Source organism: Benincasa hispida, chromosome 9 (genome assembly GCF_027475165.1).
Source record: "Benincasa hispida cultivar pf3 chromosome 9, pf3_genome.v1.1, whole genome shotgun sequence".
Lineage (NCBI taxonomy): Eukaryota > Viridiplantae > Streptophyta > Magnoliopsida > Cucurbitales > Cucurbitaceae > Benincasa > Benincasa hispida.
The window spans coordinates 10,530,766-10,602,854 of record NC_143486.1 but is presented as its reverse complement, the minus strand read 5'-3'; the positions used below and the strand labels follow the sequence as shown (position 1 = coordinate 10,602,854).

At 36.1% G+C, this 72,089-nt stretch overlaps 1 non-coding gene across 1 annotated transcript; it reads right to left on the bottom strand.

Moving 5' to 3' along the window:
• Positions 1–40,998: 40,998 nt before the first annotated feature.
• LOC120087412 (small nucleolar RNA R71) lies at positions 40,999–41,105 on the bottom strand. The gene has a single exon (XR_005484551.1). It is a non-coding gene; the product is annotated as a small nucleolar RNA R71 (small nucleolar RNA).
• Between the last annotated feature and the right edge of the window lie 30,984 nt (positions 41,106–72,089).

Genomic DNA, 72,089 nt, shown 5'->3' with positions numbered 1-72,089 from the left:
GAAAAATTTACAATAATTAGTTGAATTTATAAATGAAATGGTACGTCAAGACAGTAGTCTGAAACGCGATGATGTTGGGGCCGGTGACGGTGAGGAACAAACAACAAATTATAAATTTATAATTAATTTGTTCTATAGGCAAAAGTTTAAAATTTTGTTTGAAATTAGGTTTTTTTAAAAGAAAATAATCAATCTGAAATTAAAAATTACCTACTTTGAAGTAAATGTTATATGATACGTTAAGCAATTAAATGACATTTTTTAAAAAAATAATATTTTAGTTTCTATAGTTTGAAATAGTTTGAAATTTGTTTACCATATATTTCTTATTCATAGTGTATTTTCAAATATTTAATTTTAATTTTTATATTTTCAATAAATATTAAAGTTAATTTCTCAATATTTATTTTACGTTTGGTCCTTGAGTTCTCAGAATATATTTTTTGTCTCTGACTTTTTAAAATATGTGCATTTAGTCATGTTTTCAAAATTTACTTTTTTAGTCCCGAAGTTTTTGAAAATATGTTTAAAAGGTCCATGAACTATTTTCTATTTTCACTTCATATAATTATGTAAAATTTTGAATTACAAAAATATGTTTAAAAAATAATTTTAGAGTGAAGAGGTAATCTTAAAAATATCAATTTGTAATTTAAAATAATAATAAAAAATTAATGTGAGACTTTTTAAATCTATTTTTAAAGACTTAGGGACTAGAAAGGTATGCTTTGAAAACTTAGCAACCAATTGAAACTATTCTAAAAAATTTAGGGATTGAAAAGGTAATTTTTCCTATTTTTGTTGATATTAGTTAAATAATAATATCAAATTTCATGCTAGGATATACAGTAAGTGAATATGTATTCAAAATTTATAGTAAAATTGCAAATAGATAACAAAAAATTCTTAAAAAATTAACAATAAACTATAAATAGGAACTTAATTTAAGTTTCATTGAAAATACATGAACTGGAATTAGACATTTCAAAGTACGTGGGCTAACATAGATTCAGATAAATTACATTTTTTTTAGATTATTATTATTATTTCGAGGAAAAGGAAAACCAAAACAAACTACAAAATAACATCCCAAGACATTAACAACGTAAACCGCTCAGGATAAAGAGATTGAAAAAAGCAAGATTCACTCTTCCACGGCCTTTTGTGCCACTAGCTATACTTATTCATTAGAAACATCATCTTCACATGTGTACTCTTTTTCAAATATCGGATTTAACGAAGGGGGCATTTTTTTAATCTTCTTTTTTCCCTAATTAAACAAGTAGAGAAAAATTGAGGAATAAATCTACCCACATCTGATGATTGATATATTATAGTTTTCAAAGGAAATTCTAATGGAAGGTCTAAATTAATTTACTTACAAAAGTTTAGGAGTTTCGATACAATGATGAATTTTCAAATGAGTAAAAATGATGGCAATCATGTTTTTCAAATGAATTCTAATGAAGAAAGTAAGTTGATACACATGTGAAAATTAAGAGTTATAATTAATACAATTATATAATTTTAATTCACACACCCTATAAAATTGTTTAAATAAAATTTTTGCACTAAAATGATGCAACTCAATAACAATTGACGTTTATTATAGTTTAAAGGTTTAAATCTCTATGCTTCTATTTATGGTACTAAAAAAATCGATTTTTTTTTCTCTCTTTTTAAAAAATATATATTTTTAATGAATTTGGTTTCAAGTAGACTAATTATTAATTTAGTTTTCACTGAATAACATTTATTTGATCATTAATGCTAATAATTAATAAATCAAGTTTTATTAGTTATTTTATTTTTTCTCACAACATTAACATAAAACATATTATCAAATTATTGCTAATCTACCATTATTGCTAATCTACCATGAGAGGCAATAAAATATTTTACACCTATAGAATTGAATATCAAAGCTAAATTCAATACACCGACCTAACTAATATCAAATAAGGTAGAGAAGAAAAATAAAATTATAGATTTCATTTAGGCCAATATAACATATATAACTTAGTAGTATGGCATATTTCCCTAAATAGTTGTAGGTTAAAACTCCAACTCTCATATATGATGTAATATTCTAATTAAACAAAAGTTATATAGGCACTATATAAAACTATGAAGCATAGACACAAATACGGCTACAAGATATGGATACGATCGGATACGACGATTCGTCAATTTCTAAAAAACTAAGATACGGATATGTCTAAGAATGCATCATTTTTTTATATATTTTTTTAATATATATATATTTTTAAAAAACAAGGACTTGATACGTTGAAAATATATTTTTCTTTTTCTTTAAAAAAATTTAGGATATAGATAAATTTAGCATACAAGTTAATAACAATAGCATATATAAAATACAAATACTGTAATACAAAAAAAAAAAAAAAAAAAAAACAACATCTAAGATGTTGAAGTATAATAGTTAATAAAATGCAATAGAAAAGTGACCTATATTGTAAAGAAGAAGAAGAAGAAGAAGATTAGATGGAGAAATATGAAGATAAACGAAGAACTTCTTCATTGAATTGTTGAAGATAGCCAAATGGTTTATATTTTGGTGGACTTTGTGGGGACTCAAATGTGAAGATGAAGATTAGATAATTCTATTCTAGAGTTTGGTACGTTATTTTTTTTTCTTTTAATTTTGGACTCGAGTAGTGAGCTTTTTAAATAAATTGCCTAGTTTTAGATTGAGAAAGATTAGATGAGTTACTTGTCTTTTTTCTTTAAAAGAAAGTATGCATAAAAATAGATACGTCAAATCGTGTGTCAGATACATATCTGGGAAGTATCTGGAAGTATTGATATTCGATACATGTCTAATACGGATTCTTTGCCTCACATGAAGTATTTACGCTTCATAGATATAAAAGTTAGCCATAAGATGGAAGAGGGTATCTATAAGAGTTTGGATAATGAGTCTTAGAGATTTGGGCCAATAGGCCTCTCTCACACATATAAGTATACAAATATATATATATATATATATACACGTATGTATATATTAGTTTTTGAGAATAGGACACGTATAATATATGTAGTTAAAAATCTTTAGAACATAAATTTCCAAATGTATTTAATTTTAACTATATTTAAATAGTAAGTATTTGAAATGAATTTAAAAGTAACAAGAAAGATAATAGATAAAATTAATTTATAATAAACATGAAATATATTGGATGTAGTTAAAAATACTTGAATTATAATTTTCTAGAGCTAGAGTGAAGTATGAATGATTGTACTAATATGATTTTTATTGATTTTAAATTTTTAAAAGTTATAAAAGAGATAAAATGAAGTTAGATATTTTCATTTATAATTTTAAATGTTATTAGTAAAATGAAACAATGGAATAAACACATTTTTAAAGAGACAATTACAAATATAGACAATAGACCCAAAATATTAGCAGATATAACATAATGTAAAAAGAATTAAAAATATGATTAAATTTGAATGTCTATCAGTGATAGACCATATTATTGGTAAGAGTCTATCAATGATAGACCATATCACTGGTAAGAGTCAATCAACGATAGAATTCTATCATTAATAGACCTGATAGACTTGACTATATTTGCAATTTTTTTAAAAATGATGTTATACATTTGGTTATTATTCCTAAAAATGCTATCAATTGCAATTATCTTTTTTAAAAGATAAAACATGAACAAATGCAATAAACAAACAAGAAAGAGTAAGAAATATAGTTATTCCGTGAAGAAATTTGTATATTTTTATGAAGTACGTATGTGATTTTAAATTCTTCACTAATCCAAGGATTAATGGAAAAAAAAAAGAAAAAAAAAAAGAGGCTCTACCAAAAGTAGCACAGGTACACAAAAATATGATATGATGACAAAAGAAAGATTGATGAAAAATCTAATGACAGAAAATGAATGTAAATTAAATAGAGAGAAAGAAATTCAAAAGACATCAACCGATGCGATTTTGAGGGCAAAATGGACATTATAAAAAGATAGACAATAAGAGAAGTTAGAAATGATCTCATATAGCCCTCTTAGTATATATATTTTAGTTTGATCAAAACTTTTTTTACTTCTTTAAAGCATTTTTTTTAGAACATTAAAGCATCCTAATTTGGTATAATCACAATCATTTCTTTGGATATTTTGCATCTAAACATACGGTCCCTACCTCTACAACCCATGTTAGAATGGAGAGTAATTAAGTATTTTTTTTAATAGAGAGTATTTAAGTATTTAACTACCTATAATAATGAATATAATTAATTTGACATTAAAAATATGCTGATATATTTATTGCAATTAAAAAACTTTCACCTATGCTACATGTGATGCATTTTGCACACACACTATAGCAGTGGATCCAAAATTTCAAGTGAGGGCACAAATGTACATATAAAGTTAAAAGTTTAGCCTATAAAGTTATAGACTTTTGTTTATATATGTTGGATACATATAATGAAAGAAAGTGAAAGTATGGTGAACATTTGAAACATAAAAAATGGATTTAATTTTGTAGATTAAATTTACCATTTAGAAACTTTCAAATTGAATTGAAACTTCAAGTTAAATGATGTCACGTACAAATTTAATATGTATGAAAGTTAAATTTATAGTTTTTTCAATTTGAATGAGTTATGTTTGTTTTTTGTCAAGTAACAACTCAATTGAGTTAAATTTTATAAATGTTTCAATTTTTAGAGTTACCAAGTTGCTAGTCTATAAATAGCAACTTGAATCTTCATTTATAGCATTTCATTCCAAAGCGAAGAGTTCTCTCCTTTCTTTCTTTCTTTGTTTCCTTTGTTCTTGAGTTGAGTTTGTTGGAGTTGATACCCTAAATCTCGTGGGTCTTGTAGTTTGTAATTGTACTACAAACAATTTATTTATCTAATAAAGTTTGAGACATTTTATTTGATCATTAACCCACAAAACCAATAAGCTAAGATTCAAGGTTATCTTCTGTAACTTAAACATGTATGTGGAGACATACAAGTGGATCATGTTTAAGTGATAACCTAAACTGTTTGTAGTAGATGGATAAAGCTAGGTACCTTATCTTGGTGACACTTCGAACGTCCCACTTTATAGTTGTTACAATTGTTGTAAAGCTCTACAAATAATATGATCCTGATCATTCATGTAGAGACATGTGAGCAAGGGTGTTATGTATAAAGAGTTTGTATAAGGCCGGACCACGAAATCAATAGTCTCTCTATATAACATCATTGATAGAAGAGACTTACATTTCACCAGGATGACCATAGGTGACTTGATCTGAATCCTAAGTGAGTTGTGAATTCCTGTCTATGAAGGCGGTCCTTTGATTTGCATAGGTGAGAGTGGCCTATATCGCCAACTCAATATGCCTTCCATTTTGAGGATTCGTTTGATTGGGGAGCTGGGAACATACTTCGTAAGAAGGAATTCACTCATTCCTTATTGTTAAGGAAAGTAGATAAATTTCTCCCTTAGGGCTGATTCCGAGGCTTGAACAATGTGGCATCACACCCTCTCCTGGCTCGAGAGGGGTTTAGTCATAGTTGGACTATGACATATTGTTCATTAGAGAGATCAGTTATACTTAAAGAGTTAGATGTAACTACAGGGAAAAATGGTAATTTTGACCTAACTGTACTTATGAATAATTTGTGAAGGGTCAACGCACCGTTGATTGGTTATATCATGCACCGTCGATTACTTATACCCAATGGACACATAAATATATCTATGGTACAAAGAGTGCAACTGTCAATCTTTAGTGGAGTGACGGACAGTTAATGAAAATTGATTAATTTAATTAAAGATTTTAATTAATTAATCAAGTATCATTGGAGTTTCAATCTATATGTCCATAAGGTCTCCTCAGTAACTCAACTGAGATTAATGAGAATCAAATTACTTTTAAATTAATTTGAATTGTTGAAATTAATAAAATGAATTAATTATATAAGATATAATTAATACAATGTATTTGATACATTATAATATAAAATTTTATTTGAGAGGAAATAAATATTTGAAAATGATTTGAATATTAATTATATAAATATGATTTATATAAATACTATAGATTAAATTTAATATGAATTTAATTCATATTAAATATTATAAGTTAAATGAGAGAATATCAAACTATAAGTTATATTATATAAGATATAATATAAACTAACCTATATTATATTAGATATACCCTATAGTATAATATATGTTATATATAATAAGTTAGTTATTATATATATATTATTTAAATTAAAATTTTGGTTTTCAATTTTATTTTAATAATTAAAGGGAGGGAGTTATATAAATAACTTCTCCCTTATTCTCTCTTTCAAGTGGGGTTGATTTTGAACGGAGTTTAAGTTTATTATTATTTTTTTTTTGCCCTTCCCCAGCTAACGCATGCAAAAACACAGAAGGATTCCATGTTAGAATTCTCTGCAATGCCTCCTCTCAAAATCTCTCCCTTAGCCAAAATTTCACGTTGCCCACAAACTCACCTAGATTCTCACCCTATAGAGAATATCAAGGTAATTCGGTGTTGGTATCCTTTTCATTGGCTACTATCTCTTGGGAGTTCGTGATCCAAGAAAAATTCGAAGAGTTCAAGATCAGAGAGAAATTATACGAAGAAACTAGTCTTCAAGGGTAAGTATTCCAAAACTTCTCCTATTATGATTTTTTTGTAAAGCATGTTGTAATTTAAATGCATATCATTAATTTTGCCCTCTGAATTTTACGTTTCCATATAAAAATAAAATTGGACCACGATTCGTTTATGCTGTGGATATTTGCGCATCCTTCAATAGGTATCAGAGTGCGCGATTTTGAGTCTTAATTTTATTTTTCTAGAATTAAATCTAGAATAATTGGTGGACTTTTACTATTTCTGCATTTATGATTGATGAATGTGGGGAATTGCAATTTTTGGATGTTTTAGGATTGGTTTGTGTAGTTTTTTGCTGCTTAATTTACAATTCGGTATGTAAGGGCCCGTTGTTTTTGGGCATAATTTGCTATTGAGTTTGTAGTTCTTAAAGTTTGGGTCGTTCGTGGAAGTTTTTGGCGAAGACTCGAAGTTTGTGGGGCAAAAATGGAGGAAAACGGAGCATAAACGAGTTGTATAGAAGCATTCTATACAATAGCATCGCGGCGCTTCGAAACGATGTGACAAAAATTGTTTTCTTGCGCTACGGTACTGTTGACGCGAAACAGACTAATTTTTTCGCTAGCGGTTTGTAGTCTAGGCGATTTGAACCAGCCGTTCGACTTCTCCAATGGTTCAACAACAATTTTTCTCCTATTTTTTAAATTATTATTTGTAATAATTAGTTTTTTGATTAATTTGATTAATATAATAGTTATATTAATTTAATTAATTATTTAGAAGGTCAATCTTGGTCCAAAATATTGTTGGTTTAATTATGCATTGGATGTATGGTTATTTTATTTTATTTATATGTCATATAGAGAGAAACCCACCATAGGATATACATTAATTCATGCATCATTTTAATATAAATGTTGTATTATAAGCTTGTATGTTTTTTATTAAGCATGCTCATGCATCATATAATATAATAGTTATAATATATGTTTGCATGCACAAATAACATATTCATGCATCATGTATATTATAAATGTTATAATATATAGTTTATTATGTATGGATGTATGTTATTATTGTTCATTACTTTAGTATATAATTGTTATGTATGGTTAGTAACGAAAAATAGATTTCATGTGCATGACACCTTTTTAAGTTAATTATAAATGTTATAATTTTTTAAAGTATGTTATTAGATACAATCTTAAGTTTTAATTTGTTCATTTTACTTTATAAAAGTTATAAGTTAAATGAAATTAGAAATTATTAAAATAAAGAGTTGCATGCTCACATAGATTTTAAATCATTTTTTAATAGTTTAAAATTTGATTCACTTTAGACCTATGATCACAATACATCTAATAAGATTGGAAATATGTTTAATCTTATAATCAGTTTAATTGGATTAAATTATTTTGTCATAAAATATTAAATTTTTAATAAATGTATCTTTAAGAGACCTTTATCTAAAGACCGTTCTATCTAGGCTAAGGTATTTAAGCTAGCAGAAACGAAAAACCACTATCTGTAAATGTTATATTGGGCAAAGTTAACAAATACTCAGTAAAAATAATTAACCATTTTTTCTAAGTTAATTAACTCTAGGTAAAACACTCAGTGGGAGGAAAACGGGGTATATGATACTTCATTTTGTCCTATCACGTTTCTCCCTAAAAGTTCATACTGTGAGACCTATACTCGGCCTCGAGGCACCTTTGCTTGTGTCTCCCTACGGGTGGTGTTTGTGTAGGTCAATAACAAGGTGAATAGAGAGAGTGTTTATAGTAAGTGAGAGCGTGTATCAACACATCCCTTGATCTCTCTCATTAGTTTGTAGTAAATTTTCATGCTCGGCCTCGAGACACCTTGCTTGTGTCCCCCCTATGGATGGAATTTGCATGACTTTTTACTCAAACTCTAGAAATGGATAAGATCGCTTCTATTTTTACCCCAAACGGTTTTTTCCCTACAGTTGGCTCAGGGGCGGAACTCTAGAATCTAAAATGAGGGGTTACACTTACAAGAATATATTAAGTAAGGTAAGAATTTATGGACCAAACAATGATGACTAATAATTATAGGAACAAGAATCATTCTGGTGTAATTATTGGTTGAGATAGTCTTAGTTTAGTAAAGTGGTAAATGATCACCCTATAGTGGCTTTTACCCTACCTCACTGAAACATCATTGCAAAATAGATGTCACATGGGGTGCGTTAGTTTATTTTGCTAATTGATTGGTTGGTTAAATTGGGTAATGCTTGGATTATTGATATAAATAAATTGTATGATTTCTGCATATTCAAACATGACAACTGCTACTTTAAATTTGCTTGTTGTCTACAAACTTAACAGCAATAACTACACTACATGGAAAAATACTATCAATACAGTGCTGATCATCGATGATCCTCAATTCGTTCTTTTAAGGAGTATCCTTAAGTCCCACCTGCTAATGCCACCTGAAATTTTTGGGAGGCATATGAGCGATAGGCCAAAGTGAATGAAAAGGCCCGAGCGTATAACTTGGCAAACTTATTTAAAATCTTGGCCAAGAAGCATGAGCCCATGCTCATTACCTGTGAGATTATGGAGTCCCTGAGGGGAATGTTTAGATAGCCGTCCATTCAGCTCAAACATGATGTTTTTAAATTCATCTTTAATGCCTGTTGCAAGAGAGGGCCTCTATTCGAGAACATGTTCTGAACATGATGGTCCACTTTAATGTGGCAGAAATGAATGAGTCTGTCATTGATGAAGCCACCCAGGTTAGTTTTATCTTGGAAATTTTACCTGAAAGTTTCCTACAGTTCTGTAGCAATGTTATTATGAACAAAATTGACTACAACTAGACCACCTTGCTCAATGAGCTACAGACTCATCAATCCTTGATGAAAATCAAAGAATAGAAGGGTGAGACAAATGTTGCCTTGTCCTCCAAGAAGTTCTAAAGAGGTTCAATATCTGGAAGTAAGCATGTTCCTTCTTCTTCTGGCACCAAAAATTAGAAGAAGAGTAAGGGAGACCAGGGGTGTTGAGTTATATGTCCTAAAACTCATAGTTTGTAAACCTTAAATATATTCCATTTGCAACAAAATTATTATTGAGGTTTATCCATAAAGTTGTTATTGGATGTACAAATTGCATTTATAAATTACTAAATCCAATAAACTAAATGAATCCACACGAATACTTAAACTTTATTTAGAGACATAAAAGAGGATCAAGTTTTAGTATATAGCCAAAACGGTCTATAAATATATGCATAGGGTTGGGTACTAATAACTGGTAAAAATACAAGTTATTATAGCTCAAATAAGTAAAACAATGAGAGAATGTGATGGCAAAATAAGCAATATCATGTCCAAAAGCGTTAAACTGATAGGAATTGTGATCGCAAGCGCTCATCACATAAAAGTAGTTAATGTACTTATTTTGTGCAGGAAAAATGCGATGGCGCAAGGGAAATTGCGATCCAAAGGAACAAGATGTCAGCGCGCTTGAAAATTGCGATCGCAAGTCATGTGATCGTATGCGATCGTGAGAAGCTTCTTAAAAAGGTGGCCGCATAAAGATTGCGCATCAAGGTGACAACATAATAAATCACGATGGGACAGAAAGCTGATGACGGTCGAATCCGAATTTAGTTGACAAGCCGTTAAAGATACACTGAAGGCCATCAGAGCAGGGGAATTAATGACGCCCATCATTGCAATCATTAGCAAGAAAGGCTGCTTCACCTTGAGCTCTATAAATACCGAAGGCCATCAGTGAAAAAGAAGTTAACAAGTAACAAGTTAGAGAGTTAGTAGTCCGTTCACGTACATACTCGTAGATATACTTAGAAGATGAAGACGAACAAGGAGACGAGGAAGCCTAGAGATCATTCCCGGACAGATCGAGAGACTCCCGGAAAGCGTTACAAAGGAGAGAGTGCCAACACTTGCGAGAGCAAGAATACACATCTAGAACAGAGTTTGAGTGAAAAAGAGCAATGTAAAAGGCCACGGGAAGCAAGACATTGCTTACCGGGCTTCTTATCTCTCAATTCCATTTGTTATTTTGTATTCAGTACTTTATTTATAGGAAATAGAAATCTCATTTCAATCTAAGTTCAATCTCTCCATACTTCGCATGAGTAACTAAATTTCTGAATGAGTTGAGAAGTACTTAACTAGCATGACTTAAGATTTACATTTTATGCGATCATCTTGTCTTATGTATGCATCATTCACCCTTTAGAGATACTTGAGAGAGTAGTCTAAAGATAGAATCTAGACTTGAGAGAGTTAGATTAGAATCTAGGCTTGAGAGAGTCAGATTAGAATTGCATAAGCAAGAAATAGAAACTTAGACATAAGTTCTATTGCTATTAACACATCGCATGCACCCTAGAAATAGGAATGATTGTATGTGGTCACCTTGTTTTATGTGTGCATTATTCATCATCGCATAGACAAAAATAGAGGCTTAGACATAAGTCCTATCGACTTTTTCATATACACATCGCATGTGTCCTAGAAATAGGAGTTAAGGCATTCTGCATTGAGAGATGACGTGCTGTTATTTGTGTGTAGCATGATCAATAACTTGTGCATAATCTTAGGAAATACTAGCTAAACCCCTTCTCAACCCCTTCATCGCATACTCATTGTAACTCTTCGCATTTATCAACTCTGCGTTCAAACTCCGTCGTATAGAAAAAAACGTTAATCAAAGCATCATCCACTTCATTTGTTTTTACTACCGCAAGAGAATCAAAGTGACTGTCGCATATTTACTTAGTAGTCCCTATGTTCGACCTTGGACTTACCAGGAAACCTAATAAGGCTTATACTTGGGTCTTGTTAGAAAAACTTGCATGATCACCGCATAATACACATCACCGCAAACTCACATCATAACGCATCACACAATTACATGCATCAGGTACCTTATCCTGGGGAAATTATGGATGCGACCCACTTTGTATATTAATACAAACGATGTGATCCCAAAGTCATTCATGTGGAGACATGTGAGTGGAGGCATCCTATGCAAAAGATGTTTGCATAAGACCAAACCACAAAATAATCAATTTTCTTTATAATGTTATTTATTGTTAAAACTAACTATTTCAATTTGATGACCTAAGGTAACTTGATCTCAATCCTGAGCTAACTATGAACTCCTGTTATTCGAGATTATCTTTTAATCTACCTAGGTGAGAGTGACTCATCATTGTCGCTCAATAAGCCTCCAATTTTAGGAGTAAAACCGGATAGATAGTTGGGGATATAGTCTTACATGATGGAATACACCCTTACCCGTTTCAGGATTAGTAGATAGTGTTTCCTTAAGTACTGATTCATAGTCTTGAACAAGGGACCCCACCCTCTCAATGGCTAAGAGGGACTCAGTTTATTGGTAGGACCATAAACCAATTGTTCATTAGTGGATTAGTGGAGACTTAAGAAACAAGATGTATTATAGTGGTAGAATGGTAATTTTGACCCAGCTATAAATACGAACGACCTGTGAAGGATCGACTTACTAATTATGGTTAAATCAAGTAGACATAAATATATATAAAGTGAGGAGAATGAAACTACTAAGCTATAGTGAAGTGTCTCTGTAGTTAATGAATAGGGATAAATTCAATTAAAGTAGTTTAGCCAATTAATCTCAAATAGTTGGAGTTTATGATCTGTAGGTCCATTAGGTTTCTCTATTAGCTCGTAAATAGATTAAACCTTAGAATAGAGTGTTGAGAGAACTTGAAATGTTCAAATTCAATTTAGGGCTTGGATTATTATATTCGATATAATTAATATTTAATTATCGTATTAAACGATTTTGGAGAGTTGAAAATATTTAAATTTGATCTAAACATTAAATTACATGGATAAAGATTCATGTTTGAATTAGGTATTTTATTAATTTAATATTTGATATTAGATTAATTATTAAATTAACTAATTAATTATTTAAACCTCACATTCATTTCATTAATAATTAATTTTCTTTTTAATTCAATTTAATTTTCTTTTACTAATTTAATTTAATAATTTAATTATCTTTTAATAATTTAATTTAATGTTTGAATGTGAGGTTTGAATGTGATGTGTCCTATTAATTATTAAATTTGGTTGTATGATCAATTTCAATACATACTGGTTTTTAATTTCAATGAAAAAATGTCATGCAATTCCAATTTTGAGAAGAAAAAATTGCATCAAAATTTTCTCTCCAACTCTCAAAATCATCCCAAATTCCTCTCCGTTTGGATCTCACAATCTAGTCTAAGGTCTGAGATTAGTAGAGAAGATCCTTGTGGTAGTCTACAACAAGTTCTTGAAGAGAATTCACGAGTTGATTGGAACAATTTGGTGTGATCTACAATGGTCTTGAAACCGTAATATTTTAGAAAACCATGAATATGCATGTTAATCCACTAAAATTGATATAGTTAGAGTGCTTAAGATCCTAATTGCTTACTTTTGTTGGATGTCAACTCCATCAAGGGGAAGATTAACCCACCAGCTACTGCCTAAAAGGGCAAGAAGGCCAAGGCTGCAAAGGAAGTATGTTTCCATTCCAACAAAGAGGGACGTTAGAAGAGGGACATTAGAAGAGGGATTGTCTTAAATACTTGGCAAAAAATAAGAAGGCTAAACAAGTTAAATATGATTTACTCTTGTCGGAAACATGTTTAGTGGAGAATAATGATTCAATCTAGATAATTGATTCAGGCGCTGCTAACCACGTATGTTCTTCATTTCAGGGAATTGATTACTGGTGGAAGCTAGAGACTGGTGAAATGACGATGCGTGTTGGAATTGGACACGTTGTTTCAATGAAGGCAGTGGGAGGACTTAGTTTATGTTTATAGAAATCGTTTCTTTTATTGAACAATATTTATGTTGTTTATAGTTTGGAAATGAACTTAATTTCTATACAGTGCTTGCTTGAATAAAATTATTCATTAACTTTTAATGTAAATAAATTGTTTATTTACAAGAATGGTGTACATATTTGTTCAGCATATCTCGAAGATAACCTTTATGTGTTAATGTCGTTAGCAACAAAAACCCTCTTAAATACTTAATTGTTTAAAACTACAGTAACTCAGAATAAAAGACAGAAAATTCCTCTTAAAGAAAATGCCCAACTTTGGCACCTAAGGTTAGGTCAAATAAATCTTAGGATTGAGAGATTGGTTAAGAACGAACTTCTAAGCGAGTTAGAAGAAAATTTTCTATCTGTATATGAGTCATGCCTTGAAGGCAAAATGACCAAGAGACCTTTTACTAGAAAAGGTCATAGAGCCAAAGAGCCCTTAAAACTTGTACATTCAAATCTCTGTGGTACTATGTGAAGAGATTAGAATTCCCGGCAGTAGAAGCATGACACATCACATTCAAACCTCTGTGATATTATATGAATGGATTGGAATTCCCGGTAGTAGAAGCAGGACACATCGGTCTTTAGATTTCGTTTTACAGAATGTACAGAATTTAGAGTGATGGAAAACGATAGAAAATTTTCACTTAAGCATATTATGTACTATGTAATTAGAGAGGAAGAGATTAAGAAATCTCATAATCATTGAAGATCAATTCTTCACGTTCCTCTCCAATTCAAGTCATCTTCTCCCGATCTCACAAACTTGGCATCCACGAACTCAACAAACAGGAACAGACACCACCAAGGGGTCTTCCCCGTTATTCTTAGGGACGAGAACCGTGTAGTGGTGTGGGTTTGCATTCAATCTTGGCGTAGGTAGAGTATGAGAGATTGATTAGAGATATGAGAGAGTTCCCCATCTTCTAGAGAGAATCAAGAGGAAAGAAATGAAAAAGAGAGAACTTTTTTTTTTTTCTCTCTCCCTCCTTTCTTTTTGTGAGATTAGGAGTTGAAGGGCTGAGAGAGTTATAACTCCCTCTCATTTAATTTCAAAAATCAAATTTAAATAAAAATTTTGAATAATAATATTAATATATATATAATAAATATATATAAACTAACTTTATATATAAATTTTAAATTATATGGTATATCACATATAACATATAACATATAGTTTACATTATATCACATGTAATATAATCTAAAGTTTTTATTTAAGTTACATTCATATAATTTAATATTGGAATCACATTCAAATAACAACCCCTCTCAACAAACTATATAAATTTAATATTAATCATATTCATATTAATTATAACATATACTTTCTATGTGAATCATATTCACATAATTAATATATGATGAATCATATTCAAATATTTATTTCTCTCATAAAACTATATAAATTTAATATTAATCATATTCACATTAAATTTTAATATATATATTTTATATGAACCATATTCATATAATTAATATTTGAACCATATTCAAATATTTATTTATCTCATAAAATTATATAATGTATCAATATACATTATTTAATTGTATATTATACAATTAATTCCGTTTAGTTAATTTGAACAATTCAAATTAAACCAAAGTTAATTTGATTCTCATCAGTTCTCATTGAGCTAACAGGGGATCTTATTGTTGGATCGATATGGCAACCCTAGAGGGGGTGAATAGGGTTTAATTAATTTTTTTTTTCTAAATTAACCCAATTAAACTAATTAATACACTTTTTTTTTTTTATAAATAATAAGAAAAATTCAATTTATGTAACAAATAAGATGACAAATAGTGTGATAATTTAATTTTTATCAAATTTTAGCAAATAAATAAGAACAAACTAAAACATACAATAAATTGCTTAAATTAATTACAAAAATAAAAAGGAAAGAGTTAGAGAATAAGACACCGTAATTTTTATAGTGGTTCGGTCAAACTCGACCTACTCCACTCTCCAAGCGCCTCTTGGGAATTTGAATAAAATCTTTTCGACTCTTTCCACGAATTAGAGCCCAACTGTTACACCACCGCCCCTTTTACGGGTTCAAGATCAAACCCGATCCTTTCCACAGTTTAGGATCAAACCGTTACAAATGTTGGAATTTTTGAAGAACATAATACAACTCTCACTAGAGTGGATTTACAAGTTTAAGTGCTCAACAAATTTATCCTCACAATACAATAACACTCTCTCAAGAATAAGATGAAAAGAGAAAAAAAAATTGGGAGCTTAGAGAGAGCAACAATGGAAACTTTTGAGTTTTGGAGGATTATTAAATGTAAAGTTTGTTCGTACAAAATTTGGAGAGGAAGATGGTTTATATAGAGATGGAAAAATTTTTAGAAACCACAATTAATTTGGACCATTGGATTTTGGAAAAGAAAAATCAATGGTGGAGATTTTAAATTAAACTAGTCGTTAGATACAAACAAAATATAATATTAAATTCCTTTTCTTTTGAAATTCATTTTCTTTTTAAAATTAATCCAAAAAATAAAAAAACATACCATGTGTCAAAAACTAGCCGTTAGACACAAACATAAAATAATATTAAATTCATTTTTCTTTTAATTCATTTTCTTTTTAAATTCATTCTTTTTAAAAGTCAATAAAAAAAACATACCATGTGTAAAAAAACTAGCCGTTAGACACAAACATAAAATAATATTAAATTTATTTTCCTTTTAAATTCCTTTTAAATTTCATTTTTTTAAATCAATCCAAAAACCAAAAGTCCATCATACGTTGATCCACCATTCAACCAATATGCTGCCACATATCTACATGCAAATGGTCTGGTTATGCCACGTCATCCGCCATGGTATTTTCTCTATAGACTTGTTTCGGTCATATCGTCTTCGTTTTAGCTCCGATTTGAGTGATTCAAGAGGTATTGGAATCGTTGTTCCGAGCTCTACGCTATGGAAATATTAAAATACTAAAATATTCATTAATTAAAAATTGAGTTTGTTATCAACAAAACATTGATTTATTAATTTATTAAAATTAAATAATTTGAGATTAAGGGCCAAAATGCTAACACTTATGAACCTATAGATTGAAGCTCCGATGATACGAGATTAATTGATTAAACTCTTTTAATCAAATTAATCAATATTCATTAATTGTTGGTCATTCCAAACTAAAAACTGGTAGAAAAACTATTTGCACTATAGATATATACTTGTGTTCATTAGATATAACCAATCAATAGTGCGTTGACCCTTCACAAATTGCTTGTTAGTATAGTTGGGTCAAAATTCTATTTTACCCCTATAGTTACATCTAACTTCTTAAGTACCATAGATTCCTTTAATAAACAATTACCGTTGGATCAAATTACCGTTGGTCACATGCTTCTTGGTAAGAACAACAAACAGACTTGTCAAGATGTAGACTCGGGCCTTATCATTTTCCTTTGTCCAATGGTCATAAACATCCTTCAACTCTTGGGATGCATTTTGGGCAGGGACTGGAGGACATTCCTCCGTCAAGACAAACTATAGATCATCAATAACCAGAATTGTATTTAGGTTGGATTTTCACGTTGCATAATTTTCGTTGGTTAACTTTTCATGTTCAAGTAAAGATATGATTGTGGAAGACATGTTGAAACATACAACAATCAATTGACCGTATTAGTTCTATTCATCATAACCTATTACTTAATTATCCAATCAATTTAGCAAAAAAACCATATGAAATTGTAGAACCCTAATTAAACTATTGATTTTCATTTTTGCAATGATACTTCAGAGGTTTAGAGCAACAACCATCGAAGAGTGATCAACCATTCCTTCCTTGAATTGTGATAATCTCAGCCAATCACTAGCACCGAAATAACTGTTATTCCTATAGTTTTTAGCTACTGTTGTGTCGGTCAAGAATTCATTAAATAACTTAATTTATCCCGTAAATGTGACCCTCCAATTTTCGAATCTCAGAGGTATGCTTCAACAAGCTATCGAAGGGAAAGACAACTGTTGAAGATTAACATAGGAAACTTTATCCATTGCTGGAGTTTGCGTTATTCTGACCCCTATGATTAGGCCCTCCGAAGGGATGGTCACTCCAAGACGATACGTAGACGGACTATAAGACTCTCACGGTGCAACCTAATGTAGGAGACCATAGGATATGTTGACACGCGCCCCTCTCCCACTTACTATGAACACTTTCTCCATTCATCTTGTTATTGACCTATGCAAATACTTTTCGAAGGGAGGCCGTGCCCATAGCGACACGAAGCCGAGCATGGATCTCACGGTGCAAACTCGTAGGGACGTGAGAGCTGAAATTTTATATATCACATATACCAATATCCTCCCACTAAAGTATTATAATATCTTTAGGATTTTATTATACTTAGTTAAAACCCAACTAGTGAATTTATCTAAGTCCTTTTAATTTGCTCAATATAGCAATTATATTGAATAACTTAACAATACTTGATTTCATTTATTAAACTCTTTTAATAAAATAAGTCATTTATTGCATGCTCAGAAAATATTTTCCAAATTCACATTCTAGGTCGGTTCCCAAGTGGAGGTGTTCCGTTTTCGTCAGCTTAAATACCTCATTCTAGATAGAACATTCCTTAGACAATTCCCTTATGGACAATTATTTTATAAATTCAATATTTTAATTAAATTAATTTTAATCCTATTAAAACAAATTAAAAAAGATTAACTTGTTCCTAATCACATTAGAAATAACATAAGTCTAGGTTAATCAATTTTGAACTATTTAAAATTAATTTGGACCTATGTTTGCATGCAACTCTTGATTATAGATTTTAATCTATCTCATTAAAACTATAACTCTTATATATTAACGCTTTCCCAGAGGCCAGAGGCGAATCCGTTCACGGTCCGTAGGACCTATAAATTTACATCCAATGATATCGATTAAATACAACATTTATATTTATCTAAGTAATGTCATGCTCAATGCAAATTCTATTTTCATTTGATGAATATAACAATTATATAAATCATACATGAAAACAAGCATTCACATACATCATTCCATTATTTATTATAACAAGTTTAATATATAGTATGATGTATGGACATGCTTAGTTTAATCATACACCAATAACATAACACTTATATTATGATGCATGAGCATGCTAATTTAATCATGCATCTATAAATATAACTCTTATATTTAATTATGATGCATGTACATATTTATTCTAAAAGGGGTATTTTTAATCTATATGACATACAATATGTAATATGAATTCAAATATTAATTTAAACATCCATCCAATGCATAATTAAATTAATTTAAATAGCAAAAATTGGACCAATTTTGGCACCCTAATGCAAAATTAATTGATTAAATTATTATAACATCATATTAATTTAATTAATTAATATTAATTAAATATTACAAAGGAAATTAGGTCAAAGTTGTAGCTGAAACATCATGCACACGCCACCAGCATTCCATCATCGTTTTGGGCTCCGAACTTGCCCCAAACACTTCTGTTTCTTCTTGATCTCTTTAGCAACCATTGCTCTTTCGATTGACTCAGACTTACAAACTCAAAGCAAGAGTTAAAATTCCCAAAACATACAACAGGCCCTTACAATTTTATCAAATTTAAAGTATTCTATGTGCCAAAATAAAAAACATCCAATTTTACAAACCGACATTCAAACACAAAATATTAACCCACCTTTAAACTGATTTTGTTTAAAAAAAAAAATATGAAGAACAAAGATCCAAGAAATTGGCTTTGAGATACTAATTGAAAGGATGACGGATCCTGCAGCGAAAACGTCCTCCATTGAGGACGTTTGTTGAGCTACGCTCTTGTTGGCAATGTATATATATGTTTAATTATCATAAACATCACATGTATATTGACAGGCCTGAAACTTACTTCATTAATAAACTTCAAACTTGATCAAAATAAAATTTGTATATATCGAACTACTCCTATTACTACTGAAACATAGCAACAGTGGTAAGTCACAATTGATCCACAGGGAAGCGTGATTTTTTTTGTTAAGTTAATGCTTTAACTAGAGCGGTAAATAGGGGGTTTTGTGTGGAAGAGATATATGTGTGAAATTAAAATAAAAAGGTAAATGTAATCTAGAATAGGAATCTATCTAATTTCTAGAGCAAGAGAGAGATTCCTATGCAATTTCTTTCATTAGGCATAAATTAATTACACTAAATCTGTCAACCCCTCGACCTATTAGAAAATCTAATAGCCCAGATAGCTAAATTCTATATTAAACCAAATTAGCCCTAATTCAATTTACAACTCTTCCTTGTTAGCGATATACAAGTTAAAATTGAATTGCATTACAAAAGGGTTCAATTGTTGAGACACACTACATGTCGAAAAAGCCATATCTTATAGCAAGATTTATTTGGAAAAGATTATATTAGGGCATACATGCATTTGGTCAGAAAAAGTCTAGACTTTATACATGCTATCCTAATATGCGTAACTAAATCAATCAATATCTGCATAGGCTATGATGATTCTGAAATAAGAATTTCAATAAACTAATTTTTCATATCAATTTATAAAAATTCCATTAAGATTCAACCAAATCATCCCAAAGAGTTTACAAAAATTTAGTTAAATTAATTAGAAAATCTTCAAGAAATTAAACATAGGGTTCTTGCTCAAAGAAATTAGGTAGGAGTTACCTCTTAATTCATAGACAAATCTGAGATACACATCCAATCCGTCGATTAGAATCCAAAATAAAAAGAAAAACTAACCTAAGGATACTAAAATTTGAAGGGAAAGGAAGAACATTGAAGTATGACTTCGGCCTCCATCAGTTCAACCCCCAAAATTCAGCATATTTGGACCTAAAGACGAAGAGAAGTATTTATAGAAATCATCGTAGTGTCGCAACGCTGCAGGTAGCGTTACAATGCTGCACATTCTGCCTTATAGCGTTAGGCGAGTGTCAGGCTAGCGTTGCAATGGTGAAGAGTGTCAGGCAATCGCCACGCTAGCATTGCAACCCTGTGACAGTGGCATTTTCATAATTTTTGCTCTTTTGAAGTTCGGATGCTCAAATCACCTCACAATTGCTTCAAATTAATCCTGTTCTTCACCAAATGATTAATTCTACCTTTTGATTGTTCGATACCTACAAAATAATACAATAAACACATAAAATTCAACAATGAGCTCAAATTAAGTAAGGAAATATAGTTTTTTTTTGGATGTTAGTTTATTGGATTTAGGGTTATTAAGACAAAATAGACAAATAACACAAACAATAGTATTTAGTGAATTAACATATGAGTTTTAGGGCATAAAACTCAACAGTAAGAACCATTTGTTCACCAACGAGATGTACCCACATTCCATGTTATTCCTTCTACTAGATGCTTACATACGGTCTCCAAACTAATCCTTGAATCACGTTATCGTATAAAGTGAATAGATTAAGTTATATTTGAAAAAGTTTTCAAATATTTCAAGACACCTTAAACATAGGAAATACTGCCTCTCAGCCCAATAGATACCATCTAGATGGATTTCTCTAAATCCAATATGAAATAGTGTAACTCGTAAAAAAAAAAAAAAAAAAAAAAAAAAAAAATCTTAAACTATATACATTGAAGTTTCATTATTCTTAAGTTTAATTTTCAACACTCAATGGTCATACCATTGATTTCACTGATTAAACCAACCAATTGTGTATTTAATTTTAATGAAGTCTCATGTAACTATTAATATCCCCCCCAACATTTGAGATGTCTTAAGAAATATTTTCCTTAGACATATCAACATCATTGTAGATTGGTACATAACCATTCCATCCTTAGCAATCGCATCGAACATTAAACAACTACTTTGTAAACGTAAGATGCATGAGACAAATTAAAGAACATGTCCTAAACATCTGTATGTGGACTTTTAATATAAAAAATCATTTCATATCAGCTATTTTGAAATTGGTCGAACAGTCAAAACTTGTAAATTGATTTTTACTTCATTTATAATGAGAAAATATCAATATAGAACATATAAATATCCACATTTCATTCTCTTATTTGTACAAGAATACCGTCATTGCTTAAAGTCATTAATTACGATACTATATCAAAAAAATTCTTAAAATTGTATGGATGCTTTGAAATCCTTTTCATAAAAGAATGTATTAAAAAATATCTCATATGCAACAATGAATCCAGAAAGACTCTACTGTAAAACTATGTAGAAAATTGACTTATAGTCCATTTTCACCCAACAACTCTAGTGTGGGTTTTCACCTGACACTAAGATTCCTTTTCGTAGACCCATGCATATCCTTTGAGGTTGCCCCATCAATGAAAGTCTACAAAAGATTGATTGAGATTAAGTACAATACTTTATCTCATATTTATGACTTTAAAATATTTCTCTTCTTATCATTTTCCTTCAATACTTGTCATCTAGTATGACAGCTTTGACTTATAATAAGTCATAATGTAGGTTGAGTCACTGTACGGCTCTCCCACTATGAAAGATTCATAAGTTTTCATTTTGTCATCTTGTACGAAAATAAAGACTTTATGTAAGTCTTTACAAAGGTCAAGTTTATTTCATAACTTTCTCACTATGATGAAAGTTATATGTTTGACAATTAGAAATTGACATTCAAATGAAACAAATGGTTAACAACACTTGTTAACTATTGAAGGAAATCGAACTTGAGATTTCCATGAGCAGCGAAAAATAGATGATTCTAAATTACAATCATGAATGAACATTACAATTACAGTCGTACACAAAACAGACAGTTATGCAATAAATACATAAATTACAGCATGAAAACTACAAATGAACAAGGAGAAATCTCTACGAACATTTATAGACTCGTCTCCACGCTCCTTGCTCACAAACGCTCAAACACAGCAACCTCGAACGCTCGAACAACACGACTGCAACACTGCACGAACACTTCACGCTCGTCCTCAATGATAGCCTCGGTCACGAACTCCCCAGCATCACAAACGGCCTCCACAGAACCTCGACGGTATTGAGTTAAGTATGACACCACCAAGAAGGTTACCTTGATATTCTCGGTGTGAGAATCCAGAGGGTGGGCTCTGTTTGGACTTGGAATAAGGCAGACAAAGAAGGAATGAACAATCGTGTACACGATTGGGCAAGTGGGAGAAGACAGAAACCTATCACATAGGCCGATGCCTAATCGTTTAGATAAAGCTAAGCGATCGTCTAGCAAAAGCTAAGCGATCGTTTAGCTCATCATTTAGCTCAGTGTCTGTCGCCTACAAAACACTACATGATCATTTACTTCGCTCAAGCTGCCGCTTAATAAATCTGTATTTACTTGACAAGCTTCTGTGAGTTTCTTTTTGTGAGAGAGAAAACTCAAAATAAATTTTCAACCTTTTGTAAAAGCTTACTAAAATTAGGAAAACAATTTTTCTTTTATCTCACGGTTACTATGAATCACCAATAACCACTCACTCAATTCGTTATTAGAGAAAAATAATTAATTATTCAATAATTAATATTATTATAAATATAAATGATAACCAACTTATCATACTATATTTATAATCTATAGTTTTTATATTTCATCTCATGAAACATATAAATTATAGTTCTTTTTCTATTCCATGGTACTTAATGTAAATCTCATTTACATCAATCTTCCACTAGATGTATCTCATACATCATACCGATTATATCATATATATTCAAAATACCTCTTGTCAATTTGAACATTTCAAATCAACACCAAGAACTGATCCTCAATTGAATCCATTGAGCTACCAAGGGGACCTTATGGACCTATAGCTCGAAGCTCCAACGGTACATGAATAACTGACTAAACTCTTTAATCACGGGATCTACCATTCGTTAACTACCAGTCACTCCACTAAAGACCGATAGTTGAACTCTTCTTACTACAGATATATTATGTGTCCATCTTAACCAATCAGTAGTGTGACAACCCTTCACAGATCGCTCGTAAGTACAGATGGGCCAATAACCATTATGCCTCTGTAGTTACATCTAACTTCTTAAGTACCACTGATCCCTCTAATGAGCATAAGTCATAGTCCTACTATGACTGAGTCTTCTCTTCCAAAGAGAAGCTGTGGCCACTATGTTCAAGTCTTGGAATCAGCCCTTAAGAGAGCAATCTCTCTACTTATTCTTGCTTCGGGAAAGGAGTGAATTCCATCTTATGGATTGAGTTTCCAGCTCCCAGATAAGACAAGTCCCTAAAAAGCTAGGCATGTTGAGTTGACAATCTGGCTACTCTCACTTATACTAATCAAAGCACCGCCCTCAAAGGCAGGCGTTCCCAAAACATTCAGAATTGAGGTCGTGTCACCTATGGTCGTTTAGGTGAGATGTAAGTCTCTAGTATCAATAGAATTATATACAGAGTCTATGTAGGATTATATCAATAGTAGCGAAAGCACAAGGATCATCTAAGCACTCAAATTCACTAACTTTGGCATAATATAAAGTATGCTTTAGTAGAAAAATGGGTTTCAAGACATACCTCTTGTAGAACTTCTTTAAAGCTCCTTCTTCAGCTACAATCTTTTCCATATCTTGTTGCAGACCACCTCAAGATCTTCCCCACTATTCTCTTGGTGCTCTAGATTGAGTTGTGGGACTCAAAAAAAGCTTGAATCAAGGGATGAAAGAGAAAGCTCACTGCTACAACCTTGTTGAAGAACAATTCTTCAACCCGAATTTTCTCTCAAAACTCTATATATTGCATGCCCGATTTTCACTCCAATCTCTTCATTATATTACAGATCAACATGCAAAGAGAAGAGCTACATGAGTTTCAACTCATGCTTGGAGAAGACAAAGGCAAGATGTTACTTCATGTGTGAGTGATAACGGCCATAAATGCATGTTATTACAGTGCTAAGTTATTAAACAATGCAGGTTTGCGTTGATAAAATATATAAGATTGCGTTAAAAAAGCATTAAGTTCATAACATTGCGGTCGCATGCGTTACTGCAAGGCTTTGCGATGATTTGTGCTCGCAAATATTTGCTCAAGAAGGATTGCCGCATAGAGCCGACACAACTTGGTGGGCACATCTGGGTAAAAAGCATAATAAATCACGATGGGACAGAAAGCTGATGACGATCGATTCCGAATTAAGTTGACAAGCCGCTAACAAACTATTGTAGCAAGTACACTCAACTTTTCAGTGACAAATATTCGGCGCATCAGACAAAGAATTAATTCCATCCCATCAGTGCAATCATAAGAGAGAAGAAACCTTTCACCCAGAAGCTCTATAAATACCGAAGGTAACCTTCAGTGAAGGGGTTCATCTAGTTCGACAGTTAGATAATTTTCTCCATAGTTAGAAGTAGCCTTGTTGTTAGTTTCTTTTTTTTATTTAGAAGGCGGAAGCGAGAGAAGCGAGATTGTGCCGAGAGATCGTTCCGGTGAACTTGGAAGAGTGCTAGAAGCATCGAGATAAGAGAAATGGCCAAGTCCTGCGGAAGCAGGAATATCTTTTGAATAGAATAGAGTAACAATGTAAAAGCCTTGGGAAGTAAGGGATTGCTACCATGCTCTCTATCCTTATCTTCCATTGTCATCTTGTACTTTGAACTTATCTATAGAAATGGAATTTACTTCTTTATATCTGTTCACTCTCTGTTTATTACGCATGAGTAGCTAAATCTGTCGAATGGGTTGAGAAGCACTTAGCTAGCATAACTGGGGATCTTCATTTTATGTAATTATCTTGTATTATGTATGCATCATTCGTCCATTAGAGATACTCAGAAGGGTAGTCTAAGGACAGAATCTAGGCTTGGAAAAGTCAGGTTAGAATCTAGGCTCGGGAAAGTCAGATTAGAACGCATAATCAAGAGATAGGAGCTTAGGAATAAACACTGTTTGTTATCAACGCATCGCATGCATCCTAGAGATAGGTTATGATTGTATGTGGACACTTTGTCTTTGTGTGCATCTTGCATCATCGCATAGGCAAGAAGTAGAGACTTAGGAATAAGCTCTATGGACATTACCGCATTCATCGCATGCGTCCTAGAACTAGGAGCACCGCATTTGCATTGGAAAATAATTTGCTGTCGCATGAGTGTAGCATGATTACATTCCCGAGAAATGCTAGCTAAAGACCTTCTCAACCCGTTCCTCCGCATACTCAGTGTATCTACCGCATAATCAACCTTTTCTCAAATTCGCCGCATATTTTTCATTCCACAAACAAAAACCCAAAAAAACTCTTTGATTTACTGGTTACCGCAAAGTCTTCTTACAAATTATCACCGGATACCATTTTTCCTAGTCCCTGAGTTCGACCCTGGACTTACCAGGAAACTCAATAGAATTTATACTTGGATTCTGCTGAGAAAACTTATTGCACAACGCATTTCCATCACCGCAATTCCTTTCATAATTTCACCACATAAAATAACGTATCAAGTTTTTTGGGTCATTGCCAGGGACTTCGGCAATTCAGTGTGCTAACGGTAATTTTTCTGATTTCTTTGCAGCTCTAATTCTCTGGCAAATTACGACCCAGAGATTGAGAGGATGTTCTGACGAAGACTGAGAGACAGCCGCCAACAAAAACAACCAAATAAAAACAATATGGCGGAGCAGTCTGGAAACGGAGCACCAAATGAAAACAATGTCATGGCGAATCCAAACCTACTGGCAAACGATAGCAATAGGCCCATTCGAGACTATGCATTGCCCAACCTCTACGATTTCTCCCCAGGAATCATGAGGCCTACCCTTGATGGATCTCGATTCGAAATGAAATTGGTGATGCTGTAGATGATCTAGATTGCTGGACAGTTCGGGGGAAAGCATTGCGAGGACTGCACGCCCACCTCCGAAGCTTCATAGAAATCTGCAACACTTATGTGTTCCCGAATATCTCTACCGAAGAAGTTTGACTAACTCTGTTTCCATTTTCTTTGTGTGATCAGGCACGAAAATGGGCGTATTCTCTCGAACCTGGGGAGATTACTTCTTGGGAACAAGTAGTAGCGAAGTTTATGAAGAAATATTTCCCACTAACTGAGAATGCTAGGAGAAGGAAATTAATAACTAATTTTGAACAGGACATGGACGAATCGCTCAGCGATGCTTGGGTGAGGTTTAAGAGGCTGGTAAGGGACTGTCCATACAACAGATTACTAGACTACTTGCAAATGGAGATCTTTTATCACGGATTAAACCTTACTTCGCAGACCGCTGCCAATGCAGCAGCCTCTGAAGGTCTGCTAGACAAAACGTATGATGAGGCCAAGAATATCGTTGATCGCATCTTTAAAAATCACGAGGACTGGAGAGAGAGCGATTAGAGATTGAGAACAAAGGATAATAACGCAAAAAATGGTGCTATCGCATCACTTTAGAGTCAGATGACTACGATGATGAACTTGATACAGGGAATCGCACTCAACAACCCAACACCGCATAGTGGGCAAGTGAACACAATCAACCAGACTGTTGCAAGGTGTGCGACTTGTGGTGAAGGACACACAATGGAGGAATGCCCGCAAAACCCACAATCTATTTATTTTGTGAAGAATAATCCATTCTCTAACACGTACAACCCTGGGTGGAGAAACCACCCCAAATTTGCATGGAAAAATCAGCAGCAAAATTTCCAATCAGTGACGCAAAAAAAAAGGGCCACCCGGATATTTCCTGCGAAATAACGGTTAATCGAGCAATCAAGTCAACAGTTCACAGGCGCCGCCATCTTCCTCTTTGGAAAGTTTGTTGAAGCAATATATTGAAAAGAACGAAACTGTGCTTCAAAATCAGGCGACGTCTATCCGCAACCTGGAATTACGGATGGGCCAGATTACAAGCGAACTCAAGAACAGACTGCAAGGGGCCCTGCCGAGTTTAATGGAACTCCCACGCTACCCAGGGGGTATGGGTAAAGAGCAGTGTCAAGTGGTGACATTGCGGAGTGGAAAGACTGTGGTAGGGGAGAAGAAGAAGCTGAGCCGGACTGCTCCAATTGTTCTGGAACCTGAGATTGCGGTGACTCGAGAAGAAGAAAGAGAAAAAGAAGCGATAGGGCCAGAGATTGCGTCCACCTCAAAGCCAAAAGAATAGGGGACCATGAGAGTACAGTTGTCACCTTTCCCACAGAGACTCAGAAAGAAGAAGAATGACGAGTTACAGTACCAACGCTTCATGACTATGTTAAAATAATTGCATATTAATATTCCGTTCACTGAAGCGATTGAGAAGATGCTCGCATATGCGAAGTTTCTAAAGGATATGGATATGGTTGCCAAGAAGAGAGGCAATGGTAAGTTTGCCACAGTGGCTTTGACGTAGAGCTCGAAATCTATAATCTCATCGAAGATGCGCGATCTTGGGAGTTTTACTATACCTTGCTCCATTGGAGGTTTTACATTGGGCAAGCGCTGTGTGATCTTGGAGCCAGCATCAACTTGATGCCTCTGTCAATTTTTAAGCAGCTGAATATGGGGCAACTTGCGCCCACGAAAATTCCAATTAGCTAATAGATCTCTGGTGCATCCGGAGGGGAAGGTGAAGGACGTGTTGGTCACAATCGACAAATTTATATTACCAGCCGACTTTATCATCTTGGACTACGAAGCCGACAAGGATGTGCCCATCATCCTGGGGCGACCATTTTTATCAACCGGTCGTGCCCAGATTGATGTGCACAAAGGAGAGATCACCTTAAGCGTGAATGAACAGAAGCTCAAGTTCGACATTATCCGTGTCATGAAGTATCCTGACGAAGAAGACCTGAATGAATCTGATGACGAACAGAGTTTGAATGAAGAAGAGAAGCCTGAAGACGAAAACGAAGATGAGGATGCCTGATGACGAACAAAGTTTGAATGAAGAAGAGAAGCCTGAAGATGGAAACGAAAATGAGGATGCGATCGCATCTATTGTTGCATGCAATGCGATCATAGAAAAAACAGACAAGGAAGATGAGATGATCGCAACCCAAGAAGAAGAGTCGACAATAAATGAAGAAGGAAAAATAACGCAACCGTCCTTAAAACAACCACCAATAATAGAGTTGAAGACCCTGCCCAACCACCTAAAGTATACGTTTCTGGGGTAGAATGAAAAGTTACCGGTTATCATTTCCTCTGAACTTAATGAAGACCAAGAGAATGCGTTGCTGAGCATTCTGAGAAAATATGTGCGAGCGATTGGCTAGACGCTCGCAGAAATTTGAGAAATTAGCCCCGCATACTGTATGCATAGAGTTCATCTCGAAGAAAACCACAAAGGATCGATCGAAAATCAGCACAAACTCAACCCTGCGATGAAAGAGGTTGTAAAGAAGGAGATCATCAAGTAGTTAGACGCGGGCATCATCTATCTGATATCAGACAGCACGTGGGTCAGCCCCGTGCAGTGTGTGCCAAAAAAAGGAGGGATGACGGTAGTCCCTAACGCAAATAACGAGCTGATACCGCAAAGAACTATCGTCGGATGGCGTATTTGCATGGACTATCGCAAGCTGAATGCGGCAACGAGGAAAGATCATTTCCCTTTATTTTTCATTGACCAAATGTCGGATAGACTAACCGGAAATGACTTTTACTTTTTTTTGGATGGGTATGCCGGTTATAATCAGATTATGATTGCCCCTAAAGATCAGGACAAGACCACATTCACCTGCCTGTATGGAACTTTCACTTTTCTCCGCATGCCGTTCGGCCTCTGCAATGTGCCGAGCACTTTCCAAAGGTGCATGATGACCATCTTTTCGGAATATCTCGAAGACTCTGTAGAAATATTCATGGACGACTTCTCTGTATATGAACACACATACGAAGTCTGTCTTGCCAACTTGGAGAAGATATTGAAAAGATGTGAGGAGATGAATCTTGTACTTAATTGGGAGAAATGCCATTTTATGGTAAAAGAGGGCATTGTGCTGGGGTATATGGTATCTAGGGATGGGTTGGAGGTGAACAAGGAAAAAATTGAAGAAATTGAGAAGCTTCCAGCTCCAACGAGTGTAAAGGCTGTAAGGAGTTTCTTGGGGCATGCTAGATTTTACAGACGTTTTGTCAAGTACTTTTCAAAAATAGCACGACCGCTGAGTGCATTGATGGAGGCCGATAGAAAATTTGACTTTTATGACAATTGCCTCAATGCATTCAGGATTTTAAAGAACGCATTGACGACCACGCCCGTGTTGATCGCACCAGATTGGACACTTCTCTTTGAATTAATGTGCGATGCGAGCGGGTATGCGATGAGACCAGTGCTGGCACAGAAGAGAAAAACAATATTACATCCCATCGCATATGCGAGTAAGACTTTGAATCCTGCTCAAACTAACTACACCACAACAGAAAAAGAGCTGCTTGCGGTAATTTTTTCATTGGAGAAATTCAAAGCGTATTTGTTGGGAACAAAAGTACTCATCCACACTGACCACTCGACGATAAAATATCTGATGAAAAAGAAGAACGCGAAGTGAGGTTGATTAGATGGGTTCTCCACCTTCAGGAATTCGATATGGAAATAATTGATCGCAAGGGGACGGAGAACCAAGTTGCAGACCATTTATCCAGATTGAAAAATCCTAAGGTTGATCGCAATGAGTCAAAGGTGAGCGCAGCGTTCCCAGATGAGCAGCTATTTCAAATTGAAGAATTGCCATGGTACACAGATGTAGTAAATTATCTGGTTTGCGAGCAATTTCCCGAAGATTATACCGACCACCAAAAGAGGAGGCTCAAGCATGAATACAAATATTATTATTAGGATGAGCCAAATCTGTATAAGCGGGGGTCAGACCAAATTATGCGACTGTGTGTACCGGATACTGCTTATCAACGCATATTATCGCAATGTCATCATTCACCATATGACAGACACTTTGGAGGGCAGCGCACCACAATGAAAGTATTACAAAGTGGGTACTATTGTCCAACACTATTGAAGGATGCCAGAAACTACGTGATAAAGTGTGACTGGTGCCAACGCATGGGTAACATTTCATGGAAACATGCGATTCCCATGAACATCATTCTAGAACTGGAGTTGTTCGACGTCTGGGGCATTGATTTCATGGGACCATTCCCACCTTCGAATGGTCACAAGTATATTCTATGAGCCGTCCACTACGTGTCCAAGTGGGTAGAAGCATTAGCATGCACCGCAAGTGATGCGACAGTAGTCTCCAAATTCCTAAAGAAAAATATTTTCACGCGTTTTGGTACTCCACGTGCCATAATAAGTGACGAAGGCTCCCACTTTGTCAATTACTCAGTCAAAAATCTATTGCTGAAATATAATATCCTCCAAAAAGTGGCCACCGCATACCATCCACAGACGAATGGTCAGATTGAAGTGTCCAACCGAGAAGTTAAGCTGATATTGGAGAAGATGGTAAAGCCTTCGCGAAAAGATTGGGCAACAAAGTTGGACGATGCGTTGTGGGCATACCGGACTGCCTACAAAACACCGATGACATATCTCCGTATGCGTTGATGTTTGGTAAAGCATGCCATTTACCACTAAAGTTGAAGCATAAAGTGCTGTGGGCGGTGAAGAAACTTAACTTCGACTTGAAAGCAGCAGGGGAAGCAAGAAAACTACAACTGGTCGAGCTTGATGAGTGAAGAACGCAAGTTTATGAAAATGCCAAAATTTACAAAGAACGAACAAAACGTTGGCATGACAACCGGCTATGCGGCAAAAATCTCCACGTTGGACAAAAGGTCTTGCTCTTCAATTCACGGATACGACTCTTTCCCGGCAAGTTAAATTCGCGTTGGTCCGGGCCCTTTATAATTAATGAAATATTCCCGCATGGTGCAGTTGTGTTGATTACTGAGGAAGGGACCTGTACATTCAAGGTTAATGGGCAAAGAGTGAAGGCATATTGCGAGGGAGATTTTCATGAAGAAAAGACCTCTGTAGACTTGAGAAATCCGGAATGAAGGAAAATGGAGTGGCCTCTGCACTGGCATGCGATAGAAAATCATCTAGGGCGCAAGTCTTCTGGAGTATCCTTTTACTTACTTATGATTCATGAACTCTCACTACTATGATGTTTCAATTATCATTTATCCATCTTCATTTTACTTCTGCTGAAAAAAAAGGAAATTTTTTTTGTTAACTTATTTTTTTAGTTATTTAACCCTCTCAATGTTTTCATTGCAAACGATCGAGGTAAACGATTGCGGAGGCGCTACACGAAGACGAACTACTTAATTTTGTCACCGCAATCCATAGAAAGGAGATCGCCGCAAAGCAGGATGCGTCAACAAATAATGCGGGCAATGATGCAAATTTAGAGGTTGTATCTTTCCTTGACTTTATTCCAAATTTTGCACTATCGCATCGCATTTTAATTTTGAAAGTTTTATCACAATGCGGGCAATGATGCAAATTTAGAGGTTGTATCTTTCCTTGACTTTATTCCAAATTTTGCACTATCGCATCGCATTTTAATTTTGAAAGTTTTATCACCTCTTTCTCTTTGATTAACACAATCATTTAACATTGATCAATTTAGTAAGTCACTGCAGGCTTTCTCTTTGCCAATTATGGATTCAATGATGAAACACATGCTTTTATTTTTTCGTGTACACTAGATTCAAATTAATTTTAGGACAGTCACCTCATGAAATATTTCTAGAAGTCAGTGGTTTGCTAGCTTTCTTTCAAACTAACCTTTACCAAACTTTCTAAGAACATCGCATGACTTATTTCAATCTTTTGGCAATGAGGACATTGCCACATTTTAAATTTAGGGGTGAGGTATTTATTTTCGACCTTGCTATTTTTAGCTCTATAAAAAAAAAATCATAACGTTGCAATCGGATCCTACTCGTAGTTGGATGTCCGCATGACACACGTGAGGGCAAGCCAAAACGAATGTAGGAATCGTGATCAACGCATAAAAAAAAATGACCACAACTCCGCTGCCACATGGGTATGAGAAAAAAATAATAATGTCTAAAAAAAATCATGCGATGTCTTGGAATCCAATAAAGTCTTTTTAAAAGTTAAACTTACGGTCCCTAAATTTTAGAAATATTTTAAGAAGAGACTTGAATAAGAATTAAGAAAATCTTGGTGTATAAGATTTGAATGAGCCATCCTTGAGAAATCTAGAAAAAGAGATTGCGGTCGACTTTCTAAAGGAAATCTTTAGCTTATACTTGAGGACAAACAAGGGGTGTGATAATGGGTAGAATGCACGTTATTACAGTGCTAAATTATTAAACAATACAGGTTTGCATTGATAAAATATATAAGATTGCGTCCAAAAAGCATTAAGTTCATAACATTGCGGTCGCATGCGTTCATCGCATGACAACAGTTAACTTTTGTATTTTTGTGCAGAATATGCGTTGACGCAAGACGGAAAATGCGATCACAAGAAAGTAACGGTCGAGCGTAGTGTTACCGCAAGACTTTGCGGTGATTTATGCTCGCAAATATATGCTCAAGAAGAATTTCCGCATAGAGCCGACGCAACTTGGTGGGCGCATCTGGGTAAAAAACATAATAAATCATGATGGGACAGAAAGCTGATGACGGTCGATTCCGAATTAAGTTGACAAGCCGCTAACGAACTACTATAGCAAGTAGACTCAACTTTTCGGTGACAAATATTCGGCGCATCAAACAGAGAATTAATTCCATCCCATCAGTGCAATCATAAGAGAGAAGAAACCTTTCACCCAGAAGCTCTATAAATACCGAAGGCAACCTTTAGTGAAGGGGTTCGTTTAGTTCGACAGTTAGATAATTTTCTCCATAGTTAGAAGTAGCCTTGTTGTTAGTTTTTTTTTTTTTATTTAGAAGGCGAAAGTGAGAGAAGCGAGATTGTGCCAAGAGATCATTCCGGTGAACTTGGAAGAGTGCCGGAATCGTCAAGATCAAAGAGAGGGCCAACTCCTGTGGAAGCAGGAATATCTTTTGAACAGAATAGAGTAACAGTGTAAAAGCCTTGGGAAGTAAGGGATTGCTACCAGACTCTCTATCCTTATCTTCCATTGTCATCTTGTACTTTGAACTTATCTATAGAAATGGAATTTACTTCTTTATATCTGTTCACTCTCTGTTTATTACACATGAGTAGCTAAATCTGTCGAATGGGTTGAGAAACACTTAGGTAGCATAACTGGGGATCTTCATTCTATGTGATTATCTTGTATTATGTATGCATCATTCGTCCATTAGAGATACTCGGAAGGGTAGTCTAAGGACATAATCTAGGCTTGGAAAAGTCAGGTTAGAATCTAGGCTCGGGAGAGTCAGATTAGAACGCATAATCAAGAGATAGAAGCTTAGGAATAAGCACTGTTTGCTATCAACGCATCGCATGCATCCTAGAGATAGGTTATGATTGTATGTGGACACCTTGTCTTTGTGTGCATCTTGCATCATCGCATATGCAAGAAGTAGAGACTTAGGAATAAGCTCTATGGACATTATCGCATTCATCGCATGCATCCTAGAACTAGGAACACCGCATTTGCATTGGAAAATGATTTGTTGTCGCATGAGTGTAGCATGATTGCATTCCTGGGAAACACTAGCTAAAGACCTTCTCAACCCGCTCCTCCGCATACTCAGTGTATCTACCGCATAATCAACCTTTTCTCAAATCCACCGCATACTTTTCATTCTTCAAACAATAACCCAAAACAACTCTTTGATTTACTGGTTACCACAAAGTCTTCTTAAAAATTATCACCGCATACCGTTTTTCCTAGTCCTTGAGTTCCACCCTGGACTTACCAGGAAACTCAGTAGAATTTATACTTGGATTTTGCTGAGAAAACTTGTTGCACAACGCATTTCCATCACTTCAATTCCTTTCATAATTTCACCACATAAAATAACGCATCAGTGAGCTACTTCAAAGATGGATGATGGAAAAACTCATTTTTCTATTTAAGTGTGTTTTGTTTTCCAATTTTCTAATTTTATCTAAAAATAAAAATTTGATTTTAAAATGAAAAATTAATTAATTTCATAAATTAATTATTAAATAAAACTTAATTAATTTAATATCAATATTAAATTAATTTTAACACATATCCATCTTTATATATTTAAATCATTTTTAAATATATAAATTCTCCTATTCCATTTAATTCTAAAATTAAACATAATTATATATCATATAATTACTAATTCCCTTAATTCTAATTTGAACGTTTTAATTAACTTATCATGCTATTCTAGAGCTAGTCCGTTACGAGCTAATAGGGGGACCTCGCGAACCTACAGATCATGGGACCAATGATCCGAAATTAATTGGCTAAACTCATTAGACCAGATTCATCTCCATTCGTTAACTAATGGGTCATTCCACTAAAGCCCATAGTTGCACTTCCCTCACTGTAGATATATTATGTCCACATGATTTAACCATAATCAGCAAGTCGACCCTTCACAGATTATTCATAATAACGGCTGGGTCAAATATCTGTTTTACCCCCGAGATTACGTCTTATTCCTCAAGTCCCTACTGATCCTCTAATGAACAACTAGTTTGTGATCCAATCACCAAACCAAACTCTCTCAGTCTAGTGAGAGGGTGGGGCCCCTTGTTCAAGACCTGGATTCAATACTTGAGAGAACAACCTTTCTCCTATCCCTAAATCAGGTAGGCATGAACTCCATCTTGCAAGGTTATGTCCCCAGCTATTCATCCGGTCTTATCCCCAAAATGGTAAGCTTATTGAGCAGTACTGTTGGACTACTCTCACCGTCTGCAGATCAAAGGATAATCCCGAACAAACAGGAGTTCTTAGCTAGCTTAAGATTAAGATCGATTAACCTAGGTCATCTAGGTGAAATATTCAGTCTTAAACAGTAAACAACGTTATAAAGTAAGAGTGACTTATTTCTTCATCCTGATCTTATGCAAACTCATTGCATATGACGCCCCCACTCCTCATGTCATAACATGTACGAATTAGGATCACATCGTATGTAGCACTTTATAACTCTTTGTAACAACTACAGAGTAGGCCGCATCCAATGGTGTTACCAGAATAAGGTACCCAACCTCATTCATGTACCATAGATCATTTTGACTATTTACTCAAACCCGATCCACTCTTACGTCTCCACATAAAGTTCAAGTACACATACAATAGTCATAGGTCTTAGTTTATTGAATTTAGACTTTTATACAATTTATGAGATCAATAACAAGTATATTGATAATAGAAAATGTTTATCATTTTACAAACTGTGAGTTTTTAGGATATAAAACCCAACAATACTCCCAGTTGGACTAAAACTCCAGTGGATCAATATATACAAATATATACAATGTTGAGTTTACATGGAGAGAATAAAATGTACAAATACAATAAACTAGGGCATCATAATACCCATCAATTCTCCCACTTGCCCTAGTGATACAAAACTCGTAGACCTAGTCCTACTAGGTGACCCTCGAACACTTTAGCCGAGAGGGCCTTCGTAAATGGATCAACTATGTTTCTTTTGCTGATTCGCTTACAACAACATACTCGGCTTCCATTGTGGAGTCTGCAATACAGCTCAGCTTGATGCTTCTCCACACAACTGCTCCTCTGTTAAGAGTGAATACTGACCCCGAAGTTGATTTTCTTGAATCAATATCGGTCTGAAAGTCAAAATCAGTGTATCCAATAAGGATCAGATCCTTAGGACCATACACGAGCAAGGAAGTGGCTGAATTGTTTATCAGTGATTGACACTGATGGGCAATAATAGACCTCATTGTCTATCAAGACAAAGTTGCTTAAGAGTTAAAACAAAGTAACTTAAGAGAGGAATCAAAACTTTTCTTTCCATCCTCCAACTCTAGTGTCAATTTTTGTGTTTTTGGAATTTCTAAATGTAGGGTTTGAATAAGTTCGAAATCATCTTGTGTTTAGATCACTTGCTTTTGTATATTAGATTCCTAAAATAAAAAACATAAATCAAACACAAAAAAAATGAAAAGAATGATATTCCTATTAAGACATAAATCAAAAGGAATAAAAAAGCATTGATAAATAGTGATATTTAAAAAATAGTGATATTTGATACAAACCTTTCCTTCATTCCCAATTTCACTATCTATTAGTACAAAAACTTGTATACAGACCTTTACTTCATTCCTAATTTTAATCTACAAGAAAAATAATTTTTGTTAGTTAGTAAATGTATGTTTACATTTAAAAAATAAAATATCACATAGCAAAAGACTTACCTGAGCCATGCATAATTCACCCTTTTATCAATTTCATTATATTCTTTCAAGAATTTATAAGCTATAAGAAGGAGTTTTGTTTTTTCATGGTCTTCTCAAGCTATTTTTCTTGTTCTTCTTGCAGAAGTTTTTCAATTGGAAATTTATCATTCAGTCTTTCCATGATTATTTTTAACATTACGATGATCTCTTCTTGGCCTTGTTTCAAACTTTTTTGCTCCTTTTCTACCCTCTTTTGGGCATTTTTCAGTTCTTCTATTTCCTCTGTTATATTTTCCCATACTCCTTTTTTTCTCCAATTAATTCTCTTTATTTATTTCTTTCTTCTTCTATTTTTCTTTCTCTTTCTATCTGATCCCTTCTCCTTTTCTTCGAAATATATCAAATATTTGATGGTTGTTGATTATGATTCTTGTTCTGTTGGAACTAGTGGAATTACACAAAATTACAAGTGTAAACACATGTTAAATCATTACATAAAAAAGAGGAAAATACTAACAAATGCTTTTTGTGATAGTGATATACACAGATAGTAGTCTAACACTGTTTATCAGAGATAGACTACTATTTGTTTTTTGTTAGAAACAAGTGCAAGTAACAAAAATGAAGCTAAGAAATTGTAAGAAATACTTACATCATTTCTTTGAAATATATTCTCTTCAAGATTTCTCCAATGAGCAGGTTCCATGAACTCCTATGATATTAATTTTGGACTTTGATTGCCAAGTTTTCTTCCAAATCCAAGATCTATTATTGAAAGTTTTGGTATTATTTTAAATGCCCAATAACTAGTGCCAAAGGGAAACCATGAAGGTACACAAAATCCTTCTTAGTAGAAGAAGCCTTTTTAAAAAATTGATATGTCAAGTTGTATGACAATCGTCCCCAAGGATAGGTTTTAAAGGCTTGTTCATTGTCCAACATGTCAACATGTTTCCAGCCTAGGGATTAAAAAGGGCTCCAAGAAGAGGAGGTTTGCCAATTTAACCTTGACACTATCACTTTCAGAATTTTGTAAGAACTTAAGGCTTCTCTCAACATCTTTCCTATCAATTGAATCATCATTCTTAAAAAATCTTTCCCTAAGTTTAGAGATCTAATCTTGTTTCTTTAAATCTATGGGTGGTAGTTGAGTAAAATTTAAACCTGTGATTAAGCAAAATTCTTTTAATCCAAATTCTAATATATGCCCACTGAAGTTGAAAGCCATGACATTTGGCTTCCTTTTGACACATTGTTTTCTTAGAAGGTAGTTTATGAATTTTGTAGGCATTTCTTGATTTTTAGATTTAGAAAATGGCCAAAAGGACCATTTCTAAAACTAATTAAATTTATATAATCTAATTGCTTCTTTTTAGTTTGTATTACATCTAATGAGATGAATATTGTTATACTCAAAACCTTGTTTTGGTCTTGCATTATTACTTGAATTTCATATTCCATTTCCATCTATTTAAACATACAATTATCAGCAATAAGCAAGTGATATATGTCTATTAGTGATTGACAATGCTATATTCTATCATTGACTATCACTCACTATTATCATTCGATGAACATTGGTAGAGACTATCTTTATCTATCATTGATAGATAGTGATAGACTTTCCATCGCTGATAGATATTGATAGACTTCTATCATATCTATCAGCGATATACAATGATAGAGACCATTAAATGTGATAGACAATGATAGTGTCTATCATTTTCTATCAAGTACTTCTTTATATACTAAAGCATGAAATCAATCCTACAAGCAAAAGAAATGTCAAAACACCAACAGTAAGTAGCCCCCAGTGACAAATATGTAAGAAAAGATATGTATACTCTGGTAGTGGTATGAATGATAGACAACATAGAACATTTTCAATGTCTCTCACAGATAGACACTAATAGTAGTCTATTAGTATCTATTTGTGATAGACATTGATATAAAACTTCTATCTCTATCTATCATTGATAGATAATAATAGAATTTTATCACTTTCTACGTACTTCTTTTCTTTATATCATAAAATGACTAAACCATGAAGTGGATTGATAACGGGCAGAAATGCACATTATTACAGCGGAAAGATATAAAACAATGTAGGATTGCGATGGTAAAAATATATAATATTGCAATCGCATGCGTCCATCGTATTGAAACAGCTAACTTATGTATTTTATGCAGGAAAATGCGTTGACGTAAGGCGAAATTGTGATTCAAGGAAATTAGTATCTAAGCGCATAAGAGATTGTGACTACAAGGCTATGTGATCATTTGCATTCGTGAAAATTTGCTCAACAAGTTGGCCGCATAGAGCTGGCGCATCAAGGTGAAAGCTTAATAAATCACGATGGGACAGAAAGTTGATGACGGTCAATTCTGAATTAAGTTGACAAGCCGTTAACAACATACTATAGCAAGTACACTCAACTTTTCGGTGACAAATATTTGGCACATAAGACAGAGAATTAATGACATCCCATCAGTGCAATCATTCGAGAGAAGAAGCTTTTCACCCTGAAGCTCTATAAATACCGAAGGCCACCTTCGTTTAAGGAGTTCGGAAAGTTAGCCTTGTTCATAGTTTTCTTTACTTAGAAGACGGAAGCGAGTGAAGGGAGATTATGCCGAGACATCGCCCTAGTTAACTCGGAAGAGTGCTGGGAAGCGTCGAAAATAGAGAGAGGGCCAACTCTTGTGGAAGCAAGAACATCTTTTGGGCAGAATAGAGATAACTCAGTGTAAAAGCCTTTGGAAGCAAGATATTGATATCAGGCTCTCTACCTTTATTCTTCCATTGTTATTTTGTATTCTGAACTTATTTATAAAATGGAAATTGCATCTTTATAGCTGTTCACTCTTCTTACATTACGCATGAGTAGCTAAATCTGTCGAATGGGTTGAGAAGCACTTAGCTAGCATAACCTGAGATCTTCATTCTATGCGATCATCTTGTATTATGTATGCGTCATTCGTCCATTAAAAATACTCGGGAGGGTAGTCTAAGGAAAGAATCTAGGCTTGGAAAAGTCAGATTAGAATCTAGGCTCGGGAGAGTCAGATTAGAACCGCATAATCAAGAGATAGAAGCTTAGGAATAAGTTCTATTTGCTATTAACGCATCGCATGCACTCTAGAGATAAGATATGATTGTATGCGGTCACCTTTTACCTGTGTGCATCTTTCATCATTGCATAGGCAAGAAGTAGAGACTTAGGAATAAGCTTTATAGACATCATCGCATGCGTCCTTAAACTAGGAGCTATCGCATTTGCATTGGAAAATGAATTGCTGTCGCATGAGTGTAGCATAATCGCATAACTTGAATGCAATCTCAGGAAGCGCTAGCTAAAGACCTTCTCAACCCGTTTTTCCACATACTCATTATATCTTTCGTATAATCAACTCTTTTCTCAAATCTGCCGCATAAACTTTATACTTTAAACAACACACCAACCAACTCATTGATTTATTTGTTACCGCAAAGTGATCGAAAATTACCATCGTATACTGTTTCCTTAGTTCCTGTGTTCGACCCTGGGCTTACCAGGCAATTCAGTAGGATTTATATTTGGATCTTACTGAGAAAACTTGCATGCACAACGTATATTCCATCAGTGTATTCTACATCATTATTTCATTGCATTAACAACATGCATCAAGTTTTTGGCGCCGTTGCTGGGGACTACGACAGTACATTATGTTAACGATAATTTTTTTTATTTTCTTTGCAGCTTTCAATCTCTGGCGAATTATGACCTAGAGATTGAAAGAACGTTCTGAAAAAGATTGAGAAACAACCGCCAACAACAACAAGACAGAACTCCAAGAATGGTGGAACAACTGGAAGAGAGGGCCGCAAACGCAAATAATATAATGGCCAACCCCATTCTCTTGGCGAATGAGCGCAATAGACCCATTCGGGACTATGCGTCGCCCAGCCTATATGATTTCTCCCCAGGAATCATGAGGCCAACTCTGGATGGATCGAGGCTTGAAATGAATCTGGTTATGTCGTAGATGATCCAAACTGCCAGACAATTTGGTGGTAGGCGTGGCGAAGATCCGCACGCCCACCTCCAGAGTTTCATTGAGATCTGTAACATGATTGTTTTACCAAACATCTCCGCTGAGGAGGTTAAACTAACATTGTTTCCATTTTCGTTGTGTGACCAGGCACGAAAATAGGCTTATTCTCTCGAACCAGGGGAGATTACATCATGGGAACAGGTAGTGGAGAAGTTCATGAAGAAGTACTTCCCTCCGACAGAGAATGCCAGAAGAAGAAAGTTGATCACTAATTTCGAACAGGATATTGATGAATTGCTTAGTGACGCCTGGGCGAGGTTTAAGAGGCTGGTAAGAGATTGGCCACATAACGGCTTACCAGACTGTTTACAAATGGAAATTTTCTACCACGGATTGAACCCTGCATCGCAGACGACTGCCAATGCAGCAGCAGCTGGATGTTTGCTGGATAAGACATATGACGAGGCGAAAAATATACTTGATTGCATTTCAAGAAATCATGAGGACTGAAGAGAAAGTGATAAAAGATTAAGAATTAAAAATAGTGACGCAAATAATGAGGCCATCACATCCCTACAAACCCAAATGAACGCGATGATGAACCTAATACAAGGTATCGCAATCAATAGCACAGGAACGCAAAAAGGGCAGGTCAACACAATTGCTCAAATGACCATGAGTTTTGTCAGCTGTAGAGAAGCACATTCGATTGAAGAATGCCCAAGGAATCCGCAGTCAGTATGCTTCATAAAGAATAACCCGTTCTCTAATGTGTACAAACCTGGGTGGAGAAACCACCCTAACTTCGCGTGGAAGAATCAACAACACAATTTTCAATTAGTGGCGCAAAAAGAAGGGCCACCCAGATTTTTCCAACGAGCGGTCAGATGCAAAATCAAGCCAGCAGTTCGCAGGCACCGCAATCTTCATCTTTGGAGAGTTTACTGAAGCAATATATTGAAAAGAATGAATCAGTTCTTCAGAAGCAAGCGACGTCCATTCGAAATCTTGAAATTCAGATAGGGCAAATTGCGGGCGAACTAAAAAATAGACCGTAAGGAGCGTTGCAGAGTTCAACTGAGCTTCTCACAATCCTGGGGGTACAGGAAAGGAACAATACCTAGCAGTCTCCTTGCTAAGCGGAAAAACGATAGCGGAAGAAGGGGAAGATCCCACTAGAGAAAATGCAATGACAACCAAGAACCCGTTGACATATGATTCAGAAGAGCCCGAGAAGATGAACCCAGAAGTTGCGTCCACCTTTAAGCCTCTAGAACACGAAACAGAAGTACAGCTACCGTCATACCCGCAAGGATTGAAAAAGAAACAAAATGATGAAGGTAAGTTACAGAGGCAGTAACGCAAAATACTATGATGCCACAAAAAATGTGCGACCTAGGAAGCTTCACGATACCATGCTCAACTGTAGGGGTTGACATTGGGCAAGCACTATGCGATCTTGGGGCGAGTATAAACTTAATGCCGTTATCAATCTTCAAACAATTGAATATGGGCAAACTAACGCCCACGACGGAGACTCTCGTACTTGAAGACAGATCCCGAATACATCCCGAGGGAGAGTTGAAAGATGTCGCAGTCTCAATTGACAAATTTATCTTACCGACAGACTTCATCATTCTGGACTATAAAACGGACGAAGATGCGCCCATCATATTGGGACGACCATTCCTCTAGACTAGTCGCGCTCAAATTGATGTGCACAAAGGGGAGATCGTAATGAACGTCAATGGGAAAAAGCTCCGGATTAAGGCAATCAAGATCCATGAAGATCGAGAAAAGAAGAGAAAGTTTCCTTGGACATAAAAAACACAGATTGAAATAAGCAGTCCCTGCATTACTATGCAACTCAAACTCATTAGGGACGCAATCCTTTTCGGAATATCCTTTTTCCTATCAATGATTCCTGAACTTTCGTTACCCTTATTTTATTTGTTATCGCATATTTGTCTTTTTGCATTACAAAAAAAAAAAAAATCATAATGTTGCGATCGGATCCTACTCATAGTTGGATGTCCGCATGACACCCGGGGTGGGGGCAAGCCAAAAGGAAGGTAGGAATCGTGATCAACGTGATAACTTGTAGAAATACAAGTTATTTATGCCACCTTATCTAGATATTGCGGCCAAAAGTTAGTAATTATGTGCCAATTGTATGAAAATTAGCCTAGTATGACAATAATTATAAATGTTTGCGATTACACCCATTAACGCCAAAAAGATGGAAGACAAGCTGAACTTTACTCTGTTTTACAGGAGACCAAGTCACTGCTTGCGCTCAAGGCTCATGAGAGACTAATCAACGCATCTCTGTCACATTGTGCTCGTCGATCAACCATGAAGAGACGATTACCACAGTGACGACACAATGTGACAGTCGGTCTAGAGCTATGCTTCAACTGCATGCAGTAATAAAAACAAACACTGCATGCTAACCTATGATCGAAAGATGCAACTGAGCAATGCGAGAGCGGAGGATTGAGACACGTGTACAACTAACGGTTGTGAAGAATTGATGGTCTGATTGCATAACAGAAGGAATAATATCCCTCCATCTCCAGAATTACCATAAAAATCAAATGGGGACCACAAGGACAGAGTCAAAGATCTGCTCCTATAAATACCCCATTGATTTCAGAGAAAAATATGCTATTGGATACGGGGCTAAGTGCTGTAAGATTTTAAAGAGAAAAGGCTGAGTTGAGTGCTGAAGAGAAGAAATCCAGTAAGAGAACAAGATAAGGCCAAGAGTTGAATCTCAGATCTGACCTACCATATAACCGATCGAAGCTCTGTGCAAATATCCCTGCTACCGGTGGAGCAAGCCTGAGAGGGAAGCTCTTCCTAACATCGAAACCATCCTATCTGACAAGTAGATCTCCATCGAATCTATGCCAAGACATTGGCACTTGTTTGTATCTGTTCTATCTCTCTTTCATTGTATTCCATATTTTCTTTATCTCTTCATTCACACATCATGTATCAAACGCTTAGTAGAAATATTAAATGTTTCGATAGATTCCATTTACCATTTTCTGTCTATTTTCGTTCACCCATTAGTCACTTTCTCCATGATGTTTTCTTAATCTCTTGATGAGCAATATGAATCACCAAGAACTTAATCTGTATTAAAGTTATCAAATACATTTAGCTAAAGCATGCTAGACGGCATCTTCACTTGTGAGAGCAGAAGTAAAGATGTCATTCGGATCTATTGAGAGAAGGTCAGAAGAGTGCGTTAACTAAAGTGAGCAGTACTTCCAGACATGGAAGCAACCTTGCGTTCATGACGTTAGACTTTGTTTCACCACAGACATGTGGGGAACGCGGCCGATCACTGAGAGGTGTATGCTAAGAGAAGAGCGGAACAATATGTGTACCTTCAATCCAATTAAGAACTTGCGTTGTTTGTATTATTCGTCTTTCCACTACAAGAATTTTGGGCTTTAATGTTGGTTGGAAAACGTGAAACCGGATGTATAATGTCGGTTTTATTTTTTTTAAAAAAAAAACGGATCTTTAATGTCAGTTTTAAACCGACAATGTAGGTATACATTTAATGTCGATTTTAAACCGACATTAAAGAACCGGTTTTCTATTTTTTCCTTAAAAAAAACAAAACCCATTCCCCCCCCCCATTTTTTTTCATTTCCCGCTTCTATCCCTATCTATCCCTTTTCTAAACCCTATTTTCGCCATCAGCCACCTCCTCCCCAGTCCCCCCCATTTTTGTTTCTTACGAAAATGATATTAGGTTACATTTTGTTTCTCTCCTTTCTCTCTCAGATTTCAGACAAACCTTCGGAGACGGCAAAGAGAATTAAAACTGAAAGCTATCAAAAATGGCGACCAAAAATTCCAAAAAAGCCAATCTCTTAGATCATCACTCCCTCAAACACCTACTCGATGAATCTGTTTCTGAGGTAGAGAAGTAAGAGATATGTGGAACCAACAAGAAATGGCAGAACCTGTAGATAGGTCGGCAATGCCGGTCCATGTAGTACCAATTTGAAATCGATTTTGCATCTTTTCGTACTCCCGTTGCCATTGATAAACAAGCAGCGGGAGTCATAGTCAATGCTTTGAGAAGATTCCAACGATGATTGAAAAAATAAATTGAAGAAAGAACAGAGAGATCGGTAGAGATATGAAGGATTTGAATCTGTTTATGAGGTAATTCAATTTGCAATTTCATTCCCCTTTTTTTAGATCTTTTTTACGTCAATTTTAATCTAGGTTTGAGTTTTTTCCTTGCAGATTGTCACATGAAGGATTTGAATATGAAGGATTTGAATCTGTTTCTGAGTTAATATGAAGGATTTGAATCTATTTCTGAGGTAATATGAAGGATTTGAATCTGTTTTTGAGGTAATGCTATTTGGCTACATTTTAGTGTTTTTGAATATAAACCAGCTAAAAAAACAACAAATTTCTCGCCCAAATCCCTTTCGCTCTCGCTCATAAAGGCCAAATCCCTCCCTTCTCGGCTCTCGCCCAAATCCCTCCCCTCTCTCCTAAATCCCTAGCTCTCGCTCATAAAGTCCATCCACTCTCGCTCTCACCCTCGCTCTCGCTACTATCTCTTTCGCTCATACCTCCACTCTCGCTCATACCAGATATTGAAATCTTCACAATATTGAAAGCTCTCGCTCATACCTCCACTCTCGCTCTTGCACATAAAGTCCCCTCTCGTTTGACTTGTATAAGAGTCAAACGAGATATCTATCTACCGATGCTCATAAACTGGATAAATATCTATCCCATTCGGCTTCCATCTATCGTTAAATCTTTGTCTTCAACTCAAAAACATTGCGTCAAACATGTCAGTTCAAATCACCAAGATGTACTGTATTTTGTATTGTGATTTGTCCTTCTAGGAACTCAAGCACAATGGTAAGAACATACAAAAACATCAGGTCTTCCAATTACTTATTTACTGTAGATTTTTTTTTTTATCTTTGTTGCTTTTCGAGTGTTCATAGAAATGTTGGAAGCGGGAGCTTATCCTACAAACTATACGCTCGGAATCGTGTTGAATGCTTGTTGTTTCTTGCAATCTATCGAATTTGGGAAGCAGGTTCATGCATATATCATCAAATATCATATGGATTCTCCGATTTAAATAGTTAGTATCTACTAGCATTCTTTAACATCCGATTTAAATAGTTAGTATCCTATAAACTTGAGTTTGCTACTTTTCTGTTTTCTTTTTAATCATGTTGATTGAAGTTGCCTCACATTTGTATTCTCTCAATCTCTTCCTCTACCATATACTTTTAATGGTGTTGTTTGTGTGTTTTTTAGGTGTTTGGAAGGGGTGGGGAGGAGATGGATTTCTTGCAACAGCAAGGAATTCACATAAAAATTGTTCTTGGTAAGTGTATTTTTGAATACTTGCAGTTTTAAGCACAGTTTCTAAGTGTTTTCAAGTGACTCTATTTGTAGTTTATTGGATAAGACTTTAAATTATGTTGATGTTACAGGAAACATTATTTGATCCATATGCTTTGGGTTGTGGGCATCTCTTCTGAAAATCATGTGTTTGTTTAGCTGCTTCAGTGATGATTTGTGATGGATCGAAGGCTGCCAGCCAGGAGTCTAAATGCCCGGTTTGTAGAGAGGTTCATGTTTAATATTTGAAGCATTTAGATTATTTTCCACGAGCTGTTATGATTTGAAAAGTTTGAGAAAAAGACGAATGCACTGATGCAGGCTTCTTTTTACAAATCAGTAGGCTTCTTTTTACAATTTGTTCATACTTTTCTGTTCCAAATTAATACTCTAATGCACTGATGCAGGGACATTAACATGGTTCCGAACATGAACAATATGATCCAATTTATGTCTTGCGGTTTTCATTTATGCTCTATCAATGGGATACATCGAAGCTTTGGAATTTACTACCTTGGGTTTGCTTGCAATTGCATTTGTTAGTTTGTCTTCAGCTAATGATAGATTAAGAAAAAAAAGGAGTTTGTATTATTTGATACTGGAATTGTCAATATGTTTTTGTTCTTTGCAATTATTTGTAAGCTAAATGGTAATTTCAAGGTTAGCTTTTGGAATTGAAGGAGTTGGTATTCTGGATCTCACCATTTAGTATATGAGACTTATTCAATGTCGGTTAAGAATAAAAAAAACAGGCTTTAATGTCGTTTGCAACCGACATTAAAGGTCTTTAATGTAGGTTCTTTAATGTCGGTTGCAACCAACAGGCTTTAATCACTAAAGACCTTTAATGTCGATTGCAACCGACATTGAAGGTCTTTAATGTCGGTTGCAACCAACATTGAAGGCTGTGTTATTGAAGCCCTTTAATGTCGGTTTAAAACCGACATTAAAGGCAACCAACATTAAAGGGCTTTAATAATACTATCTTTAATGTCGTTTGCCAACCGACATTAAAGCCCGAATTTCTTCTAGTGTTCTCTTTCTATTCTGTTCATAAAACTTGTCGCCACATTTCATGTCTTTGCACAAACTTCACAACCAGTCTTAATCCTAGCATCTTGTGCATAAAGTTCGTATCTTGTAACATCTAGCTTAGGTTTATTATATTTTTATGTTTTATCGCATCTTTACTGCTTTCCTTTATTTTACTGCTATTTACTTACCTGTACAAACTTCTTTTAAAAGATTGAAAACCTGGTCGCATATACCATGAGCATCCCGCGATAACCGAAACCACTTCCCCGTGTTCGACCTCGGATCACACTGAGAAACTTGCGGTGGAATTACACTTGGTTCCATCGTAAGGAAACTTGTGACAACGCAAAGCATACTACATGAACATCCCTAATTAACGCATAAATAGAACTAGTATCGCATCATTATGAGCACTTAATATCATACACCAAAAACGCATTACACAGCGCATAAATAAAATGATCGCAACTCCGCTGCCAAATGGGCAGAGTTTAGACTGAGAAAGTGCACCTTGCTCATAGTTGGATATCCGCATGACACACGTGGAGGCAAGCCAAAACGAAGGCTATAGGCACTTGGATCAACGCAAGGTCATAGAAAAAATATCTAAATTTTGCAAGGGTAAAAATCATTTAAAAATACCCCAATTGAAAAAGTTTTTTTATTTTACGAAATAAATCATGCGATGCCCTAGAAACTAGTAAAGTCTTTTAGAAGGTTAAACTTGCGGTCCCTAAATTTTAGAAACACTTTAAGAAGAGACCTGGATAAAAATTAAGGAGATTCTGGTATATAGGATTTGAATAAGGCAACCTTGAGAAAATGGAGGATTGCGATGGAAAAATATATAATATTGCGTCCAAAAGCATTAAGTTTACAACATTGTGATCGCATGCATCCATTGCATTAAAACAGCTAACTTATGTATTTTATGCAGGAAAATGCAGTGACGCAAGAAGAAATTGCGATCCAAGGAAATTAGCGTCCGAGCGCATAAGAGATTACCGCAAGGCTATGCGATCGTTTGCGTTCGTGAAAATCTGCTTAAGAAGGTGGCCGCATAGAGTCGGTGCATCAAGGTGAAAGCTTAATAAATCACGATGGAACAGAAAGTTGATGACGGTCGATTCCAAATTAAGTTGACAAGCCGTTAACGACATACTGTAGCAAGTACACTCAACTTTTTGGTGACAAATATTCGGCGCATCAGACAGATAATTAATGACATCCCATCAGTGCAATTATTCGAGAGAAGAAGCTTTTCACTCTAAGGCTCTATAAATACTGAAGGCCACCTTCGTTTAAGGAGTTTGGATAGTTTGGTTCTGTTCGCTCAGTTTTGAAAGTTCACCATATAGAAGAAAGTTAGCCTTGTTCATAATTTTCTTTACTTAGAATGCAGAGGCGAGTGAAGGGAGATTACGTCGAGAGATTGTCCTGGTTAACCCGGAAGAGTGTCAGGAAGCGTCAAAAATAGAGAGAGGGCCAACTCTTACGGAAGCAAGAACATCTTTTGGGCAGAATAGAGATAACTCAGTGTAAAAGCCTTAGGAAGCAAGATATTCCTACCAGGCTCTCTACCTTTATTCTTCCATTTTTATTTTGTATTCTGAACTTATTTATAAAATGGAAATTGCATCTTTATATCTATCTTCTATCCTTACATTACGCATGAGTAGCTAAATCTGTCGAATGGGTTGAGAAGCACTTAACTAGCATAACCGGAGATCTTCATTCTATGGGATCATTTTGTATTATATATGCGTCATTCTTCCATTAGAGATACTCAGGAAGGTAGTCTAAAGATAGAATCTAAGCTTGGAAAAGTTAGATTAGGATCTAGGCTTGGAGAGTCAGATTAGAACCGCATAATCAAGAGATAGAAGCTTAGGAATAACTTCTGTTTGCTATTAACGTACATGCACCCTAGAGATGGGATATGATTGTATGCGGTCACCTTGTACCTGTGTGAATCTTTCATCATCACATAGGCAAGAAATAGTGACTTAGGAATAAGCTCTATAGACATCATCGCATACATCGCATGCGTCCTTAAACTAGGAGCTATCGCATTTGCATTGGAAAATGAATTACTGTCGCATGAGTGTAGCATGATCGCATAGCTTGAACGCAATCTTAGAAAGCGCTAGCTAAAGACCTTCTCAACCCGTTCCTCCGCATACTCATTGTATCTTTCGCATAATCAACTCTTTTCTCAAATCCACCGCACAAACTTTATACTTTAAACAACACACCAACCAACTCATTGATTTATTTGTTATCGCAAAGTGATCGAAAATTACCATCGCATACTGTTTCCTTAGTCCCTGTGTTCGACCCTGGGCTTACCAGGCAGCTCATTAGGATTTATACTTGGATCTTATTGAGAAAACTTTCATGCACAACGTATATTCCACCAGCGCATTCTACATCATTATTTCATCGCATTAACAACGCATCATGGATCTTATAAGCAAACTAAACTAAAAAAAAAATATATACATCAAAACATATACAATTGAATAAGTAGCCCTAGCCAAACAACCAAATATCAAAACATATACAATTGGGAGAATGATAGAATACTTTCAGATAGATATTGATAGAAAACTTTTATCTCTAACTATCACTGATAGACAGTGGTAAAAGTCTATCACTGTCTATTACAGATAAACAGTGATAAACTTCTATCACTATATATATATATGTACTTCTTTATCAATTGAAACTATAAAATCAATCAAACAAAACTCCAAACAAAACAAATATCAAAATACCAAACCAGCTAGCTATGTATATAATCCAATAACTAGCCCCCACGAAATATATCTAATAAAGTATACCTACTATTAAGCAGATAAGCAAACAATCAAAATATAATAATAGAAATATATCTATCACTCTCTATCAAGCAAACAATCAAAATATAATGAAAATATATCTATCACTTTATATCAATCATAAATAGGGATAGAACACTTTCAATGTCTATCATAAATAGACATTGATAGTGGTGTATCACCGGATAGAGTAAACATAAACAAGATAATCGCAAGATGAAGATTCCCTCGTTATGCTAGCTAGCTACTTCTCAACCCATTCAACTAATTTAACTACTCATGCATAAATAATAGAGAGTGAACAAATATAGAGAAAGACATTCCATTCTGATAATTGAGTTAAGTACAAAATGACCATGTGAAGTAAAGGTAGAGAGCCTGGTAGCAATTCCTTGCTGACCGAGGCTTTTTATACTAAATCTCTATTCTGATCTACAAATGTTCCCGCTTCCGCAGGCGTCAGCCCTCTTTCTGTCTTAGAGCTTCCGATGCTTTCGCAAGCTTGCCAGAACGATCTACCGGCACACCTTCTTTCTCGCATCTGCCTTAAAATGAAATAAAACTATGGACAAAGGCGTGAACTTGTAAAGTGATGAAGTAATCGATTGCTTAACCCCTTCTCTGAAGAATGCACTTGGTATTTATAGAGTTTCTATGGTGAAAGGAGGCTTCTCTCTCCTGGTTGTGTAGATGGGACAGCTTTAATTCCTGACTGATGCGCCGGATAATTGTCACCGATAAAGCTGAATGTACTTTGTGACTGTTATTGGCTGTCAACTTAATTTGGATCTGACTGTCGTAAGCTTTCTGTCCCATCGATCTTAATTATCCTTTTACCCGGATGTGCCCACCATGTTGTGCTGACAAGTTATGGTGATTCTTCTTGGGCGAATTTTTCCGAGCACGATCAACGCAAAGCCTTGCGGTGAAGTTGCGCTCGACCAAAGTATTCCTATGATCGCAATCTCTGCATCGCGTTAACACATAATCTTCACAAAAATATAAAGATTAACTACTCTAATGCGTTGAACGCATGCGACCGCAATATTAAAGAATTTATGCTTAATGGACGCAATTTTAACATATTTCATCAACGCAATCCAACATTGTTTAAGAACGTAGCACTATGATAACGTGCATTTCTGCTCGTTATCGTACTGTTAGAGCTTCAAGCTACAGGTCCATAAGGTCCCCTTGGTAGCTCAATGGAGTCAAGTTGAGAATAAGTTCTTGGTGTTGATTTGAAATGTTCAAATTGACGAGAGAAAAATCGATTATATATGATATAATCGTTGTGATGTATGAGATACATCAAGTGGGGATTAATGTAAATGAGATTTATATTAAGTACCATGAAATAGAAAAAAAAAACTATAAGTTATTACTATAATATGGTAAGTTGGTTATCATATATATTTTTAATAATATTAATTATTTGATAATTATATCCTTTTCTCTAATAACCAATTGAATGGGAGGTTATTGGTGGTTTCATGGTAACTGTGAGATAAAAAGGAAAAATGTTTTCCTAAATTTAGTAGATTTGAGATTTTCCATTCTCGGAAAGACTCACGGTATTGCTGTAAAGTGAATAGGATCAACTAAACGATAGCTGAAGAGAGACTAAACGATCGTGGAGTGACATTACTCGATAGTTCACTCAACTGGTCATCTTCTAAACGATCGTGGAGCATTTGTTATAAGATCGCGGAGCATTTGCTAAACGATTGGGCATTCGTCTATACGATAGACTTTTGTCATATCCCACTTGCTCAATCGTTTACAGAATTATTATTCCTCTGACCTCTTCCTCTAACCAAGTCCATACAGAGCCTAAACTTCTAGATTCTCACACCGAGAGTACCAAGGTAGCCATTGTGGTGGTGTCTTACTCAACTCAACTGAGTCGAGGTTTTGGAGGCTGTTCATGGGGTTCTTGATCTTGGATATCGTTGTGTTCGAGTTTGCCATTTGATCGTGCCGTATTGTGGTCGCTGTGTTCGAGCGTTCGTGTTTTGCAGTCTTGGAGATTGAATGAGTGTTCGTGATTGAAGGAGTTTGAAGATGAGTCTTCAAAGGTATGTATATTTTATCCCTTGATCTTATTGAAAAACATGTTGTAAATTCGTATGTTGCTTGACCAATTAGTTTTCGTGTACTGTAATTGTTTATGTTCAAATATGAATGGAATTTAGAACGATCATTCTGCTGCTCATGGAAACCATCATGTCTGATTTCCTTCAGAACTGTGAGGTCCATTGTGAAATCATGGGTCGTCCCTATTTCCATATTTTCACAGAATAATAATTTATGGACAAATTAATATGCATTAAAATTAAATTATAAAATGCTTTAGAAAATAGGATAAGGGTTAGGAAAACACTTACCCTTGAAGAACAACTTCTTCATGAATCTCCTCCTCGGCCAGTCACGAATAATTCAAAGAACTCCCAAGAACGTAGCAATCTAAAATGTCCACCACCACAACATCATCCTCTGTATTCTCCTTAGGGTAGGATGAGAATATTAAAAGTTGTGGGATCTGAATCTTTTTGGGAAAAGGAGAGAATTTTGAGAGGGAAGTGATAACGAGTAGAAATGCACGTTATTACAACGCAAATAAGTAAAACAATCAGGGAATGCGATGGTAAAAATATACAAAATCATGTCCAAAAGCATTAAACTAAGAAAATTGTGATCACATGCACCCATCGCATAAAAGTAGCTAATTTACTTATTTTGTGCAGGAAAAATACATTGGCGCAAGTTTAATTGTGATCTAAGGAATTAGGCATCCGCGCGCATTAAAAGATTGTGATCGCAAAGTCATGCGATTGTATGTGCTCGCGAGAAGTTGCTAGAGAAGGTGGCCGCATAAAGACGACGCATCAAGGTGAAAGCATAATAAATCATGATGGGGTGAAAAGTTGATGACGGTCGAATCCTAATTTAGTTGGCAAGCCATTAACGACACACTGTAGTAAGTTCACTCAACTTTTCGGTGATCTCTAATCGGTGCATCAAAGCAGAAGATTTAATGACCGCCCATCATTGCAATCATTAGAAAGAAAAGCTTCTCCACCTTGAGCTCTATAAATATCGAAGGCCACAAGGTTAACAAGTTCGATAGATAGAATAGAGATCATATACAAGATAGTTAGCCATTAGTAGTCATACTTAGAAGACGGAGATGAGCGAAGAGAATAAGACGCCAAGAGATCATTCCCGGATAGCTCGAAAGACTGCCGAGAAGCGCTACAAATGGAGAGAGGGTCAACACTTGCGAGAGCAAAGATATTCTTCTGGGCAGAGTTGGAGTGAAAAGACAGTGTAAAAGGCCACGGGAAGCAAGACATTGCTACCGGGCTTCTTATCTCTATATTCTATTGTTATTCTGTATGCTACATTTAATCTATAGACAATGGAAATCTCATTTCAACTTATGTTCAATCTCTCCATACTTCGCATGAGTAGCTAAATTTCCAAATGGGTTAAGAAGTACTTAGCTAGCATGACCTGAGATTTACACTTTATGCGATCATCTTGTCTTATGTATGCATCATTCACCCTTTAAAGATACTTAAGAGAGTAGTCTAAAGAAAGAATCTAGACTTGAGAGAGTCAGATTAAAATCTAGGCTTGAGAGAGTCAGATTAGAACCGCATAAGCAAGAGATAGAAACTTAGACATAAGTTCTGTTTGCTATTACGCATCGCATGCACCCTAGAAATATGATATGATAGTATGCGGTCACCTTGTGTATGTGTGCACCATTCATATATATAACTATATGTTATATTAAATATAACACATAACCTATAGTTTTTATATTTTATAAAATACAATATAACCTATAGTTTTAATTTCTCTCACTGATACATGGTATTTCATATAAATCCAATTCATATTAAATTTAATTATATGAATCCCATCTATATAATTATTATTTGAATCATATTCAAATTTTTAATTCCTCTCAAAATAAACTCTATATTGTAATGTATCAAATACATTATATTAATCTAAATTAACTATATCATATATAATTAATTTCCTCAATTAATTTAAACAATTCAAATTAATCTAAGATTAATTCTCATTAATTCGAGTTGAGCTACATAGGGAACCTTATGAACCTGTAGATTGAAGCTCCAATGGTACTAGAATAATCAATTAAATTCCTCTAATTAAATTATTCAACATGATTATTTAACATCCATTAATTGCTGGTCACTCTATTAAACACCGACAACTGCACTCTTCGCACTATAGATATATTTCTGTGTCCATGGGATATAACCATTCAACAGTACAATTACCCTTCACAAATTGCTCATAAGTACAATTGGGCTAAAATTATCGTTTTTCCCCTATAGTTACATCTAACTCCTTAAGTACAACTGATCCCGCTAATGAACAATAAGTCATAGTTCAACTATGATCAAACCCTTTCGGGCCAAGAGAGGGTGTGGCATCACATTGTTCAAGCTCCGAAATCAGCCTTTAAGGGAGCAATTTATCTACTTACCTCGACATTAGAGAAAGAGTGAATATCGTTTTGTGTAGTTGTGTTCCCAACACCCCAATCAGATGAATCCCCAAAATAGTAAGCTTATTGTGTCACACCCCATCCTAGATTACCCTCTTAATCTGAAAGAGAGTGTGACGGCAGTAGTTACTAACCCTTTTGTGGCATTTACCGCCTAACTGACATCCTTAACCTACTTAGAAAACTCTGGAAAAATGACTTAACATTCGTTATGCTTTAAGAACTTAAAACAACTTCAGTAACCATTGATAACGGATAGAAATACAAGTTATTACAGCTCAAATAAGTAAAACAATAAGACAATGCGATGGTAAAATAAGCAATATCATGTCCAAAAGTGCTAAACTGAAGGAAATTGCAATCGCGTGCGCCCATCGCATAAAAGTAATTAATTTACTTATTTTGTGTAGGAAAAATATGATGGTAAAAGTAAAATTTCGATCCAAAGGAATAAGGCGTCAGCGCGCTTGAAGATTGTGATCGCAAAGTCATGCGATCGCATGTGAACGTAAGAAATTTCTTAAAAATGTGGCCGCATAAAGACTGCGCATCAAGGTGACAACACAATAAATCACGATGGGACGTAAAGCTAATAACGATCGGATCTGAATTTAGTTGACAAGCCGTTAAAGCCACACTGTAGCAAGTACACTCAACTTTTGGTGACCATTAATCGGCGCATCAGAGCTGGAGATTTAATGACTGCCCATCATTGCAATCATTAGAAAGGAAGATTGCTTCACCTTGAGCTCTATAAATATCGAAGGCCACCATTGTAACAAAGATAATAAAGAAGAGACAGAACAAGAGAGAGAGAACTGTTAGTTTGTTCACATACATACTCATACTCAGAGGACGAGACAAGTAAGGAGACGAGGAATGTGAGAGATCATTCCCAGATAGATCGAGAGACTGCCAAAAAGCGTTACAAAGGAGAGAGGGCCAACACTTGCGAGAGCAAGAATACACATCAAGAACAGAGTTGGAGTGAAAAAGAATAGTGTAAAAGGCCATGGGAAGTAAGACATTGCTTGTCGGGCTTCTTATCTCTCAATTCCATTAACTATTTTGTATTCAGTACTTTATTTATAGAAAATGAAAATCTCATTTCGATCTATGTTCAATCTCTCCATACTTCGCATGAGTAGCTAAATTTCTGAATGGGTTGAGAAGTACTTAGCTAGCATGACTTAAGATTTACACTTTATGCGATCATCTTGTCTTATGTATGCATCATTCATACTTTAGAGATACTTTAGAGAGTAGTCTAAAGATAGAATCTAGACTTGAGAGAGTCAGATTAGAATCTAGGCTTGAGAGAGTCATATTAGAACCACATAAGCAAGAAATAGAAACTTAGACATAAATTCTATTACTATTAACACATCGCATGCACCTTAGAAATAGAATATGATAGTATGCGGTCACCTTGTTTTACGTGTGTAACATTTATCATCACATAGACAAGAATAGAGGCTTAGACATAAGTCTTATCGACTTTTTCATATACATCGCATGCGTCATAGAGATAGGAATTATGGCATTCTGCATTGAGAGATGACGTGCTGTTATTTGTGTGTAGCATGATCGCATAACTTGTACATAATCTTAGGAAATGTTAGCTAAACACCTTCTCAAGCCCTTCATTGCATACTCATTGTAACCCTTGATTTTATCAACTCTACGCTCAACTCCGTCGCATAGAAAAACTCTAATCAAAACACCATCCACTTCATTTGTTTTTACCACTGCAAAGGAATCAAAGTGACCGTCGCATATTTAGTAGTCCCTGTGTTCGACCCTGGACTTACGAGGAAACCTAATAAGGCTTATACTTGGGTCTTGTTAGGAAAACTTGCATGATCACCACATATCACACATCACCGCAAACTCACACCATAATACATCACAATTCGCATGCATCAAGTTTTTGGCGTTGTTGCCGGGGACTACAGTACATATTGCGCTAACAGTAAACCTCTTTGATTTTCTTTACAGGTTTTGACCTCTGTGCACTGCCATTCCTTTGGTAAGGGAAGAAGCAGGCGTCGCATGAGCGAAGGACAAGATCCTAAGCCCAACTATGACCCATAGATCGAAAGAACATTCTGGAGAAGACAGAGAAACAACCGCCGACAACAACAAGAAAGAAATCCCAGAATGGCAGAACAACCGGAAGAAAGAGCCGCAAATGCGAACAACATAATGGCCAATCCCATCCTCCTGGCGAATGATCGCAATAGACCCATCCGAAACTATGTGTCACCCAACCTGTATGATATCTCTCCAGGAATCGTGAGGCCATCTTTGGATGACTCAAGGTTTGAAATGAAGCCGATTAAGTTACAGATGATCCAGATAGCCGGTTAGTTTGGTGGACGACGTGGTAAAGATCCGCATGCCCATCTCTAGAGTTTTATTGAAATTTGTAACACTTTTGTATTCCCGAATATCTCAGCTGAAGAAGTTCGACTAACGCTTTTTTCGTTTTCGTTATGCGATCAAGCAAGTCAATGGGCATATTCCCTTTAACCAGGGGAGATAACTTCGTGGGAACAGGTCGTCGAGAAGTTCATGAAGAAATACTTCCCTCCTATAGAGAATACAAGAAGAAGAAAGTTAATCACAAATTTTGAATAAGAAGAAGACGAATTGTTCAACAACGCGTGGGCGTGGTTTAAGAGATTAGTGCGAGATTGTCCGCATAACGGATTACCAGAATGCCTTCAGATGGAGATATTTTATCATGGATTGAATCCTGCATCGCAGACAGCTGCCAATGAGGCAGTAACAGACGGTCTGCTTGATAAAACTTATGATGAGGCGAAGAATATCCTTGATCGCATATCGAAAAATCATGAAGATTGGCAGGAAAGCGATCAACGAGTGAAACCAAGGGAAGGTAATGCAAACAACGATGCCATCGCATCTTTGTAGAATCAAATGAATGCGATCATTAATTTGTTACAGGGAATCGTAATCAACAACCCTGGAATGCAAATAGGGCAAGTCAACGCAATTGAACAGACGAGCATCAATTGTGCAACATGTGGAGATTCACATCCGATTGAAGAGTGTCCATGGAACCTGCAGTCAATCTACTTTGTAAATAACAACCCTTTCTCAAATACATACAACCCCGGGTGGAGAAACCACCCTAATTTCACATGGAAAAATACCCAACAACAAAGTTACCCACCTATGGCTCATAAAGAAAGACCGCCAGGATTTTTTCCAACGAACTAACGGTCAAAAGCAACAACAAGCCAGCAGCTCGCAAGCACCGCCATCATCCTTTTTGGAGAACCTATTCAAGCAGTACATTGAAAAGAATGAGACGGTTCTCCAGAACCAGGCGACTTTCATCCACAATCTAGAAGTCCAAATAAGACAGATTGTGGGAGAGCCAAAAAATGGACTGTAAGAGACGCTACTGAGCTCAACTGACCTCCCTCGCAACTCGGGGACCACAGGGAAAGAGCATTGTCAAGCAGTCACCCTGCGAAGTGGGAAGACGATAGCGGAAGAAAGGAAAGAGCCTAGCAAGGCCAATCCGAATGCGATGGAGTCCAAGAACCTGTTGACGCAAAATGAATCGGAAGAGCTCGAGACAATGGAACCTGAAGTTGCGTCCACCTCTAAGCCTATAGAACATGGAACAGTGAAAGTACAACTACCACCATTCCCGCAAAGACTAAAGAAGAAGCAAAATGACGAACGTCAGTATCATTGCTTTCTGGAAATGTTAAAACAAATACACATCAACATTCCTTTTACAGAAGCGATAGAGCAGATGCCAAAATATGCCAAGTTTTTTAAGGACATGATGTCAAAGAAAAGAAGCACGGGAAAGTTCACAACGGTGGCATTAACGTAAACATCAAACACTATAATCTCACCAAAGATGCATGACCCAGGAAGCTTTACGATACCCTACTCAATTGGCGGGATTTATATCGGTCAAGCGCTATGCAATCTTGGGGCCAGCATAAATTTAATGCCCCTTTCAATCTTCAAACAGTTGAATGTGGAGCAGCTGACGCCCACGACGGTGTCACACCCTGCCTCAGACTACCCTTCGAGCCTGAGAAAGAACGTGACTGTAACAGTTATCAACCCTTTGGCTGACATTTACTGCCTAATAACTCTTGGGAAAATAACTCTGATACCAATGTACAAATTCAACATCCAACAGATTAAATCAAGAAGGCAAACTACAGCGGATTAAGTAGGCCCATCTTATATTACAATAATGTAACGTTTATACAACTCTAGGACTTAAATACAAGTTTACAACAACAACCAACAATAAAACCTTTCAGAAGTGTAACTGTGGCATGTCTTTATTTGAAAGATCTTTCTTTAGCACATGGTTTCTTAAAACATTGAAAACATTTTAGTCACTCACTTTGATCGTTTAGGAACCTTCCTCTCTAGAAGTTCCTTTGTCACCTCGGGCTCCCTTTTGAACCCTAAAATCCAAATTCAACTTAAAGCTCAGATTACTGAAAGTTATAGGCTTTATCTAGAGATACTTCCTTCTACAATATGTTCTAATGTCTCAGGAATCTTACCCTAAAATCTTAGCTCAGAACTCCTCGTGGTTTGGCCGGAATCATCAAAACATCAAGACTGGCCCTGCTTACCCAATAGCTCGACCCTTCTGTATTTTCCTCATTCTCCAGCTCGATTCCTTGGAGCTTCTTCTTCGGCAGCCCCACCATGAAAACTAGACTCTTTTAGCTTTCAGATGGCTTTGGAATCACATTAAACGCACGAGTATTCTGGGAGAACTTCTCGTTCCAAGTCATTGCTGCTTTCCAGACTTCACTGTCCATTGCGTCCTCTTTGAACTTCTAGGTCCAATGCATGGATTTTGCTCTAACGCAAGGTTTCCTCAACTTTTCCACTCTTCTTAAATGTATTTTGAGTTGTGATCTAAAGAATGAAGTCTTTGGTCCTATTTATAGGCGTTCAAGATTTCTCCATGGCCGACACCTCTTACTTGGCCGCATGACCAAGTGTCTCTTCCTTACACCATCAACGCAATCTTGCATCAGCACAACCCAGTGTGTCTTCTTCTCCTTTCACCAACGCATGGCCCTTACCTTTGTATGTCTTCTTATGCTACCACCTCTTTTTCTTAAGGCTTAAGAATTCTTCCTAATAAGGCACATGTCTGGATGACATCCTCCACGAGTTCATCCTTCATATGCGTCCACAAACTCTTGAATGTTCAACACATCACTTCCATTTTCCTTCCTTCATCTACACGCCATCACCAAAATCCCTTCCAACGCATCAACACAACTTCTTCGAATGCATTGGTCCCTTCCAACGCATCAACACAACTTCTTCCAACGTTTTGGTCCCTTCAAATGCATCAACACAACTTCTTCCAACGCATCAACATAACTTCTTCCAACGCATTGGTCCCTTCCAACGCATCAACACAACTTCTTCCAACGCATTTGTCCCTTCCAATGCATCAACACAACTTCTATACTTAGCCAAATTTCCAAATTTTTCCTCCTTCCAACGCATCCTACATAACATTCTATACTTAGCCAAATTTTCAAATTTTCCCTTTGCTCAAGTAATCTTTCCAAGATCTTGTGGCCAATGCATAGCAATGCCTAGTCCAACAATTAGTCAAATTTTCAGGGATTTAAGCTTAACTCAAAGCTACTCAAGGAAAATCTATTCAACACTTAGAAATTTCCTTTTTTTTTCAACATAGGATTTAACTTTCTCCTAGTTAATCCTTTAATCACCTGCTTAAGTAGGAAAAATTGAAATCCGGGTTTCACAGACGGTGACTCTCCAGCTTACGGACAAGTCTCTAGTACCCCTGAGGGAAAGTTGAAGGATGTCTTGATCACAATTGATAAATTCATTCTACTGGCAGACTTCATCATTCTTGACTACGAGGCGGACAAATATGTGCCTATCATATTGGACATCCATTTTTATGTACTGATCGTGCTCAAATTGATGTGTACAAAGGAAAGATCACGATGAGTATAAATGTGAAGAAGCTCAGGTTTAACATCATCAAAGCCATGAAGTATGCAGAAGATGAAGACCTATCAGAATCTGACAATGAAAATAGTTGCGATGAAAAGTCGGAGTCCGAAGAAGAAGAAGATGAAAGAGAGGATGTAACCGCATCAGTAGAAACCTGCCATATGATCACAGAGACAGTCAACAATAAAGAAAAATTGAATTTGAATGAAGAGATAAAAACAAAAAAACCTTCCTTAGAACAACCACCTACCTTGGAACTGAAAACTCTGCCAAGTCATTTGAAGTATGTTTTCCTTGGGCAAAATGAAACCTTGTCGGTGATACTATCCTCTGCGCTACCAAAAGAACAAGAAAATGCACTGCCCAGCATCCTAAAGAAGTACATAAAAGCAATCGGGTGGACGCTAGCAGACATAAGAGGAATTAGCCCAACATACTGCATGAACAGAATTTGTCTCGAACCTCAATATAGACTGACCCTACAATGAAGAGGTTGTAAAAAAGGAGATCATTAAATGGTTGGATGCTGGTATCATATACCCAATCGTCGATAGCACGTGGGTTAGCCCCGTGCAATGAGTTCCCAAGAAGGACGGAATGATAGTAGTCCCAAACACAAACAACGAGCTAATACCTATGAGGACCATCACTGGCTGGCAGATTTGTATGGACTACTGTCAGCTCAATGTGGTGACGAAGAAGGACCATTTTCCATTGCCTTTTATTGATCAAATGCTAGATCGACTAGCAGAAAATGACTACTTTTGTTTTCTTGATGGGTATGCAGACTAAAACCAGATAATGATCGCACCTGAAGACCAAAAAAAGACCACATTCATCTGCCCATACGGAATGTTTTCATTTTGCCCATGTCGTTTGGATTATGCAATGTGTCAAGCACATTTCAGAGGTGCATGATGGTGATCTTCTCCGAGTATCTCGAGGATTCAATGGAAATCTTTATGGACGACTTCTCAGTTTACGGGAAAACGTATGAATTTGTCTTAACAACTTGGAGAAGATATTAAAAAGATGCAAAGAGACAAATTTGGTGCTGAATTAGGAGATATGCCATTTCATGGTTAATGAAGGAATTGTGCTTAGGCACAAGGTTTCCAAGGAAGGGCTAGAGGTGGATAAAGCAAAAATTGAGGCCATTGAAAAACTTCTACCTCCAGCAAATGTGAAGGTTGTAAGGAGTTTCTTGGGACATGCAGGATTCTACTGTTGATTTGTGAAGGACTTCTTGAAGATAGCTCGACCATTGAGTGCGTTGCTAGAGGCCGATAGAACTTTTGACTTTGATTCACAATGCCTCAACGCATTCAAAGTACCAGACAAAGCCATTCAAGCTAATGTGTGATGCCAGCGGTTATGCGATGGGGGCAGTGTTAGCATAAAAGGAAAAGACAATGTTACACCCCATCGCATACGCGAGCAGAACCTTGAACTCCGCCCAGGCAAACTACACTACCACAGAGAAGGAGCTTCTTGCGGTCATCTTTGCGCTTGAGAAATTTAGATCTTACTTACTGGGATCCAAAGTGATAGTTCACACCGACCACTCGACAATAAAATATTTAATGACCAAAAAAGATGCAAAGGCGAGGCTAATCCGATGGGTTCTCCTCCTCCAAGAATTCAACATAGAGATAATTGACCGCAAGGGAATGGAGAACCAGGTCGCGGACACCTATCGAGATTAGAGAATCTGGAAGTAAACCGCATTTAGTTGAAGGTGAACACATCCTTTCCAGACGAGCAGTTGTTCAAAGTTGAAGAATTACCATGGTACGCAGATGTTGTCAATTTCCTGGTCTGTGAGCAATTTCCAGAAAATTACATAGCCCACCAAAAGAGGCGACTTATGCATGAATGTAAATCCTACTACTGAGACGAGCCGGATCTTTACAAAAGGGGGTCAGACCAGATCTTGCGATTGTGTGTGCCATAGACTACTTATCAGCGCATTCTTTCCTAATGCCATGACTCACCCTATGGCGAACATTTCGGAGGTCAATGCAATGTAGCAAAAGTGTTACAAAGCGAGTATTATTGGCCAACTCTATTCAAGGATGCGCGATACTATTCTATGAAATGCGACAAGTGCCAACGCATGGGAAACATTTCATGGAAGAGTGTGATGCCGATGAACATTATATTAGAATTGGAACTCTTCGACATATGGGGTATAGATTTCATGGGACCATTTCCACCATCAAATGGTCACAAGTACATTCTGTTGGCCGTCGATTATGTCTCCAAGTGGATTGAACTGGTATCATGCATCGGAAACGATGCGAAGACAGTCTCCAGATTCTTGCGAAGAAATATCTTCACTTGTTTTGGCACTCTACGTGCCATAATAAGTGATGAAAGCTCCCACTTTGTCAATGGCATCATCAACAAACTACTGCTCAAGTACAATGTCCAACATAAGGTCACCACCGCATATCACTCCCAGATAAATGGCCAAGCAAAGGTGTCTAATAGGGAAATCAAGTTGATTCTAAAAAAGTTGGTGAATCCCTCACGTAAGGATTGGGCCATGAAGCTTGATGATGCCTTGTGGGCATATAGGACTGCTTATAAAACACCCATAGGCATGTCCCCGTATGCGCTGGTGTTTGGGAAGGCATGTCATTTACCGCTGGAATTAGAGCATAAGCATTACGGGTAGTGAAGAAGCTTAACTTTGATTTGAAGGCAGGGGATGAGAGAAAACTTCAGTTGCTCAAGCTAGACGAATGGAGAATTCAAGCATATGAAAATGCCAAGATCTACAAAGAACGTGCAAAGCGTTGGCATGACAAACGACTGTGTGAAAAGAATCTCCAGGTTGGTCAGAAGGTTTTGCTATTCAACTCTAGGCTACGACTCTTTCCGGGAAAATTAAAATCATGCTAGTCCAGACCATTTATAATTAAAGAAGTATTCGCGCACGATGCGGTCGAATTAATGAATGATGAAGGACCAGCGAATTCAAGGTCAATAGGCAAAGAGTCAAGATGTATCACAGAGGAGACTTTCATCGCAAGAAAACCTCTGTGGACCTGAGGAATCAAGACTGAAGAAGAAACGAGCAGTCCCATCTTTCTTCATGAACTTACCTTACTTTTTGTATAACCACTACTCTTTAGAATTTCCAACTCCGTCTTTCATACTTTTTACCCTCTTGATATTTAGCAATGATCGTAGTGAACGATTGTGATGGAGTTATGCGATAACCTAAAAACATGCGACCAATTCGATCAGCCCATCGCAATCAAGGAATCAACCCATCGCAATAAAAAAAACCAGCTCACCACAAGAGGGATGCGTTCACAGATGATGTGGGCAATAGAACAAATTTGGGGGTTGTATCTTTCCTTAACTCTTTTATTTCAATTTTGAACTTCTCGCATCTCATTTTAATATTGCTAAATTTTATTATCGCATCCTCTTTAGTTTGATGCAATCAATGAATTTTGATTACTTTATTTAGTCACCGCATTCTTGCCCATACCAATTATGATTTCAATGATGAAATTCATGCCTTTATTTCTTACCGCATGTACTAGAGTCAACTTAATTTCAGGACAGTCAATTCATGAAATATTTCTAAAAGTTAGCGGTCTAACAACTTTCCTTCAAAACAATTTTTGCGAAATTTCCTAAGAGCATCGCATGAGTTATTTCATCCATCAGCAATGGGGACATTGCTGTGTATAAATTTGAGGGTGCTAGTATTGTTATTTTCTACCTCGCTACTTTTAGAAATTTTAATTAAAAAAAATCATAACGTTGAGATCGGATCCCACTCATAGTTGGATGTCCGCATGACACCTGTGGGGGCGAGCCAAAACGAAGGTGGGAATCGTGATCAATGCATAAACCAAGTGATCGCAGCTCCGCTACCAAATAAAATGGGCATGAGTTTAGATTGAGAAAGAGCGACTTGCTCGTAGTTGGATGTCCCATGACACCCGTGGGGGCAAGCCAAAATGAAGGATGGGCACTTGGATCAGTGCAAGATCGCAAAAAGAATATCTAAATCGCGCAAGGGTAAAAATAACTTGGAGACACCCCGGTTGGAGAAAGTTTGAAATAAATCATGCGATGTCTTGGAAATGAGTAAAGTGTTTTTGAAGGTTAAACTTGCGGTCCCTAAAGATTAGAAATATTTTAGGAAGAGATCAGGATAGAAATTAAGAAGGCATTGGTTCATGAAATTTGAATAAGGCACCTTGAGAAGTCTAGGTAGGGTAAAAGTGGTTGACTTTTTAAAGAAAATCTTTAGTTTATGCTTGAGGACAAGCATTGTTTTAAATTTGGGGGTGTGATAATGATGCTCGAAATTATATGGTGGAAATATGGTTGATATGCGTTGATGGATTTGCATTGTGCACTCAAATTTCTCCAGTGGAATCCAAGTGTAAATTCCGCTGAGTTTCCTGGTAAGACCAGAGTCGAACACAGGGACTTGTGAAAAGAGATTGTGTTGGTAATTTTTATGAAAACTTTGTGGTAACCAAGTAAATAAATAAAGTGTTGGGTGTATTATTGCATTAATGAAAAAGAAATAAATAAAGGCGGCGGATTTGAGAAAGACGGTTGCATTGATAGATGCAATGAGTATGCGATGAACGGGTTGAGAAGATCTTTAGCTAGCGTTACTCGGGAATGCGTCAGACTATGCGATCATGTTACAACCATGCACAGCAAGCCATTTTCCAATCTAAATACGATGCTCCTAAATGTAGGACGCATGTGTTGAATGCAAAGTGTCCATAGAGCTTATCCCTAAGTCTCTACTTTTGTCCTATGCGTTGATACAAAATGCATGAAAGCAAGGTGACCGCATACAATCATATCCTATCTCTAGGATGCATGCGATGCGTTGACAACAAATAGTGCTCATTCCTAAGCGCCTATCTCTCGTTTATGCATTCTGATCTGGTTCTTCCAAACCTAGATTCTAACCTGACCTTCCCAAGTCTAGATCCTATCCTTAGACTACCTTCCCAAGTATTTCTAATAGACGAATGAAGCATTCATCAACAAGATAATCTCAAAGAATGAAGATTCCCTCGTTATGCTAGCTAATTGCTTCTTAACCCATTAAACTAATTTAGCTACTCATGCATGGATAATAGAGAGTGAATAGATATAGAGAAAGAAATTCCTTTCTTATAAATGAGTTGAGTATAAAATGACAATGGAAAATAAAGGTAGAGAGCCTGGTAGCAATTCCTTACTGACCGAGGCTTTTTACACTGAATCTCTATTCTGATCTAAAGATGTTCCTACTTCCACAGGCGTTGACCCTCTCTCTGTCTTGGAGCTTCTGGCGCTTTCCCAAGCTTACCGGAACGATCTACAGGCACAACTTTCTTCCTCGTGTCAACCTTAAAATAAAAGAAAACTATGGACTGAGGCGTGAACTTATGGAACAAAAGATTGTAAAAGTCGTGAACCCCCCTTCTGAAGAATGCACTTGGTATTTATAGAGCTTCCATGGTGACAAGCGACTTCTCTCTCCTAGTTGTACAGATGGGATAACTTTAATTCCTTACTAATGCACTGGATAATTGTCACCGATAAAGCTGAATGTACTTCGTGACCGTTATCGGCTGTCAACTTAATTTGGATCCGACTGTCATTAGCTTTCTGTCCCATCGGTCTTAATTATCCATTCACCTGGATGCGCCCACCATTTTGCGCTAACCAAGTTGTGGCGATCCTTCTCGAGCAAATGTGTGCGAGCACGATCAACGCAAAGCCTTGCGGTGAAGTTGCGCTCGACCAATGAAGTCCTATGATCGCAATCTTTGCATTGCATGAACACATATTCTGCACAAAAATATAAAGATCAACTGTTCTAATGCGTTGGACGCATGCACCGTAATATTATAGAATTTATGCTTAATGGGCACAATTTAACATATTTCGTCAACACAATCCAACATTGTTTAAGAACTTAATGCTATGATAACATGCATTTCTGTCCGTTATCACACCCCTAAATTTAAATAATGCTTGTCCTCAAGCATAAGCTAAAGATTCCTTTAGCAAGTCAACCGCAAAGTTTTTTCCTAGATTTCTCAAGAATACTTCGTTCAAATCTGAGTGCCAACTATCCAAAAAACAAATTTCACCGGGGTGTCAACTGATTTATCCTTGCACAAAAAATTTCTTCATTGCTATTTTTTTTCTAACCTTGCGTTGATTCGAGTGCCTTGCCTTCGTTTTGGCTTGCCCCTACGTGTGTCATGCGAACATCCAACTACGAGCAATGCACTCTTTCTCAAATGAAACTCATACCAATTGGGCAGTGGAGTTGCGGTCATTGATTTATGCGTTGATCCTTGTAACTTACTTTTGTTTTGGCTTGCCCCCACATGTGTCATGCGGACATCCATCTACGAGTAAGTGCCTTTCACAACTTAACTCTTATCAACATGGGTTTCCCATTGCGTTGACAGTGGAGTTGTTATTCTCAAAGGGTTTTTTTTTTTGTATAGCAAGGTCAAAAATAAATACCTCACCCCCAAATTTAAAATGCGACAATGTCCTCATTGCCAAAAGAAATTAAAATAAGTCATGCGATGGTCATAGAATGTGTTTTAAAGAGAGTTTGAAAGAAAGCTAGCAAACCCCTAACTTCTAGAAATATTTCATGAGGTGACTATCTTAAGATTAAGTTGACTCTGATATATACGAAAGACATAGAAGCATATTTGTCATCATTGAAACAATACTTGACAAAGAAACAGGTTGCAGTAACTCACTAAATTTATATACTTGTTAAATGATTGTGGTAATCAAGGAGGATGCGGTGATAAAACTTTGAAAAGTAAAATGCAATGTGATAGCACAAAATTTGAAATAAAGATAAGGAAGAGTACACCCCTAAATTTTACGCTGTCGTTCGCATTGTGTATTAAAGCATCCATCCTTGCGGTGATCTTTGCTTCTATGGATTGCGGTGATGAATGAGATCATTTGCTTCTTCTTGTAATATCTCTGCAATCCTGTGCCTTAATCATTGTAAACAGACAAAGAGAGGGTCAAATGATTTTAAAATAAAACATCAATTTTTTTTTTAGAGAAAGAAAAATGAGTAAAATACCGATAGCTTAAATAAAAGTAAAGTGACAAAGGAATAAGAGTTCAAGAGTCATGTAAGAGGGTAGTCCAGATTTTTCAACTTTGCGGAGGCTGTTTCTAGCTGGAAATCTCCTCCGAAATATGCTTGATCCATTGTCTGTTAACTTTAAATGTTCGACTGCCATCCTCGGTGATCAGTTCCACCGCACCATGTGGAAATATTTCTTTGATGATGAAGGGAACGGACCAGTGTGATTTTAATTTTCCCAAGAAGAGCTACAATCTTGAATTGAAGAGTAAGACCTTTGGCCCGACTTGGAGGTTTCTAGCGCATATACGTTTTTCATGCCAGCTCTTGGTGCGCTCCTTATAAATCTTCGCATTTTCATATGCGTTAATCCTCCATTCTTCTAGCTCGACCAGCTGCATTTTTCGCGCTTCCCCTACCTTCTTCAAATCAAAATTCAGTTTCTTGACCGCCCACAATGCTTTATACTCCAGCTCCAAAGGCAAATGACACGCCTTGCCAAATACCAATGCATAGGTGGATATACCTATTGGTGTTTTAAATGCGGTTCGGTATGCCCACAATGCATCATCAAGCTTCATTGCTCAATCTTTCCGCGAAAGTTTTACTACCTTCCTTGATATTGTGATTGACAAAGTGTGATCCTGCATCACTTATGATGGCACGGGGAGTGCCAAAACAAGTGAAAATATTTCTTTTGAGGAATTGGGAGACTACCGCCGCATCTCTTGCAGCGCATGCTATTGCCTCTACCCACTTGGAGACATAATTGACGGTCAATAAAATATAGTGTTTGCCATGCGAAGGAGGGAATGGCCCCATGAAATCAATCCCCCATATGTCAAATAATTCCAGCTCCAAGATAGTGTTCATTGGCATTGCGTTCTTCTAAAAAATGTTGCCTGTATGTTGACACCGATCACATTTCATTGCGTAGTCAGTCGCATTCTTGAATAATGAAGGCCAAAATAATCCACTTTGCAAAACTTTGGCTGTAGTGCGTTGCCCTCCAAAGTGCCCACCATATGGTGAGTCATGGCATTGTGACAATATGCGTTGTTGAGCAGCATTTGGTATGCATAATCGAATAATTTGGCCCACCATAGATTTGGAACTTTGCGTTAATGCCACCGTGGCAAATTTCCCAGCGCCTCTCTTCTTAGTTACCATATCCTTCAGAAACTTGGCATAGGCAGGCATTTCCTCAATCGCTTCATAAAAGGAATGTTAACATGTAATTGCTTTACCATAGATAAGAAGCGTTGGTACTGTACCTCTTCATTTTTATTCTTCTTAGCCTCTGAGGGAAAGGTGGTAACTGAACTTTCACGGTTCCCGTTTCATTTGACTTCGAGGTTGACACAACCTCAGGTTCTACTGCTTCATGTTCTCTTTCTTCTTCTTGCATTACCGCAATCTCAGGCTCAGTTGCGATGGAAGTTGTTCTACTATGCTTCTTCTTTTCTCTCTCCACAATCTTCCCACTGCGCAATGTCACAACCTGACATTGTTTCGTACCTGATCCCTCTGGGTTGCGTGGAAGCTCAGTTGAACTTGGGAACGCCCCTTGCAGTCGACTCTTTAGCCCATTCACAATCTGGCCCATTTGCAATTCGAAGTTGCGAATGGATGTAGCAGCCTGACTTTGAAGCACTGTCTCGTTTTTCTCTATATATTGCTTCAATAAGCTCTCCAGAGAAGAGGATTGCGGTGGTTTTTTTAAGCTACTTGCTTGGTTGCTTTATTGACCATTGTTACATTGGAAGAATCCTGGTGGCCCTTCTTTTTACGCCACAGATTGAAAATTTGTTGTTGATTCTTCCAGGGAAAATTGGGGACATTTCTCCATCCGGGGTTGTAAGTGTTTGAAAATGGGTTATTTTTCACAAAATATACAAATTGCGGATTTTGCAGGCAATCTTTCATTGCATGCCCATCACCGCAAGTCGCACACCTTGCGGTGTTTTGACTTATTGCGTTGATTTGCCCACCTTGCAGTGTTGGACTACTGATCGCCATTCCTTGAATCAAATTCATCATTGCGGTCATTTGGTTTTGTAATGAAATAATAGCACCATTGTTTGCGTCAGAATCTTTAAGTCTTAATCTCTGGTCACTCTCTCTCTAGTCTTCATGGTTCTTGGAGATGCGGTTATTGATATAATTTTAATGCTTTTATCTTTATGCATATAGACAATGATAAATATGAATGATACAAGCTCATGTTGCCATAAACTTGTAAGGATACGAATGGATTGTTGTCTATCTATTTCACTGATATGAATTAATGAATGATGCTCGAAATGTGCTCAAGTGCTTTGCGATAAAGATAATTTTATGCGATACTACGTTCTAAGTATATGCGTTGATAGTGATATGCTCGTAGTATGCGATGAAGTAATGCGTGTCATAAGTTTCCTTGCGCTGAAACCAAGTATAATTCCAACGCAAGTTTCTCATAATGATTCGAGGTCGAACACGAGGATTGTTTTCGTTAAATGCGATACTTACGTGATACATGCGACCGGTTTTAATAATGAATAAAGAGTTTGTGTTTGTACAGAAATATAAATTGCGATGAAAGTAAAAACACTTGATAAAGTAAATCCTAAACTACTATGAGACATGATACAAGATACATGATACAGGATACAGGATACTGGGGTCGAGGGCTGACTGTGAAGTTGTACAAAGAATCGATGTATGTGATGGCAAGTCTCATGAATGAAGCGGAAAGAGAAGGAGTAAAGAGTAAAAACATCGCAAGTTTGTCAATCATGTTAAGAATGCAACTAAGGTTCCGCTTTCCCTTAGCGTACACCTCTCGGTGATCGACCGCGTTCCCATATGTCTATGGTGAAACAGAGATGAACGTGATGAACGCAAGGTTGTTTCCATCTCTAGAAATACTTCTAGCTTTAGTTAATTCATTCTTCCAACCTTCTCTCGATAGGCGGAATAACATCTTCACTTCTGCTCTCACAGGTGAAGATGCCATCAAGCATGCTTTAGCTAAACTTAATTAATTCCTTAACACAAATTAACTCACTCGCTTAATTCTCGCTTTGTACCCTGGGGATTAAGAACACGTCATGAAGAAAATCGATTATAAATGTATGGAAAAAGACAGAGAAATGATAATGGTGACGATGATAACATTTAATTCTAAAATTAAGCGTTTGATACATGTTGTGAATGAAGGATTAAAGAAGATGAATACAGAGGATGAAATAGATAATAGAAAAAAATACGGAAAGAGTCCAACGTCTTGCTTTCCCGATAGAATTGACCTTGCACAGAGCTTCAGCTTCGGGAATTGGAAGAATTCACTGCTCGAAGTTCTCCCGGATTTACTCTGTAGTCGCTTCAAACCAGCCTCTCTCTTAGTATTAATATATCTCTGTAACTATGTATGTCTGTATATGTATCAGCGAATTTGAAGAAGCTATTTATAGGCGAGACCTTGGCTCTTTGAATTTGTGGTCCCTATTGTCTAGTTATGGTAGTTCCTAAAATGGCGGAATGAAAAATTCCTTTCTCTTACGCAATCAATTCGTCAGAAATACACAACTAAAAGTTGTACACTTGTCAAAATCGTTTGCGAATGCATTGCTCTTCACATATTCGATCTATCGCCGCATTCAGTGTTGTTTTTAATTCCCGCATGCGGTTGGAATTGCGTTGATCGCTAAAGCTCATGATCGATTGTCGCGTGCGTCGTCATTGCATTGATCCTCTTCGTTCTTGATTGATGGGCGCAATGTGACGTAGATGCATTTTTTATTTTGTCTTCGAGCCGTGAACGCATGCGGTGACTTATTTCCTGCAAAACAGAGATGAAACATTCTATTCGCCATCGCAATGGTGTTAATGGGTGTATTTACGATATTTCATAATTTTCGTATTTCTTAGCCAATTTGTATACTATTGACGCAACTTTCCTCTCTTTTTGCCTCAATATCTAAATAAAACAGTATAAATAACTTGTATTTCTACAAGTTATCAGCAGTCCAGGATATTCTTCGCCTCATCGTAAGTTTTGTCAAGCAGACCACCAGTGGTTGCCGCATTGGCAGCAGTCTGTGTAGCGGGATTCAACCATGATAGAAAATTTCCATTTGAAGGCAATCTGGTAACCCATTATGCGTACAATCCCGGACCAACCTTTTAAACCTCTCCCAAGCATCGCTGAGCGATTCGTCCATGTCTTGTTCAAAATTAATAATAAGCTTCCTTCGCCTTGCATTCTGGGTAGGTGGAAAATACTTCTTCATAAACTTCTCCACCACCTACTCCCAAGAAGTGATCTCTCCTGGTTCGAGCGAATATGCCCATTTCCTAGCCTGATCACAGAGAGAAAATG